General features: G+C 59.8%; 2 protein-coding genes across 3 annotated transcripts; one reads left to right on the top strand and one right to left on the bottom strand.

The window, feature by feature from the left end:
- Window positions 1-30,778: 30,778 nt before the first annotated feature.
- RGS19 (regulator of G protein signaling 19) lies at window positions 30,779-48,098 on the top strand. Of its 2 annotated transcripts, XM_054173539.1 has the most exons (6): window positions 30,779-30,871; window positions 43,073-43,212; window positions 43,373-43,509; window positions 45,614-45,688; window positions 46,201-46,435; window positions 47,899-48,098. In XM_054173539.1, exons 3-6 carry the CDS (start codon window positions 43,409-43,411, stop codon window positions 48,085-48,087), a joined length of 600 nt encoding a protein of 199 aa, XP_054029514.1. In that variant the 5' UTR covers window positions 30,779-30,871; window positions 43,073-43,212; window positions 43,373-43,408; the 3' UTR covers window positions 48,088-48,098. The 2 variants fall into 2 exon arrangements, with proteins under 2 accessions (XP_054029514.1, XP_054029515.1); XM_054173540.1 differs by lacking the exon at window positions 43,073-43,212 and having other exon boundaries at window positions 30,809-30,871.
- Window positions 48,099-52,253: 4,155 nt separating this feature from the next.
- TCEA2 (transcription elongation factor A2) lies at window positions 52,254-61,245 on the bottom strand. Its single transcript, XM_054173674.1, has 10 exons — window positions 61,043-61,245; window positions 58,304-58,366; window positions 57,870-57,975; window positions 56,665-56,755; window positions 55,894-56,027; window positions 55,099-55,155; window positions 54,377-54,531; window positions 53,892-54,038; window positions 53,181-53,252; window positions 52,254-52,529 (listed from the first exon to the last, which is right to left on the bottom strand). The coding sequence occupies exons 1-10, from the start codon at window positions 61,109-61,111 to the stop codon at window positions 52,521-52,523; spliced, it is 903 nt and encodes a 300-aa protein (XP_054029649.1). The 5' UTR covers window positions 61,112-61,245; the 3' UTR covers window positions 52,254-52,520.
- Window positions 61,246-67,740: the final 6,495 nt, after the last annotated feature.

Here is a 67,740-nt window from a genome sequence, read left to right as displayed (position 1 = left end):
GGAGGTAGGGAGTGAAGGCAAACCTCAGCTCCTGGCAGAGGAGCAGCATCCTGGTGCCACTGAGCTGAGGAGAGGTTCAGAGCTCTGTGTCTGCCCTGCTGTGCTGCGCAGGTGGCGAGACAGGGACGAGATGCCAGAGAACTCCTCTGGGATATGAGCTTGGACAGGGAGAGGAGAGCCCAGGCTGGGGATGGATGCCTCTGAGTCATCACCATAGAGATGGTATTTGAGTGAGGCTGCAATGAGATTACCCAGAGCCACAGTGCAGGAGGAGGGACATGGCCCTGTGAACTCCAGCACAACAGAGCCTCTGACAGCAGCCCAGATGTTGGCCACCAAAGGGACAACAGGTGGCCAAAACTGGGATGTGCTCCAGGCAAGGCTCAGAGCCAGACCACAGCCTCCATGATCTGGGTCCTCTCCAGGAGATTTCTGTCTCTCCTCCATCAGCTGCATCTGAAATCCAGGTTCCCAAACACTCAATCACCAAACTGAGGCACTGCAAAGGCGGCTGAGGGAGATGAACATCAGTTCCCCCCTGCAAAAGGAGGGGAGCCCCACGGTCCCACCCTGCAGAGGAGCCACAAAAGACTCCAGGGCAGCGAAGTGACCGCTGGGGTCACCAGGGGCGGGAGGGACGTCCTGGCAGCGTGAAGCAGGTTGTGAAGTGACGCAGCAGCTCCAGCACCACTTGGCCTGGAACAGAAACCCCACACGGAGCAGAGCTGATGGAGAGGCTGAGCCCTCTTGGCCTCCCCCTCCAGCTTGTCCTCCCTGCTCTCCAGGCCCCGGACGAGCCAAGCCCTCCGCCCCTGCGGGCACGGCGCTCGGGCAGCGCAGCCGAGCCGCAGGCTGCGGCGGGCGCTGGGCAGTGTGGCCAGCAGGGGGCAGGCTCCGCCCGGCCGCGGCTGCCGGCTCCCCGGGCCGGGGCTGCCCGCGGCGCAGCGCTCCGGGCAGGCAGCTCCGAGCCATCGCCTCGGGGGGAAGCCGGAGCACCGACGTGCTGGAGCAAGGGGAAACAGAACCCAGGATCTCCTGAGCAGCCACAGCCCGGGGAGAGCCATTCCTGCCCCCGAGCCTGGGGCCTGCTGGCCACACGGCCAGGCTGGGCACCGCGGCTGGCACGGGCAGAACATCCAAGCTGCAGGGCAGGAGAGGGCTTCTCTCTGCTCCCGTTTCGGCCCCCAGAGTGAATCAATGGAGAGCAGGCTCACATCTGCCTCGCCAGCCATCCCTTCCCTCCCCACCCCTGGGCACTCAGGTCCCTGGGAGAGCGTTTGACAAAGGGCCCTGGCTATAATTAGCAGCAACAACTCACTTTCCAAGAGGAAACTGTGCAAAAGGTTGACTTCCTCTCTAATGCCATTTCAACTCCTTAACAGCTTCCATATCTGCAGCCCCAGCAGCCAGGGGATTTGCTGAGCAGCAGTCTGGGTCCCTAATGAGAAAGGAGAGTTTCCTCCCACTTCCATAGGGATTACTCATTCCAGGCACAAGACAGCAGGTACTAAGCTGCAGAGCAGACTGTGACACTCTGTCCTCTCCCTCTGCAAGTCCTCAGTTACTCATTCTCTCATCACAATTATGCATTTGCTCCCCCCACCTCCCAGGGCTAATTAACACTGCTAGGCAGAGCAGTGGCTTGGGAATGCCAAAGGCATGGAGAACTTCACGGCCAGAGCCCCAAGGCCCCAGCAAGCTCCTCGTGATTCCATACAAGGAAATATTCACAACATACAACAAAAATAGCCTCCATCACTCCCCACTGCCCTCACATCAGGGAGCTCCCAGGCTCTGCCCTCCCTGCTCACCACAGCATTCCCCCAGCATCACCAGTTAACTCCCCCCCAGCAACACCCAAGCACAGGCTGTGGTGCCCATGGCACAGGTCACAAAGCACAGCATGCAGCTGGTAGCAAAGCCTGGACAGGAACAACCATTTCCTCTTTGATCATCTCGGTGCCACAAGGCAAGTGTGCAGCGATCCTGCCCCTTCCAACCTTGCTGAGACCTTAAGGCCTCAAAGCAACTGCTGCATTTCCCCCTCTGGAGTTGTTCCTGTGCTGAGCCAGCAACTTGTGGCGAACAAAAGCTCCTCCAGGGCGGTGGTGAGCCTGGACGCTGAGTGATCAAGAGGCAGAGAACCTCTTCACTCCCCGTGGCAGAGTGCTCCAGTGGCTAAGTCACAGAACTGGTTGGCTTGGAAGAGACCTCTAAGACCATGGGGTCCAAACTCCAAGCTGAGACCACCCTGGCCACCGAACCATGTCCCGGAGCGCCGCGTGCCACAGGGTGCCAGGGGTACAGGTTCGGTGCCAGGGGTACAGGTTCTGTACCCCTCCAGGGACAACTCCCTCCCTACTCAACCTTTTCCTTACTGCTCATTGATCTCATCTGCCTTTTGCATCCAGATGCTGGCCCTGGCTGAGCTCTCCCCTCTCATGTTTTACAACTACCAGCACTGGAACCCTGCAGCTCTGTGCCTTCACCTCAGCATCATTCAAGCACTGCCATCAGATCACTTGGATGAGCTGAAGGCAAAGGGCACTTTGATCTCTCCCTGCAGCAGGAGGCAGAGCAGTTACTGAAAATGAGCCTCCAGCTGTGGCAGTTCATGAGCATGGAAAGCCAGCTGAGAAGGGCCCCCAAGGATCCCCTGGTCCAACTGTTCTAGGTCATAGTCCAGCTGAACTGGGCTGGCCCAGCACCCTGCTGAGCTGAGCCTTGAAACTGTCCAGGGTAGGGCTCCACAGCTTCCTTCCCCTGGGAGAGGATTCCAAGGTCTGACTGCTCCCATGGGGACACATTTTCTTCTGCAGTCCCAGCAGAACCTCCCCAGCAGCCACTTGTCCCCAGCAGCCTCCTCCTTTCCATGGACTCCTTGGGAAGAGGGAGTCTCCATCCTCCTGGAGGCCACTCTTTATGTGCTGGTCCATGGCAATAAGGTCTCCCCTGAGCCTTCTCAAGCCTGAACAGACCACACAGCTCTGGGGATTTCTGCCATGAACTTTCTTGCTCAGAGCCTGCAGCCTCCCACTAAACTCACCAAAGAAACTCAGGCTCTCCTGCAAGCCACCACTGACACCAAGGGGCTTTCAGCAGTCAGCCCCAAGGTGCTTTTCTCAGGACAGGAACAGTTCCTCTGTCTCAAAAAAATCCTTTAAAATGACTTTCCCAACCTCTTCCAGAGGAGCTACAGGACCACATTCCTCTCACCCATGTAAAGCCAGCCTCTGGAGGCAGATGTGGCATCCCCATGTCGCTCATTGCCTTTGACCTCCTCTGTGATGCCAAAATTGGCTGTGTGTGTGTCAGCCCAAGCTGCTGATTCCTCCTGCCTCCCCCCAGAACATCTGCCAGGCAGGGAGCTGGTTTCTATGGAAGCTGTGGCTCCCATACAAGGCAACTTCTCCCTGGCCAGCTGGAAAGGCTTGACCAAGTAAGAGATTTACTTGGCTGAGCATCACTTAATTCTCTACAATGCAGAGAGGGAGGCAAAATAGGAAGAAATTCTTCCCCTTGAGGGTGGTGAGGCACTGGAACAGGGTGCCCTGGGAAGCTGTGGAGTTTCCAAGCCTGCAAGTGTTCAAAGCCAGGCTGGATGAGGCCTTGAGCAGTCTGGGCTGGTGGGAGGTGTCCCTGGCCATGGCAGGGGGTTGGAGCTGGGTGATCTGTGAGGTCCCTTCCAACCCAGAGCAGTCTGTGGCTCCATGCAAATCCAGCTGAGCCACTGAACCAAGTGAAATACCATCCTCTGATGGGTGCTTGAGTGTCATGCCATGCTCACACCCCAGGCAAGCAGGGAAGAAGCTGCCTCTGGTGGGATTGCCAGGAAGCCCCTGCAGCCCCAGGTATGGGCAGGGACAGCAGAGCCAGGCTGTGGCTGGCAGCATGCAGGACCCCAAAGTTCAGGCAACTCACAGAACCACAGAACACATCAGGTTGGAAGGGACCCCCCATGGGCATCTAGTCCAAGCCCTGTGCTGCCAGCAGGGACACCTCCAGCCAGAGCAGGCTGCCCAGGGACACGTTCAGTCTCACCTCAAATGTCTCCATGGCCTCAAGCACATCTCTGGACAACCTGCTCCAGTATTTCACCACCCTCATGGTGAAAGAACTCCCTTCTGATGTCTGCCTAACAGACATCTCACCTGCTTAACCTGAGCTCCATCTGTAGGACCTGATTTGTGTCTAACCTCTGCAGACCTGACCTTGTAGTCCGTGAGAAAGGCAACTGCCTGTGTCAGGCAGATTAGAAGGGACAGACAGAGGGACAGGCAGGCTGGCTGCCTTTTAAACAGTCTTCCTGTTTGCCTGGTGACCTCTCTCTGCAAGAGTGCAACCTGGGATTCTTCCTTCCAGCTCTGAAAGGATTTAAAGTGCTTAAATCCCTGTTAAGAACTAAACTGCCACAGGCTTGGCTGATGCTGCATTGTTTAACCCACAATGAAAGCTGTGTGCTGCATTCCATGGAAATCCCCTGGGAGCTCCTCCTAAGGATCAACCTGCTGGAGGGGAGGTTTGGTGCCAGATTCAGGTCCTGCTGCAACACAGTGAGGCCACCAAAGCTCCTCCTTCCTGCTGGGGGAAAGAGCAGAGCCTGGATCTGCAGCTTGTCCTGCTTTGAGGCAGTGATTTTGATGTAGAGGGCAAGGAGCTGGTAGAGGGGTGGGAGAAAGCAGTTTACAGTGAGCCAGCAACATGCCCCAGAAGGCAGAGGGTCCCCTGAGGTGCACTGAGTGTGAGCAGCAGGTCAAGGCAGGCTCTCCTTCTTCTCTCCTTATCCTCATGGGCCACAACTGGAGCTCTGGATGCCAGTTTGGGGCTCCCCAGTTCCAGAGAGACAAGGAGCTACTGGGAGGGTCCAGCAGAGGCTCCAAAGATGCTGAGGGGCTTGGAGCAGCTCTGGGAGGAGGACAGGCTGAGAGCTCTGGGGCTGCTGAGCCCAGGCTGGACAGAGGAGCAGTCCCAGAGGGGCTTGGCCTCCTGCCCCTGCTTGCTCTCGTGCTGCAGCACAGGAGAGGAAGCTCCACGCTGGTTTGTCTTCTCCTGGTGTGCTCTGATGGAGAATTACAGAAGTGCATCTACCAAGAAGGGTGAAAAAGGGGTCAGGGGTCCCTCCCCATGGGGACATCCTCTCCATGGGGACTTCCCCACCAGAGGAACATGACCTGGCCCCCACCCAGCCTGCAGCTGGATCCTCGTGCTGGGGAAAAGCCTCTGGCTGTTGTGTTTCTGCATTCTGCTCACTGCCTGAATGTGGGGGGGAGGTTTTGTCAGCCTCTCCCTGTGCTGCCCTCCCTCTGCTGGCAGGTCCACATGGGATGGAGGAGAGGCTGCTGGGGAAGAGGAAAACCCAATCCCTGTCCCTCTGCCTGCAAGCCTTCCCAAACCTTTCCCAGGTGCTCCAGGTCAGTGTAAGACCTGAGAGTGGTATTCTGCTGCCAGCTTTACTCCTCTCAGCCTGGTCCTGCTGAGCCTTGTGGCTAAGAAGAAATGGGTGGCTTGGTAAAATCCAGGCAATTTATGCTTTAGATGGAGAGACTCTCACAGAAGTCTGTCCACAGCTAGGATGCAGGCTGGGACTGCTGGGGGGGAGGATCAGCTGTGGTGTTTAATGAAAGAGCCTCACCATGAGGGAGAGGAGGCCAACACCAGCCTCACCACAACCTCCTTCCAGGTAGCTGTAGAGGTCTCCTCAGCCTCCTCTGCTTCAGGCTAGACAAAGCCAGCTCCTTCAGCCTCTCCTCATAAGACATGTTCTCCAAACCCCTCACCTGCATCCTGTTTTCCCTTGGGGGTTCTGATTTTCATTGATAGCTTCAGCAAACCCCAGTGCAGCAATCCCAGACTGGGTTGGGTGGGAAGGGACCTCCAAAGGTCACCCAGCCCAACCCCCTGCCCTCAGCAGGGACATCCTGCCCTGCAGCAGCTTGCTCACAGCCTTCTCCAGCCTCACCTTGCACAGCTCCAGCCATGGGGCCTCAGCTCCCTCCCTGGGCAACCTGCTGCAGTGTTCCAGCAGCCTCCTGGGGCACAACTTGCTCCTCACCTCCAATCTAAACCATGGAACCACTACTGAGAGCATCAGAGCCAGCTTCCCTTGCCAGAAGGGCAGTGAGCAGAAAGCAGCCCAGGCTCTTGCAGCATTTACAGAGCTGCTTTCAGCACCAGAGGAGCAGAGAGCTCTTCTGAGGGACCTTAGCATGGGCCAGTGGCCAAGCCATTGAACAGAGAGCAGGGGGAGTTCTTCCTCTTCTTCCTCCCCCTGGTCAGCAGCAAAGCTGGGGAAGGGCATTGGAATCAGCCAGGGCACAGGCAAGCCAGCCCCACACATAGCTGCTTCCTTGCTACAACTGCTAATAAGCCTTGCACATTGTGTCAATCTCTGAAGGTCAAAGCAATCTTTGTGCCTGGGGGAAGCTCGCAGGGAGTGTTTCTGAGCTGCATTTTCATGCCTACACGTGTTCCTTTAATGAGTGCAATCTTACATCTGCTCAGGGGGAAATGCTGTACATTTTGCTTGCCTCCTTGGCTTTTATTGCACCTATTGGGCTGAGGAGGCCCAGCCAAAAGCAGCTGGGAAATGAAAATGGAGTTCCTGGAAGTATTTGTCTTCATAACACAGGGGAAAAAACCCAACACACAGCAGAAAGGCAAGCAAGCAAACCCAGGCAGATGAAGCAGCACAGCTTCAGAACCTGTTTACTGAGATTTCACAGCACAACTTCTCCCAGTAGAACCCAAGCAATTAACACCCCCCCACCTGGATTCTCCTGCTAGACAAGCCATTTGCTCCCAGCTACGGCATGCAAAGGGAAAACAACACTGCCCAAAGAGGTGGAAGATGCCACAGCCCCGGAACAATTCCCTGTCAGGCGGTCTGGGGCTCTGAGCAGCCTGCTCTGGTTGCAGATGCCCCTGCTGAGTGCAGAGGGGATGGACTGGATGACCTTTAGAGGTCCCTTCCAACCCAACCCAGTCTGGGATCGTCTGATTCCGTGGCTGTGAGCTGCCTAAAGGGACACAAAAGCTGCCTGACAGACAGCAGGCTCCACAGCTGGGTCATGGAGCAGGGAGTCAGGGACATGAAACGCAGCCCAGGGCTGCTAACAGGAGTGGCTGGTGGAAACATCTCCAAAAAACTCCAGCACAGAGCAAATTAAATGACACGAAGTGGCTCTTACCTCTGCTGGCAATGAGAGGGCAGTGGAGAATGCAGATGGGCTAGCCCATGAAATGAATGAAATGAAATGAAATATGATGGCTGCTAAGTGACAAAAGAGGCCCAAGAAGAGCTGGGGAAGGGTCTGGAGAAAGAGATCTGGTAAGGAGCAGCTGAGGGAGCTGGGGGTGTTCAGCCTGGAGAAGAGAAGGCTGAGGGGAGACCTTGTGGCTCTCTACAGCTCCCTGAAGGAAGGCTGGAGCCAGGGGGGGGTTGGTCTCACAAGGAACAAGAGACAGGATGAGAGGAAACAGCTTGAAGCTGCCCCAGGGAAGTTGCCCCCAGGGTGGCCATGAGGAACAATTTCTTCCCCTTGGGGGTTGCCAAGACCTGGCCCAGGCTGCCCAGGGCAGTGCTGGAGCCCCCATGCCCGGAGGGGTTCCAAAGCCCTGGAGCCGTGGTGCTGAGGCCATGGGCTGGTGGTGCCCAGGGCAGTGCTGGGTGCAGGGTTGGCCTGGACGATCTCAGAGCTCTTTTGTTACTCAAACGATTCTCCAGGCCACCACTGCGGGCCCTGCCCAGGCACTGAAGGCTCCAGGGGCGCTGGGGGGTCCGGCTCGGCACTACGGAGCAGCAGCCTGGCTGCCAAAGCACCACGGACGGCCGGGCCGGGCGTGGCACGGCAGCGCCACGCCCCCGCCGCTAGCCCCGCCCCCGCCTGCCCATTGGCCCGCCCCTGTCACGTGGCCCCGCCGCCCGGCGGCGCCGTCGCCATGGCCACCGCCGTACACAGGCGGCCGGAGCGCCGCGGCCGGTAAGCGCGGCCGGGGGGGGCGCGGCGGCGACAGCGACACCCCGCGGGGGGACACCGGCACCTCACGGGGGACACCGGCACCTCACGGGGGGACGTCGACACCCCAGATGGCCTCGGGGGACCGGCGGTGGCTCAGAGGGCTCTCACTGTGCTGTGTCCAGCCATGGGTCCCCCAGCGCGGGAGGGACATCGACCTCCCGGAGCGCGTCCGGAGGAGGCCATGAGGCTGATCAAAGCGCTGGAGCACCCCTCCTGCAAAACCAGCTGAAAGAAGCAGGGCTGCATAGCCCGGAGAGGGCTCTGGGGAGACCTTATAGCAGCATCTCAGTACCTGATAAGAGCCTGCAGGAAGGCTGCGGAGAGACTGCTCAGAAGGGCTTGGAGTGATAGCGATCCTCTGCATCGACAGGACTCTCCGTGATGCCAGTGCTGAAACACGAACAGGTTGGCCAGGGGTGTGGTTAAGGCCCCTTCCCTGGAGACATCCAGGATCAGACTTGAAGTGGCCCTGAGCAGCCTGATCTGCCTGGAGATGTCCCTGCTGACTGCGCTGGGGTTGGACAAGATGCCCTTGGAGGGTCCCTTCCAACCCAATGCAATCTGTGAACCTGTGAGGGGGAGCCCTGGCAGACAGTGAGCCCTTTGGGGCTGTGTCAGGCTGGGCAGGAAGGTGCTAATGCTGTTACCATGTCCAGGACTCAAATGAGTCCCCAGAGCTGTGTGTGGGGAGGCATGAGAGGCCCACAGCCAGAGCTGTCACCCTGGACTGGGTGATGAGGAGGGCTTCATGCATGGTGTGTCTGTGTCCCCTGACAGGTCCTTTTCCAAACCAAAGAGTTTCCTTCTTGTGTTTGGCTTTTTTTAACAGCAGTGTATTCAGAATGGTAGGCAGCAGCCCCTGCAGCCACAGGGCAGGCAGCAGGTAGAGATCCCTGCAATGCCTTTTCCCAGAGCTGTAGGATATGAGGCTTCACAAGGGCATTCCCCAGTGGTTGTGGCCCAGGCTGTGTGCCTCCACCTGTGACTTCTCCCTGGGGTGGGGGGGAATAGCTAGAACAATAAATGTTTCATCAGCATCCATGAGGAGGTTGGCTCGTGGTGTTGGCACCCAAACCCTTGCTTGTGGGGTGGTTCTCAGGCAGGCTTAGCACTGTCTGAGCCACCAGACAAACTGTGAGGCTGCCTGTGGTGGGCTGCAGCAGTGTGTTAGTCACTGAGGTTTTCTGGAGAGCTTGGTGGGTGGTTTTGAGTCTTATGATGTTTTATTTAAGAGATGTACTTACTACAAAGGATTCTTGAGCTGGAAAGGGCTTCTGGCTGTCAAGAGCACCTCCACAAAGCTGGGTTCCTGCAGCTCTCATACCCAATTCTCTTTGAATTATTGGTAATTATGTAATCTTAAAAGGACCTGAAGCAGGAGCTGTAGGCAGACACAATCTCTGCTCCCCTAACCTACTGCTCTGAGTTACAGAGACAACAGTGAGTGACAGGTGGCAAGTGACAGGCTGGGGAGAAGGCTAAGAGAGCTCTCTAATTCTATCACTTTAATGAGTTCTTTCTTTATCAGCTCCAGGCCTTGTCCGGATCTGTTAAGTGGCTTTTCTTAGAGCTGGAATGGCTCTGAATCTACGTGTGGCAGCTCCTTTTGTTCCACAGCCGAGCACCTTTTGACAGTTCAGCCTCTGAAGAGCTAAGCTGTCCTCAAAGCCTGGCCACTTAATGCCAGGGTGCAGACAGGAGCTGAGCTCTGCTGAAAATCAAACCTCCTGCGGGGCCAGGCTGCGAGGTCCCACGGCCTCCACCCTCCCCAGGCTAAAGGCAGGGCTTCGAAGGGTGCCTCCAGGAAGTCAGCAGCCTGAGGCTTCTCCGGGGTGGAAAGGCAGCTGTGGGTGCTGGGACAGCCACAATGCTCACACTTGGAGTTTGAGTTCAGCTCAAACGTGTGTGGCTGCAGCACACTGAAGCAGCAGCAATCCAGGCTGTCCTGGGAGGAGTTTTGCACTGTCCTAGGAGCTGTGATGCAGCTATGGGGCAAAGCCATCCTCCCTTCATTTGCAGAAGTATTTGCCACCCGGCAGTGCTGAAACATCCCTCCCTCTGCACTCCTCTGCCCAGGGAGTGGGTCTAGCTCAGTACAAGCATTGGTGGTGATAACCTCAGCCCCAAGCCTTCCTGCTCCAGGGCTCTTTGGTAGCCTTTAGAGTGCCAGAGAATGAGGATCTCTCTTGTCTCGTTTCTAACACCATGAAACCCAAAGTTGTTTTACCTGGGACCACACAAATACCAGGGGCTGACCTCTTCAGAGACTGCAAAAGGGCTAAACCTCGCTGTGCAACCACATCTAGAGCATGAGCCCACACCAAGGCCACTTCCATCAGCTGGAAGAGACCTGCTGAGTGGGGGTTTTCCTCTGACACTCACCCAGCTGTGTAGTAGGAGCAGACAGAATTGATGCCCTGCTCTGTTGGGAGATTCAGGACACAAAACTGGGCAGCTGGAGCTGCCCTGGCTCCGATGCAGCTGAGTGCTGGGGAGTCAGTTGCTGTGTGCACAAGTGCTGTGGGGGCATCCCCGTGCGTGATTTGTGGGCACAGTTAGTTTGAAGGCTATTCAAAACAGTAGTAAATGAGTAAGTAGAACTGAAACTCTCCTTCTGTGCAGTTGGCAGGAGCACACACTCCTGGTGAGCACACCAGGCCCTGCAGGTGGAGCCTGCTTGGAAACCACCACATGCAACCTCTGCTGAGGCACGGAGCTGTTGAGCTGCTGCCTTTGAGCCTCCACACCACATCAAGGTGAAAGGAAAACGACAACAAGGAGCTCAGTAAACATCTTGTCTGGAGCTCCTCAGTGCAAGAGAGACAGGGAACTGCTGGAGAGCATCCAGCAGAGGCTAAAGGTGCTGAGGGGCCTGGAGCAGCTCTGTGAGGAGCAAAGGCTGAGAGCCCTGGGGCTGAGAGCCTGCAGGAGAGCAGCCCCAGAGGGGATCTAAAGGTCCTGTAGGGAGCAAGAGGATGGGGACAGACCCTTGTCAGTGGTGCCCAGGGACAGGACAAGGGGCAGTGGGCACAAACTGGAAGCCAGGAGGTTCCTCCTGAACAGGAGAAAATTCTTTGGCACGAGGAAGCAGAGCCCTGGAGCAGGCTGCCCAGAGAGGCTGCTCTGGAGAGCTTCCAACCCCCCCTGGCCATTGTGCTCCTGGGGAAGCTGCTGGAGCAGGGGCTTGGACTGGGTGAGCTCCAGAGGCCCCTTCCAAGCCCACCCTGCTGGGGCTGTGTTTCCTGTGACCACTTAAAAATGGCAGAGGCAGCCTTGGGCTCTGCAGCAGTTGAGAACTTTGCCCTGTTTCTATAAAAAGCCTTCTCATGCATGGCCTGCTGCCCACATCATGTGTCCTGAGGCCAGCAGGACCCACGGCAGGAGCCTTCACCAGACAGCTCGGGAAGGCTTCAGAAGTTTCAGTTCCTGAACAGGTTTTGTAACAGCACCACCCTGGAGCAGGAGAGCAGGAGGCAGTGTGGCCCCAGCGAGTCATGAGCCACAGGGGCTGCAGGGAGAGCTGCTGCCGGCAGCTGCTGCTCTGGCAGCGGGGGCAGGAGGGCAGCAGCGCTGCCTGCTGCACGGAGCAGCCCCAGGGATGCACTGCCATGAGGGCAGCAGCGCTGCCTGCTGCGTGGAGCAGCCCCAGGGACACACTGCCATGAGGGCAGCAGCACTGCCTGCTGCGTGGAGCAGCCCCAGGGATGCACTGCCATGAGGGCAGCAGCACTGCCTGCTGCATGGAGCAGCCCCAGGGACACACTGCCATGAGGGCAGCAGCACTGCCTGCTGCATGGAGCAGCCCCAGGGATGCACTGCCATGAGGGCAGCAGCGCTGCCTGCTGCATGGAGCAGCCCCAGGGACACACTGCCATGAGGGCAGCAGCACTGCCTGCTGCGTGGAGCAGCCCCAGGGACGCACTGCCATGAGGGCAGCAGCACTGCCTGCTGCACAAAGCAGCCCCAGGGATGCACTGCCATGAGGGCAGCAGCGCTGCCTGCTGCATGGAGCAGCCCCAGGGATGCACTGCCATGAGGGCAGCAGCACTGCCTGCTGCGTGGAGCAGCCCCAGGGACACACTGCCATGAGGGCAGCAGCACTGCCTGCTGCGTGGAGCAGCCCCAGGGACGCACTGCCATGAGGGCAGCAGCACTGCCTGCTGCATGGAGCAGCCCCAGGGACACACTGCCATGAGGGCAGCAGCACTGCCTGCTGCATGGAGCAGCCCCAGGGATGCACTGCCATGAGGGCAGCAGCGCTGCCTGCTGCATGGAGCAGCCCCAGGGACACACTGCCATGAGGGCAGCAGCACTGCCTGCTGCATGGAGCAGCCCCAGGGATGCACTGCCATGAGGGCAGCAGTGCTGCCTGCTGCATGGAGCAGCCCCAGGGATGCACTGCCATGAGGGCAGCAGCACTGCCTGCTGCACGGAGCAGCCCCAGGGATGCACTGCCATGAGGGCAGCAGTGCTGCCTGCTGCACGGAGCAGCCCCAGGGATGCACTGCCATGAGGGCAGCAGCACTGCCTGCTGCATGGAGCAGCCCCAGGGACGCACTGCCATGAGGGCAGCAGCGCTGCCTGCTGCATGGAGCAGCCCCAGGGACGCACTGCCATGAGGGCAGCAGTGCTGCCTGCTGCGTGGAGCAGCCCCAGGGACGCACTGCCATGAGGGCAGCAGCGCTGCCTGCTGCATGGAGCAGCCCCAGGGACGCACTGCCATGAGGGCAGCAGTGCTGCCTGCTGCATGGAGCAGCCCCAGGGACGCACTGCCATGAGGGCAGCAGCGCTGCCTGCTGCATGGAGCAGCCCCAGGGACGCACTGCCATGAGGGCAGCAGTGCTGCCTGCTGCGTGGAGCAGCCCCAGGGACGCACTGCCATGAGGGCAGCAGTGCTGCCTGCTGCACGGAGCAGCCCCAGGGACGCACTGCCATGAGGGCAGCAGCACTGCCTGCTGCATGGAGCAGCCCCAGGGACGCACTGCCATGAGGGCAGCAGCGCTGCCTGCTGCATGGAGCAGCCCCAGGGACGCACTGCCATGAGGGCAGCAGTGCTGCCTGCTGCGTGGAGCAGCCCCAGGGACGCACTGCCATGAGGGCAGCAGTGCTGCCTGCTGCACGGAGCAGCCCCAGGGACACACTGCCATGAGGGCAGCAGCACTGCCTGCTGCACAAAGCAGCCCCAGGGACACACTGCCATGAGGGCAGCAGCGCTGCCTGCTGCACAAAGCAGCCCCAGGGACGCACTGCCATGAGGGCAGCAGTGCTGCCTGCTGCATGGAGCAGCCCCAGGGATGCACTTCGGTGTGGCTGGCACCCCCCTTGCAGGGTGCAGCCCCTGGCACCACTTCCTGCTGCTGGGCAGCAGCCTCCTGCCTGGTTTGCTGCCTGGCTGTGCACGAGCAGCACAGATGAGAGGTTCCTCCCCGAGAGGCATCTGCTGGTGTCCCTGGCAGCTGTGCTCTGGCAGCTGCTCACAAAGCCCTCTGCAGAGCATCCTGCCCTGGCTCTCCCCTTGGCTGCATCTGGGCTCTGCTTTACTTTTGTCTTTGTCTTTTTCCTTCACTTTTTCTTATTTCCATTTTTTTTGCTTTCTATTTTTTCTTTTTTTCCCTTTGGCTTTCTGTTGTTCTTCATTTTTAAAAAGTCTTTCTATTTTTTTTAATTCTTAATATTTTTCTTCAATTTTTAATTCTTTCTATTCTGCTTTTTAAAATTCTTTCTATTTTTCTTTCCACTTTTTCTATTCTTAACCTTCTTTCTTTTTTCCTATTTTTTCTTCCTCTTTTTTTTTTAAATTCTATGTTTTCTTTCCTTTTTCTTTTTTATTCCTATTTTTCCTATTTTTTTAATTTTATTTTTTCCTTTCCTTTTTTCTTTCTGTTTTTTCTTTCATTTCTTCTTCTTTGCTCTTTTTTCTTTCTATTCTTTCTTTCTTTCCCTTTTTATTTCTATTTTTTCTCCTTTTTAACTTTTTTCCCTATTTCCCCCTCTTTTTCTTCTCCTCCTCCCCCTCCTTCATTCTCCTCCAATTCAGACTACTTCTCTCTGCAGTCAAAATCCTCTTCCTGGCTTTTCTGTGCTTGTTTTTGGGTTCAGCTGTAGCTGCTGTTAACATAAAAGCCCCAAATGCACTGCTGCTGTTCCAAGGTCTCTTTGCTGAGGTGCAGCAGAGCAAAGCTCTTCTTGCATGCACCAGGGCTGACTTGCCTCTGAAATCTGCTAACTGATCTTAATGACTACAAACACCTTGGGCTCAGCTTCAGCAGGCAGTGGATCTCCTGTCCATCCTCATCCTCCCCTGCAAGCAGCAGATGCCCTCAGAGTTATTTGCATGCCCCACGTCCTGCTGCTGCTATTTGGGCATCACCTGGAGCTGCTTCCTCAGTGCTTAAGGCCAAGCTCTGCTGCTGCTCTGATGGTTCCTAACTTGAGTTAAGTTGGCATCTTCTGGCAGCTCCTGAGACTGGAGTTTTGGTACAAATGTAACCTCCTTTGCACTCAGGTTCTTTTAGTCTCCCTCAAACTGCCACCCACCTCCCCTTGTGTGTTTTCAACCCTCAAACACCTTCAGCTTTCTCCTTTGCGATGAATATGTAAGTGACACCACTTTACCTTCCTGCTAGTCATGCTCTTTGGGGTACAAATCAATCTAAGCAGAACCCAGCTGAGGCAAAGGCAGGCTGTTTATGCTCCACCATGCCCCTCTGCACATGTTCTTCTCTGTGGCTTGTCTGCTCAAGAGATGTCTTTTGTTATTGAGAACACTGTCAACGAAGTCACCCTGAGGATCTGCGTAGGATAGACCGAGTTGAAGGCTGGTGAAGACCAAAGGCTTTTGTTCCTCCTGACCAACAGCATTTCCTGTGACAAGAATAGGTTCTGGTTACCACAGGCTGTCACATTATTTCTGCACAAATCCCAGCTTCTGAGAACTGGAGAGGATGCCTCAGCCAGCCCCGTGTGAAACTCCACGGCTTTGGTTCACACGGCTCGGCCAAAACCAGTCCCAGCTCCCACAGCTCCTGGCTTGGTGCTCACCCTCCCCAGCTCTTTCAGCTCTGGTAGGCAACTCACCACACTGCAGCCACAACCCCTGTGCTTGATCTGCCTTTAGGAGCAGTTTCACCTGCAGCCATTGCCCACTTTAGTCAGCTTCATGCTGCTGGAGGCGGAGGTGTGCTGGGGCAGCGCTGGGACCCCAAGCGCCCTGCTGCGGTGCTACAGGCTGCAGGCTCCAGTGCTTTCTGTTCTGCACAGCCCTTGCAGGAGCTGTTGAGCCAGCCCTGCCTGCCTGCCTGGGCTTCTCTGTGGTGACAACATCCTCAGCGTGGGCCCGCAGAGTTTGTGGGGCAGCCCTTGATTGGAGAGCTGTGGTTTCTCAATGCTGGGTTTCTGGCCAGTGCTCCCCAGCTGCCCTGTGTGCTGCAGGTACAAGTCAGCAAGTGAGGAGCTAAGAATACTCTCTCCAGTCCCAGTTTTCATGTGGCTGCTGATGTTTGCAGTCTTTAGTCAGCTAATTACCTTTTGTGGCCTCAGTAAAATGAGGACTCTGCTGCTTGGGATCTTCCCAGGCCTCTCAGAAGGAGCAGCTGACTAACATGTGTGGAAGGCTAGAATAGACCTGGTGCTTTCTGACCAGCAGATGTATTGGGACCTCTTGATCACCAAAGTGTTTGATGTCCTGTGGCTTGCACCTCCTCCACCACTTCCAGACAGAAGTCACCATGCACAAGGCAGCAGCTCCCACCCTTGTGCTTTTATTCCTGGTGAGGCTGTGGCAGCCTCTTGTGGCTTTGACCCACACCCTCAGCTGGTGCTGCAGCTGGGATGGCTGCTGGTGACCTTGGTGCATGGACTGAGACTGAAGCACAGTTCCAGGAATGCTGCCTGGTGCAGTTTTCCCACTGATGGGGACCACAGAGTTGCACTAACTTGCTCTGGCCAGTGCCTGGCTGCCTAGTTCCTGCCTTAGACTTCAGTTTTGGTTTAGAATCACAGAAGAGTCTGGGTTGGAAGGAACCTCCCAAGATCATCCAGTCCAAACCCCTCTGCAATCAGCAGGGACATCCCCAACTGGATCAGGTTGCCCAGAGCCCTGTCCAGCCTCACCTTGCACAGCTCCAGCCATGGGGCCTCAGCTCCCTCCCTGGGCAACCTGCTGCAGTGTTCCAGCAGCCTCCTGGGGCACAACTTGTTCCTCACCTCCAATCTCAATCTGCTCTGCTCTCATTTCAAATCCCTGCCCCTGGTGCTGTCCCTGCAGGCCTTTGGGAGCAGTCCCTCTGCAGCCTGCTTGGAGCCCTTTAGCTGCTGCCAGGCTGCTCTGAGGTCTGCCTGGAGCCTTCTCTTCCTTAGGCTGAGCACCCCCAGCTCCCTCAGCCTGTCCTTGTGGCAGAGCTGCTCCAGCCCCCTGAGCATTTTCATAGCTTCCTCTGGACCCTCTCCCTCAGCTCCAGGTCCTTCCTGTGCTGAGGGCTCCAGAGCTGGATGCAGTAGGTCACTGCCTTGGAGCTGAGAAGCCTCATGAATCTCTGAAGATGCTCTTGACCAGTTGACGTGACCTGAGCTACTGAAACAAAGCCCAAGCCCTGGCAGCCTTCTCCCCAAGGTCCCTTGGCAATCTTCCTGTTTAACTGTGCAGGTGGCAGGATTCCATTGTGTTGTGTTCCTGCTGGAGATGTTCTGCTTCCACCCAGGGAGGAACTGGAAAACATCCTCCTTTAATTGCCTGGAGTGGACTTTGGCTCTGATGAAGCAGCAGGGGCTGAGCACAGCACTGTGTTTGTGATGCCCCATCTGGCTTCCCTGGAGCTCTGCAGAGCCTTTGGGCTGATCTCAAAACCCTGCACTTGGATAAAGCCTGAAATAAAAATAGCAGTTACTGGAAAACCAAAGGGATGACCTGAGCCCAGTGCTGGCAGCCTCAGCACACAGCAGCCTCAGCACACAGCAGCTTCAGCACACAGCAGCCTCAGCACTCAGCACAGAGCAGCCTCAGCACACAGCAGCCTCAGCACACAGCAGCCTCAGCACACAGCACACAGCACACAGCACTCAGCACACAGCAGCCTCAGCACACAGCAGCCTCAGCACACAGCAGCCTCAGCACACAGCACTCAGCACACAGCACTCAGCACACAGCAGCCTCAGCACACAGCAGCCTCAGCACTCAGCACACAGCAGCCTCAGCACACAGCAGCCTCAGCACACAGCAGCCTCAGCACTCAGCACACAACAGCCTCAGCACTCAGCACACAGCAGCACTCAGCAGCACACAGCAGCCTCAGCACTCAGCACACAGCAGCCTCAGCACTCAGCACACAGCAGCCTCAGCACACAGCAGCCTCAGCACACAGCACACAGCAGCCTCAGCACACAGCAGCCTCAGCACTCAGCACACAGCAGCACTCAGCACACAGCACTCAGCACACAGCAGCCTCAGCACTCAGCACACAGCAGCCTCAGCACACAGCAGCCTCCGCACTCAGCACACAGCAGCACACAGCAGCACTCAGCACACAGCAGCACACAGCAGCACTCAGCACACAGCAGCACACAGCAGCCTCAGCACTCAGCACTCAGCACACAGCAGCCTCAGCACACAGCAGCACACAGCAGCCTCAGCACTCAGCACTCAGCACACAGCAGCACTCAGCACACAGCACACAGCAGCACACAGCAGCCTCAGCACTCAGCACTCAGCACACAGCACTCAGCACACAGCAGCACACAGCAGCCTCTCCTGCAGTGGCACTGCTCAGATGTTCTCTGCATGAGCAGAACCAGGGAGGGCAGAAATAAAAGGTCTGTTTATTTTTCCCTCTGTGTGCTTAAGTTTCTGCAGTGCTTTGCAGGGCCAGGGCAGGGGGAACCCTCTGGGCTGTGGCAGTAAACTGAGGGGAAACATTGCCAGGATGGTCACAGACCTGGGCAGGTTCTCCTGCCTCACATTAGAGAAGACCTGAAGTCCTTCCTCCTGAGGGTGGTGGGGAGACACTGGCACAGGCTGCACAGGGAGCCTGTGGATGCTCCCTCTCTGGAAGTATTCAGGACCAGGCTGGATGAGGCCTTGAGCAGCCGGGGCTGTGGGTGGTGTTCCTGCCATGGCAGGAGGTTGGTGCTGGATGATCTTTATGGTCCCTTCCAAGCCAAGCCATGCTGACATGCAGTGGAGGTTTGTGCCACAGCTCTGTGGTCCTTTCTACCAGATTTGATCCCTGCAGGACCATTTAGCAGGGCAAATTCAACCCAGGTGATGGCTGGGCACACAACTGGCCAGGGCACACAGGACAGCATTTGTGCTGCCCCTGTGCCAGCAGCAGGAGCAGAGCAGTCTCTAAGCTGGCACCAAGCCTGCCAGTACAGGCTGGAGGGCAGAACTTCTGGAGCAGTTCTGAATGGGATCAGTGCTCTGGGCTGTGTGGTGCAGCAGTCTGCATCCAGAAGCCCTGGAGCCACATTTCCTGGATCACAGGATCACAGAAAGCATCAGGGTGGAAGGGACACTCAAAGGTCATTGTCTCCAACTCCCTTGCAGTCAGCAGGGACACCTCCAACTAGAGCAAGCCTCTCAGGACCCCATCACATTTGAGCTCCAGTGTCTCCAGGGATGGGGCCTCCCCCACTCCCTGTGCCAGTGTCTCACCAGCCTCACTGTGAAGAACTTCCCTGCAGTGTCCATCCTAGATCTGCCCTGCTCCAGGCTCAAACCATTGCCTCTCATCCTGTCACTCCAGGCCCTCCTGAGCAGTCCCTCCCTCACCTTCCTGTAGCTCCCCTTCAGATACTGAAATGCTGCTCTAGGGGCTCCCTGCAGCCTTCTCCAGGCTGAACAGCCCCAGCTCTCTCTGTCTCCACAGGAGAGGTTCTGCAGCCCTCTAATCACCTTGGTGGCCTCTTCTGGACCAACTCCAGCAGCTCCATGTCCTTGGTGCCTTGAGGGCTCCAAAGCTGGCTGCAGCAGGTCATTGCTGGCTGCAGTACTCCAGGTGAGGTCTCACCAGAGAAGAGCAGAGTGGCTGAATCACCTCTCTTGCTCTGCTGCCATCAACCTGTGGCCATTGTTGCAGTGTTTAAGGTGCCTGTTTCTCCATAACTGTTTCTCTTATGCTTCCTCACAGTCCCTCATCCCTTTAAGGCTCCTGCTGTGGTCCATCAGAGTGCTGTACTGCAGGTAACCTGCAAGAGCTGCTCCCAAGGTCCTCCAGAGCTGCCCATGCATGTAGCTGTGTGCAGGCTTTGTAACGCAGTCACAGGCTTGTTTCAGCTGGGAAAACCCTTGAAGATCACCAAGCCCACCCAGCCTGCAACCACACCAGACCTGGTGCTCACCCATGACCCTCAGCACCACGGCTCTGCATCTCTGAAACACCTCCAGGGATGAGGATGCAGCTGCCTCCCTGGGCAGCCTGTGCCAGGGCCTGACAACCCTTTGAGCGAAGAAGTTTCTTCTAATGTCCAACCTAAACCTTCCCTGGGACAACCTGAGCCTCTTCCTCTTGTCCTGTCACTGGATTCTAGGGAGAGGAGTCTGATCTCCAGCTGGGGGCTGTGGATCACGGCTGTTGGGGTGGCTGGGGCAGGGGACCCACGCTGGCTGCCACTCGCTTGCAGTCACTCCAAGGCTGCCTGTGCAGCCACGGGGACTGTCAGCAGCCCTCTCTCAATCCATCCTGCTAAGGAGCTGATCCCTGGGGGGACTGCTGCTTCTGCACGTCCCTGTAACGCAGAGCTGGGCTGCAGGAGCCTCCTGCCTGCTCTCCCTGACAGGAGGAGCTGCTCCCTGAGCCAGCCAACAGCCTGCCAGCCTGGCACTCGCCGAGGCACTTGGGTGAGGCTCCCCTCGGAGCTGTTCTACCTGCTGACACTTCTGATCCCCTCAGCTTTACCACAGTAATCCCTCTGCTTTGCAGCAAACGGGCTGGAGTCCCTCTCTGCAGCCTCTGGGAGAAAACCCAGGCTGGAAAAGTTGCCTCTTTTAGAAGCCCCAGCCCCAGGGAAGGTATTTTTCCCTAATCCTGAACTCAATGATATCATCCTTGGCTGCTGCTGTAACCATGGCACTGGAGTTATTTATGACTCTGAAGCGAATGCTATAGTTAGCAACACTGCAACAGGGTTTCTCCTGTGCTGCTGCCCAAGGGCCTCCCTCCCCAGCCCGAGGCTGCACTGGAGAGCAAGGCAGAGTCTCCAGAGGGTCCTTAATCCCCAGCAAACAATGGCAGCCCTTGCTGGCTGCAGAACTCGGCCAGGCAGGAGTGGTGTGCACAAGGCTGCATCTCCCAAGCAAAACAAAGCACTGTGGCTGTGAGTTCATCGATCTGAGTTGGGCAGGAGATTTATTTGTCTGTGTTGATTTTAGGCCTTCAAGTAACCGTTCATTTCCATGACAAGGAGCTGGGACTGCAGCCCGCAGAGCCAGGGCTGGCAGCGGGAGGGAGAGCTGCTGGGCTCCGGCGGCAGGGAACCACCGCGAGGGCAGGGAGGAGAGGTCAGCTGTAGTGCCTGGGACACTGCGAGAGGGGGCTGGCAGGACCGGAGAGCTTGTGTACACAAGGTGTCAGGGGACCAAACCACCAGCAGCCCTCTGCAAAGATCCCAGAGAAGCCTGGGAGGGATCCAAGAGAAGAAACACAGCAGAGCACACAGTGCTGAATGCCTCCCGGTCAAAGATCAGGCAGCTCCCTGCTTCCACAGCCGAGAGGAAAGCTCAGGGCTGCATTCTGAGGCTCCGACGGCAGCCCAGTGACCCAGCCACCTCCCTGCTCCTCCAGGGGACTGCTGCCAGCAGCAGTAGCTTCTGCATGTCTCACACAGCAGATCACCTCCAAAGGCAGAGCAGAGAGCTGGGAAACAAGGCTGCAAGTGGAATTGAAAGGGGGAAAAGGGGGTGGGGAGGAGAGAATAAAAGAAGAAAACAGAGGAGAAAGGAATGGGCAGAGAGAGGCAGGAAGTGATGGGATGCAAGGTACAAGCACACCCCCTCCCCTGCTCCGGGGCAGTCTGAGGGGGCTCCTGGCACTGCCTCCACACCCCAGGAGCAGCCTGGCAGGTCCAGCCCGGCAGCTCTGCTCACTCAGGCCACTGCCACACTTCCACTTGATGGGACCCTGACCCCACCTCACTTCTGTGCTGCCTTTGGACGCCAAGGTGACGCAGCAGCCAGGTTCTGCTCCCCCCCAGAACGATGAGGAGCCAAGGCAGCTGGTTCAGGGCTTTCCAGAGCCTCTGGCCCCGTGCTCAGCCTGATTTACAGCCCAGGTTGATGGAAGAGGATCTCAGGGCAGACCCTGAGCCAAGGCATTCTGAGAAAGAGCACTGGGGGAGAAGCCAGCATGTCTCTGGGATTTCAGCTTTAGTTTGCTTTACAAACTAAACTTCTAATTCCCAGAGCCACAATTCCCCCCCTGCCTTCCTGGGCTTTCTGCTGGAGCCACTTGGCTGGCTCCTGCTGTCTCTGACAGGATTGCTGCTCTTAGGGTTTGTTGGGGTTGGGTTTTTTGCCTTTCTAAATGTTTTCTCCTTTTTGACCACAGGCTAAGGAAATAAATCCTCTGCTGTCCTGCCAGCAGGCTGCCATGGGCACTCTGAGCCTGGAGGCTTTCTCCTGCCCTGAAAGAAAAGCACAAAGCAAACCTCCCTGGCTGATAACTTGGAGAGGGTTCAGGTATGCTTGTGCACATACCAGCAGTTAAACTGATTTCTTCTACTATCTTATCTGTCCATTTCTGGCTTGCAAGGGGAGGAAGCTTGGCAGGCAAGTGGCTCTTGGAATGCACTCAGTAAACCATGGGTGAGAGAAGTGGAGAGCAGAAACAGAACTAATCATAGGTACAGCAGCTGGGAGCCTGCCTGCTGCCTGCTATTCCTGGACTTACCCATGACTCACTTGCTGACCTCAGAAAGCCACTTCACCTCCCCTTGCTCCAGGGTTCTCACAGGCAGCCATCACCCAGCCCACAGGTTGCCCCTGGCAGAGGGACCCCATGGCTCCCAGCTGGGTGCCTCGGGAGGAAAAGCCTCATCCCACTCCCTGTGCCAGCCTGGGCTGTGCCAGCCTGGGCTGTGCCAGCCTGCAGGGTCAGACACAGCAACCCTCACCTTGAGAAGAAGCTCTGAGTGCATTTTGTGAATCTCTCTGGGGTGCTGCAAGGAAAGGAAAAGCACAACAACAGCATGCAGCCCAGTGTGAGAGCACACCACCCAGCCCTGCCCTGGCTCTGGACAGAGCTCTGCTATCAGCCAGCTTAATTACACCTCCCCTTTGCCCAGGTCCCTCCTGTGGCCAAAGCCAATTTGCTGCTTGCTTTCCACCTCTCCTCAGCCAAGATCAATTCCTTGGCAGGGACAGCCAGACCGTGAGGCTGCCCCACTGGGCTGTGTCTGCTCCCCTGCCTGTGCTCCCCACCTGCCTCCCTCAGCAGCTGGAAGTGCCTCTACACCCTGCCTGCCTGCAGCAGATTCCTGCCACGTTAAGGCCAGATGCAGGCCTTGGAAGGGCAGCCCCATAGCTGGAGCAGGATGGAGCTGTGCTGCTGCACCAGCAGCCTGCAAGCACCCTGGAAGGGGCCACAGGAATCACCAACCCACAGCCCCTCCAGGGATGGGGACTGCACCACTGCCCTGGGCAGCGTGGGCCAGGCCTTGACAGCCTCAAGGGGAAGAAATTGTTCCTCATGGCCAACCTGAACCTCCCCTGGGGCACCTTGAGGCCATTTCCTCTTGTCCTGTCTCTTGTGACTAGGGAGAAGAGCCCAAGCCCCACCTGGCTCCAGCCTCCTGTCAGGGAGCTGCAGAGAGCCAGAAGCTCTCCCCTCAGCCTCCTCCAGGCTGAACCCCAGCTCCCTCAGCTGCTGCTCACAGGACTTCTGCTCCAGACCCTTCCCCAGTGTCATTGTCCTTCTCTTGACACCCAGCCCCTCAGTGTCGGTGCTGGAGTGAGAGGTGAGAGGGGTGGCCCCGGTGTACCTCCCAGCCCCAGGCTGCAGCCCTGCTGCGGTGCAGGGAGGAGCAGAAGCTGAGTGCCTGCAGCCAGCACAAAGCTGCAGCAGAAGCCACCAAGCCCAGGCAGGCTGCGAGTGCCTCTGCACGCAGCAGGAGCAGCAGCAGCAGCACAAAGGCAGCCTGGATCCATCTCTTGTTGTGCAACAACAGGAAACTGCCCCTCCCTGTGCCAGAGCAGGGCAAGAGCTGCATGGCCTCTCTGTGTCACCAAGAGCAGGGGCAGGGGAGGGAGCAAACAGCTGCCTTCACCTTAGCCAGGAGCCTGTCACAGGTCACCTCAGCCACTTCATTCTAGGGATACTTTAAAGTCCATCTGCAGTACAGGTCTTGGAGAAGAGCTCACTGCAGGCTCAGAGCTCACTGCAGGCTCAGAGCTCTCCTAACACTCACTTCCAGCAGGAGAAGCAGTTGGGAGGTTGCAGCTAGCAGCAGGACAGAGGTGCTGCAGGCATTTCACATGGGACCTCCAGGTCAGATGCCATTTGGGCTCATGGCAGCTGAACCTTGGTGCTGCCTGATGGCTGTCTGGGGACCTGGAGGAAGAGTCCTCAGCCACCAGCCCTCCCCTCCTCCTCCAGCAGGCACAGCAGGGGAAGCCAAGACTGATCCAAGACTGGGGGAAAATGAAGCCTTTCCCTTCAGAAATGAGGCCTCCCACTGGAGCAAGCATTTCAAGGCAGGGGCAGGCTCTTAGTTTGGACATTTTTACTTCTCTAGTGAAAAAAACCATCTCAAGAGTCCAGGGATGTCAAAAGATCCTTCCCTCTGTCCCACATCCATTGCAGAAGGAAGAAGGGAAAGTGAGCAAGCATCAATATTCCTCCTTCTCTATTGCCCTGGCCTGAAGTGAATCTACCACCACCAGAACTTGGGACCTAGCACATGAGCATCACCTCACACCGCTCTGGCTGTACAGGGGGCACTCAGAGGCAACAACAGCAGAGGAAGGAGATGGAATATTTATTAGAAGACCTTGAAACTTCAAGGAACCCTTTAGAAATGAAGACAGCAGAAGGGTTGGGATGAAGGGCCAGGAACAGCCAACAGTTCAGCTGCTGGGTTAAATCCATTGCTAAATAAATGGTTTCCCAGCCCCTGCAACAGCTTCAGCTACAGGAGATGAGCCTCCAGTGCTTGCAGCGTGGCAGAGCTGGAGGAGCAGGGAGGCTGGCCAGGGGAGTGAGCCCCAGGTCTTACTCATGTCAGATGGAAATGGAGAAAGGAAAGCAAATGGATATGGAAACATGAATGGAGATGGAAATGGAAATGGAAATGGAAATGGAAATGGAAATGGAAATGGAAATGGAAATGGAAATGGAAATGCTTTGACTTGATTGTGTTTGCTCTGGAGCTGCACACACACCTGGGCTGGTGGGAGGTGTCCCTGCCCATGGCAGGGGAGATGGAACTAGGTGATCTTCAAGGTCCCTCCCAACCCAAAGCATTCTATGAGTCTATGAATAAACCAGGCTGGCACAAAGCTTTATCCATTTCAGGGTCACCTGATCAATTAGGAACAGAGATTTTTATGGCTCAAACCCCCAAACCAGCTAAAAACTTGTTCTGAGCCTAAGTGAGAAACCCCCCAAAGGTCTGAGCAGTTCTTCCCAAGGAGCCCTGGCCCTGGCTGTGTTCAGCCAGGAGTATCTGGGTACCTCTCAAGGCACCACTCTGGCAGCCTGCTGCCGTGTGGGTGGCAGCCCTGCACACTCCTGTCCACAGAGGAGACCAACCTGCCAACCCAGAGCTGCAGCAGACAGTTGTGGTTTTGTTGTTGCTGCTCAAGGCTGAGATTGTGTGAGAAAAACACTTTCCAGCTCAGATGGAGGAAATGGAGAGCACAAAGCTTCATCACTCTGCTATTCAGCAGAGCAGATTTCTAATGAACTGTGTCTCCCAAACAATGCAGAGCTGAGGGAGGGATGGGGAGATGCTTTCCATGCAAGTGGAGTCAAAAGCAGAGTATCTGGGTCTCAGGCTACATTATACAACAAAGGACATCTTCACCTTCCCCTCTTTGCAGTCTTTTCCTCAGAGGTAGCTGACCTTGACTTCTCAGACCTTCCCCTCAGATACACTCTTCCCGTCTCTGATCATCCACATCACCTTTCTCCTGCAGCCAAAGACTTCCCACTGCTTCTTCAGCATCCCTGCAGGAGCTCTTCCACCTCCCTGTGGGCTTTTGTGCAGAGACCAGATCAAACCCTGCTGACCTGGACAGCTGCAAGGTCTCCCAAGTGTCCTTCACCTCCTACGTTTGAAGAAGCCAGAGATGCTTTACCGAGCGAGGTTTGAGCAGGGTGGATTTGGTCTCTACTGTTCCAGTGCCCATCTTGTGGCTGGGGAAAGGGCACAGCTCCAGGCCTCTGCCTGCCTTGATTTCAGCCATCAGTAACCAGGAGACTCCATCCACCCCAGCTTTGTCCTTTTTGTCCCTGCTCTCAGCCCCATCCCCAAACCCCAGCAGCAGCCCTTCTGGCTAAGCCTTCTGCTGTGCTCCTTCTCCCTGCCCACCCCCTCCCAGCTTGGCACTAGAAAGCCAGGAAGCAGCTTGGGGAGCTGCAGGATTTACTGAGTCTGGCTTTCACCAGGCTGGCATCTCAGGGGCCTGACCTGGGTGCTGGAGAGGGCACAAGCCCTGACTGGAGCTTTTCCCACGCCTTGGGCATCAATCAGCGTCAGCTCCCTGTGGCTTCTCCAGCGTCTGATGCAGCCTGACAGCATCGTGGTGTTTCTCACAGCTCCAGCCCCAGCAAGGTCATTCTCTTACCCAAGAGTTTGAGTGCAGGAGCTGAGCCCTCGAGCTCTGTCAGTTTGGATAAAAGTGGCCAAAGGGGTTTAAAGCTCTGGAGGAGCTCCCAGCTCCCTGGGCAGCCTGGGCCAGGCTCTCCCCACCCTCAGTGTCAAACATTTCTCTCTTCTCTCCACTCTGAATCTCGCTCTTCAGGTTCAGACCCTCACCCCTTGGCCTGGCAGAGCAGCTCCTGGTGAAGTCTGTGTTCACCTTTCCCACAGACCCACTGAGAGGCCACCAGAAGGTCTCCTTGGATCCTTCTTTTCTGCAGGCTGAACAAGCCCAGCTCTCTCAGCCTGGCCTTACAGAAGTGCTGCAGATCAGTCTGGGAGCTGTGTTTCTGACATCCCTGCTTCTGAGGCCTTAAAGGAGCAAAAAGCCTCTAAAGGGTGCCCAAGTATCTCTCAAAAGGGCATGAATGTGCTGTGCTGGGAATGCACAGCCCACACCAGCCAGCTCTGTGACCAGGGCATGTGGGGTAGGTTTGCACCCTGGAGCAGGGCTGCTCTCCAGGGCAGCTCTGCCTCCTGCACCCCAGCACGTGCCAGCTCTTTGCACACACAGCAACGTGAGGTGAGCATCTCCCATGTCCTCAGGCTGCCCCTGGATGTCCCCATTCAGGGGCAGAACAAACACAGCTCGGCTCTGACAAGTGCTTCCTGCAGGGTAGCAGCTGAGTCGCTTCTCCTGTAACTGCCACTCGGGCTGCAGAGGCTCAAGTGCCGCTGCTTCCTCTGAGCCCCAGGCCCAGCTGTGCCTTTTCTGTTCTCTCCAGTCTGTGCTCAGCCCCAGACTATGCTCTGCTGCTGGCAAAGCTTTAAAAGGTCCAGAGAGATGTTGGGTCAAAGAGGGTTTTCTAAAGGAAGGCACCTCAGCAGCCTCCACACATCCCATGTCTCTACCTGCCAGCCTCTCCAGGAGCACATGAGCTGGAACCACGCTGGGAAGGCTCAGGCCAGGCTGCTGCAGAGTGGTTTGGAGGTGAGTATCGAATAAGCATTGACAGGACAGCTCCATCACATGGTGCACTGCACACCCTTGGGAGCCTTCCTCTCTCAGTCCTGACACAAGCTGACTCCTCTCAGGTATTTAACAGGCACAACTGGAGCCCAGGAGGTTCCACCTAAGCATGAGGAGAAACTTCTTTGGTGTGAAGGAGCAGAGCCCTGGAGCAGGCTGCCCAGAGAGGTTGTGGAGTCTCCTTCTGTGGAGAGCTTCCAACCCCCCCTGGACACTGTGCTCCTGTGCTGTGGGTGCCCTGCTGGAGTAGGGGCTTGGCCTGGGTGGGCTCCAGAGGTCCCTTCCAACCCCACCACGCTGGCATTCATCAAAAGAGGCTTCCTGCTCCATAGCATCCTGCCTGCAGTTGCTGGAGTGAGGAGGAAAACAAATCTGCAGGCGCTTGCTTTGTGCTGTGCTCACAGCCCTGCTGCCCATGCTCCCCTGGCAGAGGTCATCTCCACTCGCCCAGCACGGGGATGGCATCGCCAGAGCACTCAGTGCCCATCCAGCCCCGCTGTGTGCTCTCCCTTCGGAAATGCCAGCCGGGTACCGAGCAGAGGCAGCACCGGCACCTCACAGGATGCTGCCCGGCTCCGGCACCGCGGGAAGGTCTCCTCCGCCCCTGCCCAGCCTCCCGCAGCCCACCGGCGCCGCTCCCGGCGGAGTCGGGCGCCACCTGCGGGCGGATCTCGCAACTGCAGCGGACTGGAGCCCGGCCGGAGATGGAAAAGGTGAGGGTGGGTTTGGGATGTGTTCACTGCTGGGGAGCAGGCGGAGAGGCTGCCCTGGGATGTCCCCAGGCAGCACCTGTGACACCGACTGTCACCGTTTAGCACAGACACGGCTCGGGCCAGGCTGTCCTGTCCTTCCTTGGCGCTTCTGAACCTGGGCACGATGCTGCCAGCCCTCCCCTGCAGCTCCTGCTTCACAGCCCAGGCTGAAACTCGGCACTGGTGAGGTCATAGCTCGAGTCCTAGGATCGGTTTGGGCTTCTCACTCCAAGAATGGCATTGAGGGCCTGAGGAGAGAGACTGTCTAGAGACAGGCAAAGAAGCTGGGGAAGGGTCTGGAGAAAGAGGTCTGGTGAGGAGCAGCTGAGGGAGCTGGGGGTGTTCAGCCTGGAGAAAAGGAGGCTGAGGGGAGAGCTTCTGGCTCTCTACAGCTCCCTGAGAGGAGGCTGGAGCCAGGTGGGGGTCTTGCAAGGAACAAGCATCAGGACAAGAGGAACCAGCCTCAAGTTGTGCCATGGGAGTTTGGCCATGAGGAACAATTTCTTCCCCTTGAGGCTGTCAAGGCCTGGCCCAGGCTGCCCAGGGCAGTGGTGGAGCCCTCGTTCCTGGAGGGGTTTCAGAGCTGTGTAGCTGTGGTGCTGAGGGCCACGGCTCGGTGGTGCCCTGGCAGTGCTGGGGTAAGAGCTGGACTTGACGAGCTCCTCCAACTATTCTGTGACTCTGTGTGAGCAGCTTCCCAAACCCAAGGAGCAGTGTGCCTGGCTGGTTACCAGAGCATCTCCCTCCCTGCCCTGTGTGTATTGGGAGAGGAGGTGTCTGGGCCAGGCTGCAGTGCCAGGGGCTGTGAGTTTGGCTGCTCATTCACACTGCTGCTTTGTAGGTGATGGGGAAGCTCCAAATATTTTACCCCAATCCACAAAGGTGACTTAAACCAAACACTCCTGGTGCTTTCACCACCTGAAGAGACAGGCTGGCTCCAAGCTCAGCAGGAGCCACACACCCAGGCGTCCCTGGGGATTTCCAGAGATCCCAGAGACACCACAAGCACCTCCTGAAGATGTGGGAGCTGCAGGAGCACTGCTGAGCTCCCAGTGCAGGGGAGAACCAAAGCAAACCAGGGGCTGGTGGCCATGTCCGTGGTGGGAGGGAGAAGCCTGGCAGCCACCACTCCACACTGGAGCTGCTCTGAAGACCTGGAGAAGCTGCAACGGGAGGAAGGATCCTGCCTCATCCTCAGAGGTGCTTGGGAAGATCCTTCCTCTGTATGGAGTGAGCTGGGGGGATAAAAGGAGGACCATCAGGAGTGGGCTGGAGTGGGCTGCAGCAGCAGGAGGTGCTGTGGGATGAGGGGTGGGGGGCTCAGCTCCGCGCTGGCGTGGGAGGGGGTCAGGGGAGGTGGTTTGGGCTGAGCAGGCACACGGAGAGCACGTCCCGAGGGCTGGGCCAGACGCTGGCTTGGTCGTTTGTCTCTCCCAAGGAAATGGCTTTTCATGAGGGTTTAAATAATGAAGTGGACTCATTTCCCCAGCTGGCAGCACCACCAGGGCTTCATGCCTCTTTGCTCCCCCAAAAGTTTATCACCATTTATTTTTAGCCAAGGATGATCCCCCTCCCCCCCCCGACACACCTCGACAAGCAGAGCCACGTCCGAGTCAGGCAGAGCTGCTCCCTGGGGCGGCTCCGGGGACACCCCAGCCCCAGCCCCCGGCGTGGGCAGGACACCACACGGGCAGACTGACCTCCACTGCTGGAGCAGGGTGCCAGCTGGGCGCTGATGGGGGTGCCAGTAGTGGGTGCAGGTACAATGTGCCATGTGCTGATGCATGGTGCCAGCGGTGGGTGCATGGCAGTGGTGCTGAGTGCAAGTAATAGCTGCTGCTGCAGGTGGCTGGATGCCCAGACTGGGTGCTGCTGCAGGATGCCAGTATTGGGTGCACAGTACTGGTGCTGGTTCAGCATGCCAGTACTGCATGCATGGTGTTGCTGCTGGGTGCCCAGACTCAGCGCCAGCAGGATGGTGCTGGCGCAGGGTGCCAGTATTGGATGCACGGTGCCGGTGCAGAGTGCCAATGCTGGGCACATGCTGCTGTGCTAGGTGCACACAGCAGCTGCCAGTGCTGCATGCCCATACTGGGCACTACTGCAGTTCCAGTCAGGGGTGCACAGTGCTGGTGCTGGCAGCATGTAGTAGGTGCCAGTGCTGGGTGCCCATACCAGGACCAGGGTTCCCATACCAGGTGCTGTTGCTGGGTGTTCATGCTGAGTGCTGCTGTACAGTGCCAGTGCTGGGTGCCCACACTGGGTGCTGTTGTATGGTGCCAGTGCTGGGTGCCCACACTGGGTGCTGTTGTACGGTGCCAGTGCTGGGTGCCCACACTGGGTGCTGTTGTATGGTGCCAGTGCTGGGTGCCCACACTGGGTGCTGCTGTACAGTGCCAGTGCTGGGTGCCCACACTGGGTGCTGTTGTACAGTGCCAGTGCTGGGTGCCTACACTGGGTGCTGTTGTACGGTGCCAGTGCTGGGTGCCTACACTGGGTGCTGTTGTACGGTGCCAGTGCTGGGTCCAACACTGGGTGCTGTTGTACAGTGCCAGTGCTGGGTGCCCACACTGGGTGCTGTTGTACAGTGCCAGTGCTGGGTGCCCACACTGGGTGCTGTTGTACAGTGCCAGTGCTGGGTGCCTACACTGGGTGCTGTTGTACGGTGCCAGTGCTGGGTGCCTACACTGGGTGCTGTTGTACGGTGCCAGTGCTGGGTCCAACACTGGGTGCTGTTGTACAGTGCCAGTGCTGGGTGCCCACACTGGGTGCTGCTGTACGGTGCCAGTGCTGGGTCCAACACTGGGTGCTGCTGTACAGTGCCAGTGCTGGAGCCCACAGTGGGTGCTGTTGTACAGTGCCAGTGCTGGGTGCCCACACTGGGTGCTGTTGTACGGTGCCAGTGCTGGGAGCCCACACTGGGTGCTGCTGTACAGTGCCAGTGCTGGGTCCAACACTGGGTGCTGTTGTACGGTGCCAGTGCTGGGTGCCCACACCAGGAGCAGGGTTCCCACGGCGGGTGCGGGTGCCGGGTGCCCAGCCCGGTGCCCAGCCCGGCGCTGGGTGTGTGTTTTGCCGTGAGGAAGTGCCAAAGCTGCAATAGCTTTAGGAAGTCAATCGCAGGGGCCGGGGGACGCCTGCGCAGTGCAGCCGCTCGGCTCCGCTCCTCTCCCGCTGCCTCTCCCTCCTCTCCCTCCGGTGCCGAGCCCGGAGGCAGCGCAGAGGCGGCGGCCGGGGGGCGGCGGGGCGGTGGCGGAGGCAGCAGCGCGGATGCCCGGCCCGTGAGTACCCCGGGATGCGGCGGGAGAGGACACACAGACACCCCACACCCCCCAGAGACTCGCCCATCGCCCCCTCCCTCTTTTCCCTTCCTCCCCACGGGCGGACCCCGTTTTCCCCACCCCTGGCATCCTCCTTTTTGCACGGTGTCCCTCTTGTCCCCGTCCGTGTGCCCCGTGCCCGTCGTCCCCCCCCGCCCCGAGCGCTGGGGTTGATGGAGAGATCGGGCTGTGTCTGTCTGTGCGTGCGTCCGTGTGTCCGGCCGCTGCCTGTCACCGGCCCCATGTGCGAGGCTGGGGGGTGGGAGGCAGTGGGATGCGCCTTGGGGACCCCGAGCAAGCGAGCAGGGAGGGTCCCCCCCCTCTCCCCGCCGCATCACCCCGGGGGAGGGCAGGGCTCCTGCGAGGAGGAGGAGGATGGAGGAGGAAGGAGGGGGGCAGCACCCTCCAGCCGCAGAGCTGGTTGCACTGGGGCTTGCCCAGCCAGGGGGGTGGGGAGCTGCAGGGAGGATTCCCCCACCTCAGAGGCCTCCCCGGCGCTCCCAGCACCCACAGGTGGGAGCCAGGGCGGTGCTGGAGCATCCGAGCAGCAGCTCAGCTGGGCAGGCTCCCTGCCAGGTGGCTCCCAGTGCAGAGGGGTGCCAGGGCTCCTCATGGAGAGCCACAGCAGTGGGCAGCCCTGGCCTGGCTGGCGGGGGCTCGGGGAGGTTGGGTGAGGTGAGGCTGATGGTGGGGCTCTGGTCCTCACCGCGTCCTCCATCGGCAGCATGGCCAAGGAGTTGGATGGCGACACCTGGCTCGGTGGTGCCCAGGACTCAGGTGTCCCCCCGTGGGGCTGTGACATCCAGGTGCCACCCAGCGCCAGGCCCCCACCGGGCAGCAGGGTGGGAGGTGGCCGCGCGGTGCCCGTGGAGCTGCTCCACGTGCGGATCGCGTCGCGGCTCTGGGCACAGAGAGGTTCCTGCGGGGAGCTCCCTCTCTCCCCACCACTTCCAGGAGGCTGCTCTGGCAGGGCTCCATGGCCCTATTTAAGAAACTAAACAAAAAGTGTTAAGTGAGTGGGAGGGATTCCCCTGCTGCCAGGGGAGCTGGCTCCCCTCTGGATGCGTCTCCAGCACCGCCGCGGACGGAGAGGCTGCTGGCGGCGCTGCCGGGCGCGCAGAGCCCGTGGGGCTGGCTGGGCTGCTGGAGACCATTTCCTCTGGGAAAACAGGTCACCCCCGTGGGCACATATTTCGGAGCATCTCCCAGGGGAAAGCTCCACATCAGATTTCCCTACAAGGATTTTCGCTCCTCCGCATCGGCCCTTCCCCACCAGTGACTCAAGCGGCTGATCAAAACAGTCGTGTTCCCCAGCGCTGCAACAGCCCCACCTCCAGCGGCGCCAGGGGGCAAGCGGGCAGCTGGTGCCACCAACCCCTCCCAGCCCGGGTGCTGGTGCCCCTTTGCAGATGGCTGCTAAGAAAAGCAAAAGAAGAAAGAAGGAGCTGGAGGCAGAGCATCAGATAAAGCAACTCCAGGCCTGAGAGGGCAAGGGAGACAAATACCTCAGCAGAGTAATTAGTGCTGAGGCTGCCCAAGGTGTGGGAGCGCAGCTCTGCCCCCTCCCAAAGTGGATCCTCTCCCATCTTGGCTTCTCTTTGGTTGTAGTCTCAGTTTTAGGCTGGACTTGGGCAGCAGCATCTTGAGTTTCCCCCCGGCTCATGCGAGGGGCAGGGAGAGCTCCAGGCTCAGCAACAGGTCCAGGGTGGCAAGGCAGTGCCAGTGCCGCTCCTCAGCGCGAGCTCAGGCTGCTGGGGGCTCCCTCTTGGCTTCCACATTTTCATCCCTGGGGTAAAATCGTTTTGCAAAGTCAGCCCAGGAGGGGTGAGAGTCACCCTCAGCACCAGCACCGCTCCCAAGTCATCCCGCAGGATGGCTTAAAGCCTTCCCTTGCAGCTCCCCTTGCCCCTCAGGCTGGTTTCTGGGGTGCCTGAGCACCTCAAAAGCAGCACAGCCACGGTGGGCATCGTCACCTCCGTGCCACACACTCGCGGGGTTGGGTGCTTCGGGCTCTTGCCTGGGACAAGGGCGGCTGCCAGGGGAGCCCTGGTGCCCGTGGCCTTCACCCAGGCTCGCTGCTGCTCAGTTCCTTCGTTGTCCCTGCACATCTCTGGGTGAATTTCACTGCAGAGGCTCTTCAGAGGAGGCTGGAGCTAAAGCCAGTGGCGAGAAACATCATCCAGAGCTGCCTCTTAGTCTGAGGGGAAGAAAAGATCCTGAGCCCCAGCACTGCTTGTTTCTGCCCCCCAGCTTGTCACAGGTGGGGTCTGCCTGGGAGCAGCACAGGATGGGGGACAAGTGTCAGACATCTTCAGTGGTGTGAGAGGGGAAGAAACCAAACTCACCAGCTCACAGGGGCTTCACCAGCCCTGCTGCAGACCGGGAAGCTCTGTGGTGGCCATCCCCACCTCTGCTCTGTCCAGCACCACAAGCACCTCCCTTTCCGTACCACCCTGCACCCACACAGCCTCCTCCCGCTCCTGTCCCCCACTCCTGGGCTCAGCCAGCCCATTTCTTTCCCCAGCTGCTTCTCCATGAGCAGCACTGGGACTGTGAGCTGCAGGAGGTCCCCAGTCCTTGCTGTGACCAGCACTGAGCCAGTGTTGTTTGCAGCAGCCAGCTCCAGCAGCAGCCTCCCCTCGCTGTCCCCAGGAGTTTCAGCACACCCAGAAGGTGCAGGGACCAGATGCTTTAAATGCAGCTGTGAAGGTGCTGCAGGAGCCACCAGCTTCTGGGGTGATCTGGAGCTGTGCTGGTCCAGGAGCCGTGGGTCGAGTCCCCTTCACAGCACCCTGGTCAGCTCAGGTGCTGCGTGGGACCTGGGACGCAGGACGTGGTTGGCTTTGGGGTAAAACTGCAGCCAAGGCAAGGTCCTGGCTCCTGCTGGGTCCAGAGCACATGGAGAGCACAGCAGCAGCTCCTGGGTTTCCACTGACCCTTGGCCCCTCTGCCAAAGCTCTCTCTGGGACCACAAAGAATAATTTCTATTTCTGTTATTTCTGGCTGGAAATCCACAGGGACCTCCCCAGCCCCTGGGGTGGAGGCAGAGGGTGATGGCTCCCCTGGGTCTGTGGGACCTCAGCCGTCTGGGATGGGGTTCCTGGGAGAGGCAGGGAGCACTCTGCTGCTGCCCTGTCCTGCAGCACCTCCTGCCTTTGGCCCTGTCCTGGAAGCAGAGATTAAGCAGGGGAGGGTGGAGCAGCACCAAGCCCAACAACAAAGTCCTTCGGGGCTCAGCTTTGACATTCATCTCAGACATGGAAAAAAGGGGGTTTCCTGACAGCAGGGCACGGCCTGGCTGGGGGGCAGAGCAAGCTGCCCTGCCAGTTCTCTAACCACTTGGAAACAGCCTCAGTTGACCTGCTGAGGGCTCTCTGCTCAGCTGGAGAGATCCACTGGGTTTGGGGGCCCAGCTTTGCCACACCACACTTGCTTGTCAGCACTTGCCTGCTCCGGAGGCAGAGATACCCTGGAGGCTCCAGAGCAGCAATGGGATGGGCGTGGGAGGAGCAGAGTCCTCGATGTCCCCATGCCTGGCTGTGGCTCTGGGTGCAGGGGACGGGCTGTGGGTGCGCTGGCAGCCCCCTTCCAGAGCTGGATTTGCTGCTGGGTTGGTCTGGGGGAGATCAGGGAGCGAAGGGGGCTGGGATTAAGGGCTTGAGTTTGCCCATCCTGCAGGCATGAGCCCAGCCGTTCGTCTGACAGAAGGCGAATGCCCGAGCAGCGCCGCAGTGCAAAGGGCAGGAGAAGAGCAAACAGCTACAGATTGGCATTAGCAGGCAGGAACCACTGAAAGGGAAGGGAAGGCTTGGAGCCAGCCCTGGAAAACAAGAGAGAAAAAAACAAGGAAGGATGCTGCCTGTGAGTCCGGGGTGGGCTTCACCCCGGGGAGGGATCTCACCAAGGGCATTTGGAGCTGGGCAGATGTGCTGCTGTGGCAGTGCTGCCAGACAAGCTTCTGTGTGCTCCAGGGGTTCAGTCGAGCCCTGCAGCACCCCAGGGGCTTGGTGAAGGGCATCACCATGAGCTGTCCCAACAGGGAGCTCACCAAGATCCCCAGCAAGGGCCACTGCAGCCATCTGAGCCCAGAGTTACTGCCATGGGCATCCAGCCACAGCCAGGCTGCTGCTGTCCCATCCATCTCCAGCTGGAGCTGGGGCTGCCTGGCACTGCTCAGGGCCAGGGGCCACCTCTGTGGCACAGGGCCCACGCAGGGTGACGATGCTTCCTTCCTCCCTGTGCTGCCAGCTCCTCCCCAGGGATGGCCAAGCTGAACCCTGCTGCCTTTCTTCCCCTTTGGTTGGGTTTTACATAACTGCTGTGGCTGGTCTTGGAGGACAGGAGTTGCTCACAGGGCTTCCCATTGCTTGGCACAGCTGGGGCAGGGCATTGCTGCTGCCCTGATGCTGGTGAGGCTGCTGTGACCACAGCACCAGGGCCACCTATGTCCCTTGGGATGCTCTGGGGCTGGGGCAGGGCATCAGGTCACCTCATCAGCCTTTCCCTGGGTCTGGCCTGCAGGACAGACTCCTGCAGGGCTCTTTCCTCAGTTCCTCACTGTTTTAACACAGGCCCAAGGTCTGATGTGGGAGGAAGTGTAAGCAAAAGCTTGGCTCTGCAGGCTGTGGTCCCAGGCCCTGTGGTGGCACTGGGTCTGGGGGACATCCCAGCTTGGGGTGCTCACAGTGATGCATTCTGCCTGGATTCAGACCCCAGAAGGCATTCATCAGGACTGGCAGCATGCAGGCAGCAGGACCTGGTGCTGCCCAAGCCAATAAACTGGTGGGCAAACACCTCCAGGGTGCAGCATTTGGGGGCTGGCCCCAGCCCTCATGCTGGTGTGGCCCCAGCCTGGCCAGTCCCACTGCTGGTTGAGCTGGCTGCCAGGCTCAGCCCTACCCTGCCCACATCAATGCCACTCAGGGCCATGCTCTGGGCAGGGAGTGTGGCTGGAGAGCAGGGCCAGACCTGTCCCTGGCACAGCCAGAGCCAGCTCCCAGCCAGGCAGGCTCCCAAAGCTCCTCCCTGTGGCCAGGCAGCTGCAGGGGTTGGGGCTGGGCAGCTGCCAGGCACATCGGGGAGCAGCCAGAGCTGCAGGAAGGGAGCCCCCTGAGACTGATTCCCAGGGTCCCTCCTCTTCTTCCTCACTCCAGGCTGATTCTCTGTCTGGTTTCTTGTTTCCTTGGGAGGGGAATTCCTCATCTTCTCCTCAGTGCTGCCAGCATCCCCACTCTCCACAGTCACCGATTCCTAGAGCCAGATTGGGTTGGGTTGGGTTGGGTTGGAAGGGACCTTAGAGCTCAGCCATGTGCAGGAGACACCTCCCACCAGCCCAGGTTGCTCAAGGCCTCATCCAGCCTCCTTGAACACCTCCACAACCCATTCCTGTGCCTCACCACCCTGACTGTGGTGATTAAAAACGACCACTGCTTAATTGACCTCCTCTGTGATGTGATATCCACGGTGTGCAGCAGGATGGGGATGAGCAGGTCAGGACCACTGGGATGAGGAGCACCCCCCCCAGCTCAGCTCTCACCCCCGTGCCCTATCCCTCCCTTTCCTCTTCCCTCCCATCAGCTGCTGGGCTCCTTCCATGTGGCTCAGCCCCTGCTGGGTATTGATTTCTGTGATCTCTCTTCTCCCTTCACATGGATCATTAGCAGATGCTTCACAGGAGTCTGCCTTAACGATGCTGTGATACCTCCACTAATAGAAACCTAATTGTCAGGGCTTGCCTTATTAAATCCCCCAGCTGATTGTGGGGTGCTATTTCTGTGCTGTCAAATAATTAACTCCCAGCTCAGTGCAAAAGGCAGGGCTGGAGGGGCAGGTGCTGGCAGTGCTGTGCCCATGGTGCCAGCCAGCAGCTCATGGTGACCACCATTTGAACCAGGACAGAGCTGTGGGTCTGCTTCTCCTCTTCCTTGCAGGCTCTGGAGAGGTTCATGTGGTCCTTCCTGGAGGGTTGGTGGTGGGAGCTGGCTGGGAGGAGGCTTGGTGTGAAATGCACCGAGGAGAGGGACAGGGAGTGCAGATGGATGATCCAGAGAACAATCATAGGATGGTAGAGGTGGGAGGGGACCTCCGGTGACCATTGAGGCCAAGCCCCCTGCCAGAGCAGGGTCACCTGGAGGGGGTCACACAGGAATGCATCCAGATGGAGACTCCACAGCCTCTCTGGGCAGCCTGCTCAGGGCTCTGGCAGCTTCACAGGCAGAACTTCCTCCTCATGTCGAGGTGGATCTCCCTGGGTTCCAGTTTGTGCCCATGGCCTTGTGTCCTATCCCAGGGCACCGCTGAACAGAGCCTGGCCCCTTCTTCCCCCCCCCCATGTTTAGAGACAGTCAAGAGAGCCTCTCTCAGGCTGCTCTCATCCTCCTCAGCATCTTCCTCATCCCAGCAGGAGAGCTGGAGGGCCTGAGGAGGTATTGGGACACACTGCAGCATCTCCCAGTTCCCTGGACCAGGACCAGGCTTCCCAGGTGACAGGAAAATCACTGCTGGGCAGAGAGTCTCCCCCAGAGGCATCTGCTTGGCACCGCCACGTGCAGGGGCACAGCTGTGCCATTATCAGCTCCCTTCCCTTGGCCTGGTGGCAAGGACACGGCTGGGTACAGCCACGTGGGCATCACCACCCCCTCGTCCTGGTGGGACCCTTGGAACCTGCCCGGTGCCCAGGACCGCTGGCACCTCCGTGCTGGGCGCGCCGGGCCGAGCCCAGCCCCTTCCCCGCAGCGTCGCGGGGGGCCGGGGGGGTCAGCGCTCACCTCTTTGGTCTTTTTCTAGCAGATTGCTGAAAGGAGGTGGAAAAGCCAGGGCTAAAAATAGCTCCTAAAACTTCCTGCGCAGCGGCAGGTGGCTGGGGCAGGCTGCGGGGGCGGCCGGCAGCTGCGGGGCTCGGCGGCGCTGCCTGCCCGCGGGGTAACCCCAGCAGCCGGGGTGCCAGGGGGGTGCCAGCCCCCCAGCACCCCCACCCGCCCCGGCTGCCTGCGGGGCCGGCCCGTGGCTGCTGGCGCCCAGGGGCTGGTTTCAGCCGAATTTGGCAGAGGTCGGAGGTGCTGGCCGCTGCCGGGAGAAGGGCAGGGAGGAGGCTGGGAGCTGGAGGCTGGGCGCTGGAGGCTGGGCTGAGCCCGTGCGAGGCGCTGGAGCGTCCGGCAGCGAGGAGCAGGGTGCCCAGCGCTGCCCGGGCCGGCCCAGCGGGGCTGGGCTCGCAGCTGCTGGGCTTTGGCGCTCCTCTGAGGCATGGAGAGAGGCCAAATCCTGTGCAGCTCCCCAAGGGGCTCAGCTGTGCTGGGGAGGGTCCCTCCAGGGGTGCCCGTGGGGGGTCTGTGGGGAGCAGCAAAGCTGCCCTCCCCGTCCTGAGCCATAAACCACGGGGGGAAGGTCCTTCCTGGAGTGCAGAGCTTGCCCCATGGCTGGGCAGTGAAAACATCCTCCGTGCTGGGGTTGCCCCGAGGCTGGCAAGCTGGGGGTGCTGGGTGCTGCCCATGGGAGCCAGGAAAAGCAGCTAAGTGGAGGAGGTTCAGGTGAGTGGAAGCAGGGTGGTGCGGGGAGCCTGCGAGGAGAGCGCAGCTGGAGGGCCGGGTGCCAGCGGGAGGGAGGTGCCAGAGCAGAGGGTGACTTTGGGGTACCCTGGGGGGAGGGTGCCATCCAGATGGAGTGGAGTTGGGGACAGCAGCAGCTTGGCCGTAGAGGGGGGTTGGGTGTTGGGAAGGGAGGAGATAAGAGCTCAGTGTCCCCCGGGAAGGAGAGGGAAGCAGCGGTGCCAAGCGGGGTGCTGGGCCAGGCTGATAAGGGCCACGTGCCATGACCGGGCACCAGCCCAGCCTGGCAGCCCCAGGGGAGCATGCAGGGGGTGCTGCCATCCCCTCCCCCCCGCCTCCTCCTTCTCCCCTTTTCTACCTGCCCAAGCCAGGGGGCAGCTGCCGGCAAAGACCACAAAGCAGTTAGGGTCTCTGGTGCGCTGCCAGGGCTGGGTAGCCCCTGCCCAGCACAGTGCCAGGGGGAATGGAGGTGCCAGGGGCTGGGGCTGCTCCTGCTCCTCTCTGCTGCTTTGTTTGGGTTTTTTTTTACTTTTCCTGAAGAGAAAAAAACAAAACCAAACCACTTTGTTGGTGACTCAGCCCCGGCCGGGGGAGCCAGGCCTGGCACATCACAGCCACCCTGCTGCCGGCAGGCTCTGACTCAGCCCACCCCCGGGCACCGGGCACCGGCCCCTGCCCTCGCCGCTCACCTCGCTGCCGCCGTCCTCACCGCCAGCAGCGCTGGAGCCCCGGGCACGCCTGGGCACAGTCAGAGCGGCCTCAGCCGGCTGCCAGGGACCGCCCTGGGCACCGATCCCGCCTGCCATCCCTCAGGGTTCCTTGGCCGCGGGAGGGGTCTGCTGCTGGTGTGCCCAGGTTACCTCCGAGGTGCCTGGCACCCAGCTGGTGCCCGCCCTTGCCAGGAAGCTCTGCTGGGCTGCTCCCGCGGCGCCGGGAGCCAGCAGAGCCGAGCAGGGGGGGAAGCAGGAGGGTGCCGGGGCTTGGCTGCCCGCGGGGCTGGCTGTGCCCCACTGCATGCCCATGGGGGTGCCAGCCCCGGGCAGAGTGGCGAGGACACAGCTGGGGCTTTCCCAAAAAAGGTCTGAACTCTGGGGGTGAGTTTGCCACTTCCCTCGCCACTCCCTTTCCTGTCAGAGGATGTGCAGCCACTTTGCTTTCCTCTCTCTGCTCTTCTCTCCCTCTCCCTGCCCTCAGAGCCGGCAGCCCTGGCGATGCCAAGCACCCCCTGAGCCGGCCGGGGTCACCCTGGCTGGCACCTGGCGCCGCTGCCACACCATGGCCTGGCCGCAGGTAGGGACACGCCACCGGCTCCCCTCCCCCCCCCCGGGCCTCCCCCCAGGCAGGAGGGGACGCTGGAGGCTGTGCCAGGGATGCTCCCACGCGGGGGCTGTGCCCTGCTCTGCAGAGGCGGCTGGAGAGGGATGCCAGGCTGCTGGGGGCATCGTGCCCAGCCCAGGGCGATGGGGGGCAGGGAGGGGTGTCAGACCTGTGCCCAGTGTTTGCCATCGCCTTGGCTGTTGCTGTGTGGGCACCCCGATGCCGCAGCTCCCACTGCAGCTGGCACAGGGAGATTTTGATGACTGCTTTGCCTGGGGTGAGCTGGGCACAGGGTGGTACACGTGAGGCAGCTGGGCCCCAGTGCCCCAGCAAGGAGCAGCCCGGTGGGAGGGGAAGAGTTCCCTTCAAAAGCCATTTTGGGGAGTCCCCATCTGGTCCAGTTGTGGGGTGAGGGAGTCCCCCTCCATCCAGGGAGAGGACAGGGCAGTGCCAGGCTCAGTGGGGCTGTCATGGGCACGTGAGCTGGCATGGCCTGGGGACACCCAGCGCACAGGCTGGGCTGGGGAGCTGGTGGGGTTTGGGTGATGGCAGCTTTGGGGCTGTCTCTGCTCTCTGCTGGGCAAATGTCTCCTTTCTGTCATCCTTCCTCTTTTCACAGCCTCACACGTGTGCCCTCTTCCCTCCACTGCTCACAGCCTCTGCTGCCCCTGGGCACTTCCTCATCCACTGGCACCAGTGCCCGGCTGGAAAGAGCCCCATGGCACATGGCCCCACTGGTGTGGTGGTCTGGGGGGGGGGGCTCTGTGGGCATTAAGGGATGCAGAGGGGTGGAATGGGCCCTGCAAATCCAGAGCCTGCTGGCAGTGCCCTTAAGTGCCAGTCTGGACTGGGCTGGCATGGCCTCTCAGTGTCAGTCTGGAGCCTGCTGGGCTTTGCTCTCTGCTGCCAGTCTGGGTCGTGCTGGCACTGTCTGTGGTGGCAATCTGGAGCACAGCAGCGTTGCCCCTGAGTGCCATGGTGCCCTCTGCAGCCCCACATCTCCCCCTGTGCTCTTGGTGCCACTGAGGTGAGCCTGGGGTGGCTTCCAGAGGGAGCTGATCCTGGTTGGTGCTGAGTGCATCCCTTGGGGATGGGATGCCCCTTGCTGGGTGCCACTCCTTCCCCAGCCTCTCCAGGGAGCTTGGGCTCAGCCCCTTTGGGATCTGCTCTGGCCAAGCTCAAGCACCAGCAGCAGCAGTGATGCCGCCCCAGGCTGTCCCCACATCCCCTCCCCTGGCCACCCCACACCCTCCTGCCCACACCCCACAGGCTGCTTTGCTTTGGGGTGGGCTGGGAGGGAGCAGGGTGTTCCCAAGCTGCACCTTCTCCTCCTGCTCATCCCATTCCCAAAGCCTCAGCACTGCCTGCTGCCACTGGTGCCAGGAGCCAGGCCCTGGGCACGGGGGGCGTGGGTGTGGCACCGTGGGACAGGCTGCCTTGGCAGCAGGATGCCACCAGGGGTGGGCAGGGGGAAGCGTGGACACGGGGAGCAGGAGATGCTTGGACCCAGGGAAGGAGGGGAAAGGGGGGAAAGTGGGGGGTTAGGTGGACCTGAGGGCAGCGAGGCGCAGGAGGGGGCAGAGCCTGCTGCCCAGCTGGGTGACAAGGTCACAGCCACCCTGCCAGGGCTATAAATAGGAACAACTGGGAGCCAGAGGCAGACTCTCTCCTTTTTCGTTGCTGCAGGAGCGATGGCAGCCAGCAGGAGGGTTTGCCAGGGCCTGGGCAAGCAGCTCCTGGGAGGTGCTGCCAGGCTATGGCAGTGCTGGGGATGGGGGCACTTCACCCGGGGGGACAGCCCAGTGCCCAGCTGGGACTGGCACCCCAGCCCCATCCTGCTTGCTGAGTCTGTGTGGGGACTCAGGCCTGAGGTGAGGAGAGCTGGAGCAGCTCCAGACCTCGAGCTGTGCCAGGGGAGGGTCAGGTTGGGTACTAGGAAGAATTTCTTCTCAGAAGGGGCTCTCAAGGCCTGGCACAGGCTGCCCAGGGAGTAGCCATCTCTGGAAGTGGCTGTGGGGCTGAGGGCCGTGGGTGAGTGGCAGTGGCTTAGCAGTGGTGGGGGGTGAGCTCCAGGGGAGCAGTTGGGCTTGGTGATCTCAAAGGTCTCTCCCAACCTCACCAGTTCTATGGCTCTGTGATTCTAAGGCAGGGATGCTGGGGCTGAGGGGGGTGGGGGGCTGGGGGCTGTTCCTGCCTGTTGTCCCCACTCCTATCCCTCCCTTCTGGCAGAGGAAGGGTCATGATTGCTGCCACCCACCCTCAGCAGGGCACAGGGAGACAGAGCTGGCTGTGACCACATCCTGGGCACCATCCTGGCACCACTCCTGCCCAGGAGCATCCCAGCTCGAGGCTGGGGCAGGCAGGCAGCAGGGACAGGACTGGGCCTGGGGGAAGCTCTGGTTCAGTGCTGGGAGCTGTGACAGCTTCCCCCTCCTGCCCTGTTCCCTTCCACTCACATGATGGTGTGAGCAGCTCTGACTTCCCCATCCTGGCCCAAAGCCACCACTGGGGTCTGGCTGAGCTTCCTCATGGCTCAGGGTGCACAGGGCTGGTGCTGGCACCCCCACCCTGCCTGGTCCCACTGCTGCCAAGGTGTGGGAGGGGGTCCTGGGGCCCTTCTGAGGAGCTGCTGAAGGACCTGGGGTTGTTCACGCTGGAGCAAAGGAGGCTGAGGGGAGAGCTTCTGGCTCTCTACAGCTCCCTGAGAGGAGGCTGGAGCCAGGTGGGGTTGGGCTCTTCTCCCATAGCACAAGAGGAAATGGCCTCAAGGTTGGACATGAGGAACAATTTCTTCCCCTTGAGGGCTGTCAAAGCCTGGCCCAGGCTGCCCAGGGCAGTGGTGGGGTCCCCATCCCTGGAGGGGTTTCAGAGCTGTGGAGCTGTGGTGCTGCTGCCTGGGCAGGTGGTGGAGTCAGTGTCCCTGGAGGTGTTTAAGAGGAGCCTGGGTGAGGCACTCAGTGCCATGGTCTGGTTGGTTAGGGCTGGGTGATCAGCTGGATTTGATGGTCTTGGAGGTCTCTTCCAAGCTGGTCGATTCTGTGAGGGCCTTGGGTTGGTGGTGCCCTGGCAGTGCTGGATTTGATGATCTCAAGGTCTCTCCCACCTCAAACCATTCTGTGATGCTAAGCTTGGGGCTGGCAGTGTCCACCACCCCGGTTCCCCTTTGCTTCTCACCCCCTCTTCTCTCACCTCCTGTCCCCCTGCCCTGCCCCTTGCAGGAGGCTCTCCCAGGCATGGAGCCTCTCAGAGCTGGGCTCTGGCTGTGGGGCTGACAGGGCTCTGCTGCTCTCCCTCCCCACAGGCTCCATCCAGGAGGTGGCAGGGACCTTAGCCGGGGGGTCTGGGCACGGCTCACCCGCGGGCTGGCAGCAGTGGAGAGCAGCAGAGGAACCCCCAGGGCACCTCCCACCCCCTCCCACCGTGTATGAGGCTGGGACGCAGGTGAGCTGGGCACCACCTGGGGCTGGCTGGGGCCAGGCTGGCGAAGGGGAGCCGAGAGCGAGCCACAGAAGTCTCTGCCCAAGGGGTCCCTGGTTGAGCCGCGGGTGGGGGCTGCTCCGCAGCGTCCTGCTCACCCGCTCCCTGCTCCTCCTGCCCTCAGCACGCAGGACCCGCGGCCGCAGAGACCTCCCTTCCGATGTCCCGGCATGAGACTTCTCCGACCACAGTGCCACCTGCCAGCAACCAGCGCCCCAACGCCTGCTGCTTCTGCTGGTGCTGCTGCTGCAGCTGCTCCTGGTACGTCCCAGCCCCCCAGCCCCCAGCCCAGGGCTCCCCCGCGGCTGCTGAGCGCCCCCCACCTACCCCCGCTCCCATCTGCCCAGGAGGCAAAGGTCCCAGGAGCAAGGGAGGTGCCCACCTTTGTCCTTGCCTTGTGCAGCACCAAGTCGCTCGTGGTGCACCCCACCACCTCCCCAGCCGACCTGAGCCCCCCCGGGGCTGCTGAGCAGCACACCCCCCCGGCTGCCCTGGAGTCAGGGCTCCCATGAGCAAGAGAGATGCCCACATGCTGCTGCTCCCCCCGCTGCATGCAGCACCTGCATCTTGGACAGGGCTGCTGCTGGTTTAAGGGAGCTGGGGTCCCGCAGCAGCCCCCATCCCCGGGTGCTCCCCAGCTCCCCCAGCTCGTGATGCCCAAGGGCAGTGGGTGGGTGCTGGAGGGTGGCTGGGATGGAGCTGGCCCTGAGCCAAGCCTCTGGGCCACCTGTGTGCTTGTGTTGGGTGGGAGCTGAGAGCAGGAGAGGAAGGGGCAGGATGGAGCAGAGGGACACCTGCAGTGCCAGGATGTGATCTCCCTGCTGGGGAGCCCAAGCTGGGCCCTGGTGCACCATAGCCAAACCTGAAATACACAGAGCAGAAAGTGGGAGGTGGTTGGGAGCCCATGGGAGTCCTCCTGGGCAGCCCTGCCCTGGAGCACTGGCTGCAGAGTCCAGCCCTGGCCTCCCAGTGCTGCCCAAAGCCAAGGATGGGAGCAGCTGCTTGCCTGGGGCTGTCTCCCATCCTCCCTGGGGATCCCCAGCTCCTTACCCTCTGGACAGCCCAGGGCCTGCCTGCTCTCCTCCATCCTCACCCTTGGCCCACTCTGAGACTGCTGATGGCTTCAGGCTCTGCAGCAGCTTTGGGCTTCGCAGCCACTGAGTGCTGAGCTTGAGGCGCAGCAGAAGATGGAGCAGACCCTCAGCACATCCTCAGCCCTGTGCAAGCCCCCACTGAGTCCCTGGGCCCCCATTCTGCCTGTTCCCATCTCATCTCCTCACATCTGCAGGGCACTGAGGGTGGCATTTCGCAGCCTGCCTCAAACATCTTCCTCCTGGATGCTGCCCAGGGCTTGGTGGCGTTTGGCCACGGCCAGGGTCACCCTTCCCTGTGTCCCTCCTCCATCTCTGCAGGAGCCAGGAGGGAAGTGCCTCCTGCAGCCCACTGCTGGAGCAAGCAGTGCCCAGTGCCAGCCACCCTGGGGCTGGCAGGCAGCGAGCCCTGGGGCTGGTGTGGGCAGGGAGGTGCCCACAGGCTCGCCCACGCTGCCAGGGGGCAGAAGTTGGCACCGTTGGCCGGGGTGGTGTCGCAAGCAGGAAGCTGCGGTCGCGGCCGGGCACCGAACTTCTAGGGCCTGAGGGAAGTTGGCTGGAGGCTGCTCTGCCCTTGCACTGCCAGCACCCCTGGGCATGGGGGGACAAGGGACACTGGCACCCCTCAGCCCTGGCATTGCCACCCTGGGCTTGGCCTCCAGGCTGCACCAGTGCTGGCTGCAGGGTCCAGCCCTTCCCACTTCCCCATCTGCCCTGGCCGGCAGCTGCCTGGGGCTGCCCCCAGCTGCAGATGGTGACCTCTCTGGAGGTGTTCCTGTGGGGGCTCTACTTTGGCAGGGGGGTTGGGCCCCCCAACCTCCAGAGGTCCCTTCCAGCCCCCCCCCCATCCTATGATTCTGTGGCACAGGGGCCAAGTCCTCCATGGTGCTGAGCTCCAATGGTTGCAGCCCTGGGCCTGCATCCTCCCCTGTTTGTTTGTTTACTTGTTGGTGTTGGTTTGTGGTGGTTCACTGTGGGTTTGCCAGCATGGGTCACACCAGCACTGACCTCTGCCAGCTGTGGCCACGCTGGCTTAGGCCTGGCACACATCCTGGGTGGTGGAGCAGGGCCACAGCAGTGCCCAAGGGCAGGAAACCCTTGCATGGTGACAGCAAAGTTGCACAAGGAGCCAGGGTGCTGCTGGGGAGGATCTGGGTGTGGGGGGGTACTGGTACCCACTGAGGAGATTCAGTAGCCAGGGCTGGTCAGGGGGTCAAGGTGGGGGTCTGGGTGCACCCCCAACGCCCCTGACTACCTTTCTGTGTCCCTGTCAGGAACGAGGACCGGGAGCGAGCGTGGAGGGCGTCCCGGGAGACCAAACTGGAGACCATCCCAAACTGTGAAGCGTGGTGAGTGCCAGAGCAGCACCTCAGGGGGGGCACAGCATGGCATGGCACCCACTGCCACCTCCCATGGCACTCAGCCCCGCAGCCTGCCTGCTGCTGCACGCACACTGAGGAGGATTGGGGTGCCAGGACTCGGGGAGGGTGGTCCTGGAGCTGCTTCCAGCGGTTTCTGCTCCGTTCCCAGCAAGAAATGGGAAGCCTGGAGCCATGGGCTGCAGCCCCCTGTGCCCCCCTGGGCTCCCTGCCAAGGGAAACCGAGGCACACAGGGACCTCAGCAGCTTTCAGGCCACGTCCCAGGGGCAGAGCCTCATCCTGCAGGCACCCAGCACCCACTCCCGGGGGGACAGGCGTGACCCAGCCGCGGGTGCCCTGTGCGGTGCCTGGCACAGCAGGGCCAGGGGGCAGAGGTGGCGCCCCCCCCGGGCCACCTGCTGCCGTGTCGCAGCGGCCTCCTGGCGCAGCGCTCGGTGCCGACAGGCAGCCTAACCCCTGCTCTCCCTGCCGGGCCGGGCAGCAGCAAGCCCACGCCGGAGGAGGCGCGCGGCTGGGCGCAGTCCTTCGAGAAGCTGATGAAGAGCCCGGCCGGGCGCAACGTCTTCCGGGAGTTCTTGAGGACTGAGTACAGCGAGGAGAACATGCTCTTCTGGCTGGCCTGTGAGGAGCTGAAGGCAGAGTGCAACAAGCACACCATTGATGAGAAGGCCAGGGTCATCTACGAGGACTACATCTCCATCCTCTCGCCCAAGGAGGTAGGCGGCACAGCCCCCGGGGCCACCGACCTAACAGCAGCACCCTGCCCGCGGGGGCCGGCTCCTGGGGCTCTCAGCAGGGGTTTGGGCTAAAAATGGGGCTGGGGGGATGTGTTTTTAGAGAGAGAGATGCAGTGGCTTGTCAGAGGTTGGGTGGGTGAGGAGCAGTTTGGCAGGGCAACGGCTGTGCCTCGGGGGAGAAGTGCTGGGGAGGGCATCGCGGAGGCCCTGGGATGCAGCAGGGCTCTGGCTGGTGCTGGAGGGCCATGGGTTGTACTGCAGGGCCACAGGTTGTGCTGGAGGGCCATGGGTTGTGCTGCAGGGCCATGGGTTTGTGCATGGATCATGCAGCAGGGCCATGGGTCATGCAGCAGGGCCGTGGGTCATGCAGCAGGGCCGTGGGTCATGCAGCAGGGCTGTGGATCATGCAGCAGGGCCGTGGGTCATGCAGCAGGGCCATGGGTCATGCAGCAGGGCTGTGGGTCATGCAGCAGGGCTGTGGGTCATGCAGCAGGGCTGTGGGTCATGCAGCAGGGCCGTGGGTCATGCAGCAGGGCTGTGGATCATGCAGCAGGGCCGTGGGTCATGCAGCAGGGCCATGGGTCATGCAGCAGGGCTGTGGATCATGCAGCAGGGCTGTGGGTCATGCAGCAGGGCCGTGGGTCATGCAGCAGGGCCGTGGGTCATGCAGCAGGGCCGTGGGTTGTGCTGCAGGACCAAAGCCTCAGGAGGGCACCAGTGGGCTGGAGATGCTGCATCTCAGCTTGCATGCTGGAAGTGCCCAAAGCTATCACTGTGTGCCCAGCAAAGGGGCACAGGGAGGCCTCGTGGGGCAGCCAGTCACGAGTGGTGCTCCCCAGGGCTCAGCACCGGGGCCAGTTCTGTTCACTGCCTTTATCAATGGTCTGCATTGATTCAGGCTGGATACATGCAGTGAGTTTGCAGGAACACCGAGTTGGGTGGAAGTGATCTGCTGGAGGGTAGGAAAGCTCTGGAGAGGGAGCTGACCAGGCTGGGTCCATGGGCTGAGGGCAATGTGGGGAAGTTCCACTAGGCTAAGGGAGCTCTCTACAGCTCCCTGAAAGGAGGCTGGAGCCAGTTGGGGGTTGGGATCTCCTAAGGAACAAGAGACAGGACAAGAGGGAATGCCATCAAGTTGCCCCAGGGGAAGTTTAGGTTGGCCAGGAGGAACAATTTGTTCCCCTTGAGGGCTGTCCAGGCCTGGCCCAGGCTGCCCAGGGCAGTGGTGCAGTCCCCACCCCTGGAGGGGTCTCAAAGCTGTGGAGCTGTGGTGCTGAGGGCCATGGGCTGGTGGTGCCCTGGCAGCGCTGGGGTAAGGGTTGGACTCCATGACCTTGAAGGTCGCTGCCAACCTCAACGGAGGGGCTGGCAGCGGGTGCTGGGCTGGGGCGCGGCGGGAGGTGCGGAGCCGCGGCCAGCACCGAGCCTGTCCGTGCCCGCAGGTGAGCCTGGACTCGCGGGTGCGGGAGGTGATCAACCGCCGGATGCAGGAGCCCTCCTCGCACACCTTCGACGACGCGCAGCTGCAGATCTACACGCTGATGCACAGAGACTCCTACCCCCGCTTCCTGAACTCTGCCATCTACAAGTCCCTGCTCCACAGCCTCTCCCGCTCCTCCTCCGAGTCCTAAGGGCGGCGGGCGGCGGGCGGCGGGCGGCGGGCGGCGGGCGGCGGGCGGCGGGCGGGGGCTGGGCGCGGGGCGGCGCCGGGAGCCTGCTGCCCTCCCCGCCGGCCCCGCTCGGCTTTTTAGCTTTTTACCTAGGGGCAGCAGGGCAGCGGCTGGGCCACCCCCCAGGACTGTCCCCGGGGCTGGTGCCGCCCAGGGCAGCGCTCCAGGCCGGCTCTTAACTACTGAACCCCTGCCCCGTGCGGGGGAGCGCCCGGAGCCCGGCTCCCCCCGCACCCCCTTCTTGAAGAGGTCACTTTAGCCCTTCTCCACCACACCTGGGGACGTGGCATCGTCCCCATGTCCCCCCTCAGCCCCGGCTGCTGGGGGCTGGGCGGGTGGGGGGAGGTCGATTGTCGTTGGGTTTTTTAACGTTTTGTTTTAAATGCCCCTTTTTTGTTGTTGTTGGTTTGGGTTGGCTTTGATGGGGGTGGGGGCGGGGGGGCGAGGAGCGTCTCTGTACATAAAGAACTGGTCAGGTTTACACTGCTCTGTCTGCTTGAGGCAGCCCCGGGGCAGGGAGCAGCGCTGCAGCCCTCATTGCACTTCCTGCTGGCTCCAGGGCTCAGCCTGCATGGAGCACAGGGGCCTCAGCTTCCTCAGAAGGGGAGACCTTAGAGCAGCCTTCCAGTACCTGAAGGGGCTACAGGAAGGCTGGGGAGGGGCTTTTGACAAGGGCTGGGAGTGACAGGACAAGGGACAATGGCTTCAAGTCTCCCCTCTTCCAGCTCAGACTTGAGAGCAGGAGGAAACTCTTTCCAGTGAGGCTGGGGAGACTCTGGCACAGGTTGCCCAGGGAGGCTGTGGCTGCTCCCTCCCTGGAGGTGTTCAGGGCCAGGCTGGATGAGGCCTTGAGCAGCCTGGGCTGGTGGGAAGTGTCCCTGCCCATGGCAGGGGGTTAGAGCTGGATGAACTTTAAGGTCCTCTCTGTAATCCTATCTCCAAAACTGCCCTAGAGGCTCCAAAGGGGCTAGAAGGGACTGTGGGGCTGTGCTCAGAGGGTGGCCAAGGGGGAGCCTATGGCCTCCACCAGTGCCCATTGTACACATCTGCACTGGTGCAGTTTTGGGACACCACATGCTTGTCACCCTAAGCCCAGAGCATCCTCAGCTCATGGAGCTCAGGGAAGCCTCTGTGCAGGAATGATTCCTCTCCTGCAGAAACCCACAGGCAGCAGGACAGCAGGAGGTGGAGGCTCCCAGCTGGATGCTGAAGCCCAAGGCTCTGCCCTCATCCCCTGGGATCAGCCTGGCACAAAGCAGCAGGCTGGTGTGGGAGGGGAAATGTCACAGGGAAGACACAGAACACCTGTGGGGTGTCTGTGGCACAAGGAATGGTTTAAGGAGCCCTGGTGCCCAGAAGGAAAAGGTTTCTGCCCTCCACGGCAGCCAAGGTCCAAAGGAAGCCAACACCAAGGTCCTGCCACCCAGCTCAGCCCTGCTGCTGCAGCCCAAGGCTAATCCTTGCCTCTCCTGACCCCAAACTGCCTGTGGTTTCCTATTTATCTACCCCCTCCCCTCTCTCCCTCTCCAAGGCAAAAGAAGGAGCCTGAACTCTTTTTACTGAAGATTTGCTAACCAAACAAAATCTCTCTCAGCTTTTTCTTGTTTCCTTCCTTCCCACTGGAAACTCCTGTCAGCAGCTGCCCTGGCCTGTGCCAAGCTGAGCTACAAGTCAGGGAGATGGATTTTTGAGGGAGAGCAGAGGAGTTTGGCTGCTCAGGAATGTTGGTATTGTTGGTAGCTGGTTGTTGTTGGCAGGTTTTGCCCCCGTGAGTGCCAAGCCCACATGGCTGCAGCCCTGCAGCACCCCCAGCCTGTGCCAGGGAGGCTTTGCTTGGATTGCTCTGGGAGGGAAGGAAATTCCTCACGTGGCTCTAGCTTGAGCAGCCCTGAAGCTGTTCAAGAGCAGGGCCTGCTGTGCCAGGACAAGGGGTGATGGTTTAAACTGAAAGAGGGAGATTGAGACTAGAGAGAAGGAAGAGATTTTTATGAGGGTGGGGAGAGCCTGGCGCAGGCTGCCCAGAGAGCTGAGAGCTGCCCCATGCCTGGCACCACTGCAGCTCAGGTTGGTTGGGGCTCTAAGCAACCTCCTCTAGCTGCAGCTGTCCCTGCTGACTGCAGGGGCTTGGACTGGATGACCTTGAAAGGTCCCTTCCAGCCCATACCCTTCTGCGAGTCTCTGCTAGTGGCACAGCAGAGGAGTCAGAACCTCTCCCTGCACCACAGAGCTCCCGGCCCAGGGAAGTCCCCAGTGCTACCAGTAACCTCATTTGCCTCCCCCTCCCAGCACTTTCTAAGCACATCCTTACCTTTGAGACACCTCTTTAGCCAGTGGCCTTCCTGTCAAGTGTCCTCAGACACAGGACTTGTGCTCAGGCCCCTCCACAGCCGGCTCAGGATGGGCAGCAAGCTGCCCCCACTGCAGCAGTACAAGAAGAAAAGCAACAGCAAGTGGTGGCTGCCTGGCTCCCAGTCACAGCTCACAAGCCAGGGGGCCTGGGCCAGCTCTGGTTTCAGATCCTGAAGCTCTTTCTGAAGCCTCAGTGAGGACACTGCTCCCTCCCCAGCCTGGCCTGAATAACCTCATTTGCCTCCAGACTCAGGAGGCTTAAAGGAGTTGTCAGCATCTCTGAATCTGCTCCTCCCTGGGAGACTTAGCTGCACCCTGCCAAGTGAAGCCCTGAGAGAAGGATGCTGTTGGGATCCCTGCCTGGGGAGGAGCAGAGCCCTCCAAGGGGCTGCAAGCACGTTTCCAGCTGCTTTCATGTGGCTGTTTGCTCCTCTCTGAACATCTCTGAGGTCTCTGGTGAATGTCTGCTGCCTGGGGTGCTGAAAAGCCAGTGGAAATACTTGAGTTTCACTCTGGAATGGTGAGGCTGTAGGAGATGTGGCTGCAAATGCTCCTGCTCTGCTTGTCAGCACAAGGGCTGCAGCACACAGACTGCTTCAGGGCAGCATCCAACTCAGAGGACCCCCAAATGCTGCATGGCTCCAGGTAAAGGCTAGGAAAAGGAAGAAGGATTCTAAGTCTCAAAAGGCCAAAAGCTGCCATGGGGATGGACAATTCCCCCAGCAGGTTGTTCCTCCCAGAAAGAGCCTGATCCTCCAGGCCTCCCTCCCAGGGGCATGTCTGAGGCTTGGGTTGCTGCCAGCCCCTTCCATCTCACCTCTTCCAAGCACCAGCTCCACGCTCGCTCCAGACCTCATCCCTGCCAAGTCCATACCTGCAATGCCATCTCCTCCAGCTCCATGCCTCTGGAAGGTTCCATGGATGTGCAGCCTTTCCCATCCTCCTGAGCCTCTCCAATCCTCTGAAAATCCAGGCTGCCTTTCAGCTAAGGGCAGAGGACACAAGCAGCAAAGTGCCTGGGACTCCACTGGTGGGACTCCACTGGAACACTCCCACCGACCAGTGGGTTCCCTCCACCTTCACTGAAGGCTTCTCCCTGGATTAGCTGTTCCCAGTTCCCTGTGTGCTGGACATGGGGAACAGGAGGCCTCGAGGAGCAGCCATGGGAATAGCAGCAAACTTGCAGATCCTCCCTGTGACTGAGCTGAGCCTCCCTGATCCCAGCTCAGAGCAAGAAACGAGCAGCAGGACAAGAGGAAGCAGCCTCGAGCTGCCCCGGGGGAGGTTTAGGTTGGCCATGAGGAATAATTTCTGCCCCTTGAAGGTTGTCCAGGCCTGGCCCAGGGCAGTGGTGCAGTCCCCATGCCTGGAAGGGTTTCAAAGCCCTGGAGATGTGGTGCTGAGGGCCATGGTTTGGTGGTGCCCTGGCAGTGCTGGGGTAAGGCTTGGACTCCCTGACCTTTAAAAGCCCAGAAGGATTCTGTGATTCCAAGATGGAAAGCAGCATTTGACCTGTGCCCAAAAGCTGTGTGCCACCTCTGGATCTCCTCAGCCAGGTGAGGACCACCAGGCCAGCCCACCCAGCCACTGCAGGATGTGGCCAAAGCATTGTACAAGCCCTGAGCTGGAAAAGGAGCAAGCACCTTCCTGCAGCACCAGTGGCTTCTCACTGCCTGCCAGTCCCAGCACCGCTCGGTCCTCACCCAGCTGCCACTGACCACCTGCCAGGCTCCCCAACCCCAAAATGCTGCACACAGAGAGGTCAATAAAAGTCAGAAACTGAGAAAAATGTTTAATATTAGTCTGGAAGAAAAGAAGTGACCATAGTGGTGTGGATGAGAAGAGGACTGTGCTCCGTGAGCTCTCCTGCCAACTGCCCTCAGCTGGGGCTTCTCCCCTCGAGGCCTCCCCACAGCCCCTCGGCTCAGCACGTGTGACAATGGCAAAACTCACTTGGGACACAAAAGACAACTGCAGTAGGAGCTGGCAGCTGGAGGTGATGTTCTGCTCTGCCCTTGGTGGCTGCTCTCAGGCCATGGCACACATCAGCAGAACTGCAAGAGAAGGGAGTTCAGACCCTGTTAGAGAAGCCTCAGTGCCAAGGGGAGCGGTGGGCAGGCACCTGCTGCCTACAGGGAGTCAGGATCCAAGTGGTGCTTTGCATTCTGAAGCTGGCAAGGGCTTGGAGTCAGCCACCTGGGCACACACTTGCCAAGAGGGCCACCAGCATCCTGCCCTGGATCGGCAATGCTGTGGCCAGCAGGAGCAGGGCAGGGATTGTCAACCCTGTGCTGGGCACTGGGGAGGTCACACCTTGAATCCCAAGTTCAGTTTTGGGCTCCTCACTCCAGGAAGGACACTGAGGGGCTGCAGCAGGTCCAGAGAAGGACAACAAAGCTGGGGAAGGGTCTGGAGAACAGGGCTGGGAGAAGCAGCTGAGGGAGCTGTGGGTGCTCAGCCTGGAGTAAAGGAGGCTGAGAAGTGACCTTCTGGCTCTCTACAGCTCCCTTCATGGAGGCTGGAGCCAGGTGGGGCTTGGGCTCTTCTGCCAAGGAACAAGGGACAGGACAAGAGGAAATGGTCTGGAGTTGCATCAAGGGAGGTTTAGGCTGGACAGGAGCACCAATGTCTTGGGCTGCAGCAGGGGTGGGGCAGCTCCCAGGGAGAGCCCCCAGTGGCAGTGAGACAGGGCCCTGGGCAGCTACCTTCCAGCGGTTGCCACACTCGTTGCACACGACGAAGGTGGTCATGGGCTCGTCCGAGCTGCGGGTCTGCACCTGGGGAGCACAGGGGAGTGAGCACAGCCTGGCACACAGAGGCACAGCAGCTCCCTCTGCCTGGGGTCACACTGCCAGGAAAGAGAACTCTAACTGCAGGGTGCTGGAGCACTGGAGCAGGCTGCCCACAGCGGTGGTGGAGCCTCCTTCGCCTGGCTGCGTTCCTGTGCGACCCTGCCTTGGCAGGGGGGGTTGGGCTCTGCCTCCAGAGCTCCTTTCCAACCCCTTAACCATTCTGTGATACTGTGAGAGACTGAGGCTAGAGAGGGCCAAAGGAGCTTCCCTGCAAAACGAGTCCCTGTCCTCAACACTGCCCACTCCTTTGCCTGAATTCCCAGCACCCTCCTTCATTCAACATGCAGCATTCCCCAGCCACGCAGCAAGCAGCACTGCTGGGATCTGAGCCCTTCCCTGGCGCTGCACAACCCCTGCCCCTGAACCAAAGAGCCAAGGAAAGGTCTGGAAAATCCTGGTGGCAAAGCAGCACCTTCTAGAAAGCCTCAAGTGTACAGCAAAGGTTCCCTCCAGCAATGGCCAAACCTGTGCTGTGCTGCAGGGGCTGCCAGAGCAGCAGGAGGTTGTGGCCATGGCAGACCCTGTCCTTGCAGGTGGCAGCAGTGCAGGAGCAGCAGGACTAACCTGAGTGTAGGTGCAGTTCTTCTTCTTGCATTTCCCACAAGTGAAGAGGTCAGTCTGAGTCCCTCCTGTCTTGGCCATCTGATGCTCTCTGATGGCTTCCTTGGTCATGGCTTTCCTGATCTCTTTCAGCTCATTGCTGGCCATTTCCTTGCAAAGAGGCAGAGCAGTAAGATGCCATCTGCCTGCCCAGCACCACCACACCCGCTGCAGGGAGCCAGCAGGACAGGGTGGTCTGACAGATGGGTATGAAGACAGAAAACCTTCCATGGATGGTTGTCTGGCTTCAGCTGAGGCCACCACGATGACCTAACAGCCCAGAGCCCACTCTCCACATTGCAAACCCCACTGCTAGCTCACTCCCCACGCAGCTCTGGCAGCAGCTGCTGAGCAGTCCACACGCCCAGCAGCAGAGCAGCTCCCTGCTCCGAGCAGAGCCCCCAGAGGTGCTCTGCAAGAGGCAAAGCCAGCTCCTCAGGCTTGCTCACCTCTGAGGTCATCACTGCAATCTGCTCAGGGGTGATGGCCCCACACAGGACATTCTTCTTCAGCTCAGGGTTCTTGGAGTCCTTCAGGTTGGAGATGCGACTCCTCACGCGGTTCTTGTACTTCATGTCGGTGTTCTTCACGTCCTGGTAGATGCGTTCAGGGCAGTCAAGGAGCCTGCAGCCACTGCTGGGCCCTGCAACAGCCTTCTACACCCCTCACAGAATTGTTTGGGTTGGAAAAGGCCTCCAAGACCATCAATAGCAACCTTCAACTCAACACCACCGTGGCCATTAAACCACATCCCCAAGTGCCACGGCCACAGGTTGCTTGGACACCTCCAGGGTGCAGCTCTCAGCATTTCATCTGAGATGAAACCTCAGGGCAGCCCAGGGAGGTCATGGATGCCCCCTGCCTGCAGGTGTTCAAGGCCAGCTTGGATGAGGCCTTGAGCAACCTGGGCTGGTGGGAGGTATACCTTGGCAGGGGGTTGGAACTGGATGATCTTCCAGGTCCCTTCCAACCCAAACCATTCTGAGTCTATGCCCTGAGCTCCCCCCGTGGTGGTGCCTTAGTGAGCCACAGCTCAGCCAAGCAGAGCTAGAGCTGGACCCAAGAGCCCTGACAAGCAGAGCTGCAGCAGAACATTCATGCAGAAAGAGACTGTCCTGTGTCCCAAGCACAGGACCCCCCTGGCCCTGGAGGAAGGCCACAGCAAGGATATATTCCTCAATCTGGGCTGCTATGTGCTCACAGTCGGCACCGATGGCCACGTAGTCATCTGCAAGAGAAAGAGAGGCCATGGCTGAGGGAATGCCCCACCACAGCTGTGCCCTCAGGCCTCCTCCAGGCTCAGCAGCCTTCCCTCCTCACAGAGCTGCTCCAGGCTCCTCAGCACCCAGAAGTGGGCACAGTGCTCCAGATGTGACCTCAGCAGGGCAGAGCAGAGGTGGAAGAGAACCTCCCTTACCCTGCTGGCCACACTCCTCTTCATGCAGCCCAGGGAACCATTGGTCCTCTTGGCCATGAGGGCACATCGCTGGCTCATGGGCAAGTTGTTCCCCAGCACTTCCAGCTCCTTCTCCACAGAGCTGCCTCCCAGCAGGCCCCCCCTCACCTGTACAGGTACAGCACCCTACACTTGCCCTTCTAGAACTTCATGAGGCTCCTTAGGTCCCTTAGTGCCCTCCATGAGGCTCCTTAAGGTCCACTAATGCCTTCCATGAGGCTCCTTAGGTCCCTTAGTGCCCTCCATGAGGCTCCTTAAGGTCCACTAATGCCTTCCATGAGGCTCCTTAGGTCCCCTAGTGCCCTCCATGAGGCTCCTTAGGCCCACATGCAAGTGCCTGCAACTCCAGCCAGCTTGTCAGAGGGGTGAACAGTAGTGGGACTGAGCTGATGGCAATAATGCTTTGACAAAGCTGCTCAGGAGGAGCATCTCTGAGGAGCTGGTGCTGACCCACATGCAGAGGTCCATCAGAAGGCTGTGAAGCACCTCAAGGCTTCCCCCAGCACTCACCATCAGCCTGCAGAGCTGCTGTCAGCATCTCTCTGCATTTGTTGCGCACAGCATCGCAGGTGACAGGGGCAGGAGGGAAGGTGGTGATCTTGGGGGTGGTTGGAGTCTTTGGGGGCTCCTGCCTCTTGTTGGAGCTAAAAGAGAAACTTCACCTGTCAGAATGTGCCAGTTCAGGTCGGGGAGAGCAGAGAAGGGATCAGCAGGTATGGGGCCAAGCATCCTGCTCAGCATAACACAAAGCCAAAGAGATGAAAACAGCACTGAACCGCAGCAGGGTGGGGGTTGGAAGGGACCTCTGCAGACTGAGTCCAGCTCCCTGCCAGAGCAGGATCACCTAGGGCAGGGCACACAGGAACACATCCAGATGGGTCTTGAAAGTCTCCAGAAAAGGAGACTCCACCACTTCTCTGTGCAGCCTGCTCCAGGGCTCCTCACCTCCACAGGGGCGAGTTGGAGCCTCCTGGGCTCCGGTTTGTGTCCCTTGCCCCTGCCCCATCACAGGACAGGATGCCAAGAGCCTGGCCCCTGCCTGCCTTCCACTCTTCAGGTATGTACAGACATGAAGGAGGTCTCCAGGCTGCTCTTTCTCCAGGCTAAACAGCCCCAAGTCTCTTAGCCTTTTCTCCTCAGAGATGTTCCAATCCCCTCATCATCCTCACAGCCTCTGCTGGACACTCTCCAGCACATCCCTGCTCCTCTTGACCTGGGGAGCCCAGAACTGGACACAATGCTTCTGTCCCAGCATCACCTTGGATGAAAGGGAAGCATTACCTTTGGTCTCTGGAGTTACTGGTCTCCTTTGAGGAAGATGTTGGCAAGGACAGGCTTCTCTTTCTCTCCTCACTCTTTTCCTCAGAAGCATCTATATTTAAAAGGAGAAAAATAGACACTGAAAGGTTCAGAGGTGGTCTTTAAGCTACAGCCCTGCACACACTAAGCAGCAGCCTTTTGCTTGCCTCCAGGCAGAAACTGAGTGAAACAAAAGCTTTCCTCACCAAACCAGAGCAGCCACCTGCCCTGCCTAGGAGATAAGCTTCCTCACAAGACATGCTCCACCACAACAGCTCCTTTTAGAGACACCCTGACTGCTGAGGACAGATTAGATCAAGTTCTCTAAAGCACCACTAAAACCAGCATTCAGCACCACCAGTCCAGGCCAGCCCTTCTGGGAGACACTAGAAGTTGTACTCCCAAGTGCTGCTGAGAACACAGCCCTGGAAAGGACTTTCAGGGCACTCCAGGAGAAGTCTGACCCAACTGTCTCAGCCTAGCCAAGACACTGCAAGCCTGACATGGCAATGCCAGCCCCAGTCAGGGCTTCTAACACTGATCTGGGGAGCCCTGGCCTGCAGACCTGTACAGAATCCCAGAATGGGTTGGGTTGGAAGGGAGCTCCAAAGGTCACCCAGCCCAACCCCCTGCCCTCAGCAGGGACATCCTCCCCTGCAGCAGCTTGCTCACAGCCTTCTCCAGCCTCACCTTGCACAGCTCCAGCCATGGGGCCTCAGCTCCCTCCCTGGGCAACCTGCTGCAGTGTTCCAGCAGTCTCCCTGGAAAGAATTTCTTCCTCATCTCCAGTCTCAATCTGTCCTCCCCAAGCTTCAGTCCATCCCCTCTCAACCTATCACTCCTTATCACTCCTTATCCTTATCAAAGGTCTCTCCCCAGCTCCCTTGCAGCCCCTGCAGGCACTGGAAGACTGCTCTAAGGTCTTCCTGGAGCCTTCTCTTCTCCAGGCTGAACAGCCTCTCTCAGCCTGTCTCCCCAGCCCTCTGATTATCTTTGTGGCCTCCTCTGGACCTGCTGCACTCTTTCAAGGGTGACCTAACTAAAGAGCCAGAGCTGGAGGAGGGCATGGGAGGAGACTAAGTGTGACAGACCCAGGGCGATTGTGAGTGCTGACTGGCTAGACCATCCCATGAGATCAGAACCAGCTCTCCTGAGGAAGGAGACAGGAACATCTTGGGCTTTCTTACCTAGAAGCTTCTTCCAAGATTTGATGAGGGATTTGGCCAGAGCTATCACCTCTTCATCTGTGCTCTGCTTCCTCAGGGCGTTCACAGACATCCCGATGCGGGTGGACTGCAAGGGAAGAGGCACAGGAGCCCTCTCAGGACAGACCCAGCCTCTCTTCCTCACTGACACCAGAAAGAAGCAATGACCAAGAGGTGAAGGAGCCATGGTCCTGCTGGACTCAAATCAATGACCAAGAGGTGAAGGAGCCATGGTCCTGCTGGACTCAAATCAATGACCAAGAGGTGAAGCAGCCACGGCCCTGCAGGCTGTTTGTTTCCTTCTAACTTCAGTGGAATGAGATGCTGCTTCCACCCTGGAATTGTTCTGCTTGGAAAAGACCTTTAAGATCAAGCCCAACCACTCCCTAACTTTGCACCCAATCTTTGCAACTCACCTGCAGCAAGTCCAGAGTCATAGGCATACTTTTCAGCTCTTTCAGTAAATCCATTGCACCTTCCTGCAGAGGGAAGAGAAACAGAGGCAGAGTCTCAGCTTTCAGTCAAGAAATGCAGCAGCTTGGGAATAAACTCAGAAAGCTGAATTCAAGAGGAAAAACACCAACAAGGCTCTCCTTAAATCCAGCAGGATTGCTGCTGGGACTGCTGCTCTGCACAGTCTGGAAGCACCTGAGGTACTGGAAGAGGCAAACCAGAAGAGCATTGGAGCACTACAGATCCTTGCTGGTGGATGGTACAGCTGCAGCATTGCCTTATCCTCCTTTCCTGGCACTTTCAACACCTGAAAACCACACTTGGAATCACTACTGGCCCCTCAGCACAGCACTTGGCTTCCAGGAGTGCTCCTACTTTCCAAGTCACTGTTTTGAGGGCTCCCAGCTCACAAAAACAGTTTAGTTGAGTTGCAAGAGTTTCAGTCCTCCACCTAGAGCTCAGCAGCACTGTCCACAGTTTCCTTTTTCCACAGCTTGAAACTTAATGTAGCTGTTCCTCAGTTTTCCTATTAACAGCCAGCTCTGCTCAGGACAAGAGCTGGCAGCAGGAGCAAAGCCATCAAGCAGTGATGCTGAAGAGCTGGCCACGAGCTGAAGGTCATGAGGTGAAGTCTCCATGCCTCAGTTCTGCATCCCAGAACCCAGAAGAAAGGACATTAAATCTGACTGGGCAATCTGTAGGCACCTGAAATTAGCAATCACCCAGAGCAATGGCAGGGACAGAGGCACCAGCCAAGCCTCCCCTCAGAAGCACTCAGCAGATGACAGCCTGGAGTGCCTCTTCCATTCAGCTGACTCCCTGCTCCCATCCCCCTCGGACCGAACAAGGCCTTCCAGTGTTCACATTTAACAGCTCATTCAGAACACCAACCACTCCACAGCCTGTTTGCAGCACTAAACCTACAAAGCCTAAGGCTGTAGGGAAGCAAAGCAGTCTGCTCTGACCTGTCCTCCTCCTCCTCTTCCCTACACAGAAGGGCCACTTCCGACTCAGGGCAGGAAGCCATCCAGCTGCCCCCCTACAGAACAGATGCTGCGAAAGCCAAACCAAAGCAGAGTCAAAGCTTCCAGCGTGCACAGGAGCAACTCACACCAGTTCAAACCACACATGACTGTACCCAGAACCAGCAGCTTCCCACTCAGGCAGTTTCACACCTTTCTGGTCCTCCAACAGCCAAATGGACTCCATCGAGTCCAGCCCTTAACACACAGCCAGCCAGGCGGATCCTGTCCCTGCTGTCAGACAGGGAGCCACTTGGCCTAGTGGCAGCAACCAGGGGGGAGAGATCCAGGTTAAAAATAAAAGGGAGCTAGAAAACAGGTACTCCAGGCAACCATCCTGCAGGAAGAGTTTGCAGATTAGCCAGCACACAGCACACTCGATGGTGCAGCCCCAGGTGAAATGCCAACCGAGAGGGAAGGTTCCATACCGCTCGTGTAAGAGGCTGCCTCTTTCCCAGGGAAGCTTGGAAGCAAATCCTGCAAAGTTGCTCCTTTCCTATTTTCAACAGTGGTGTTGAAAACCTGCCATCAACGGGAACAGACATCACAGGCTGTGGTTTAGCCCCCCTCCACCACCACGTCCCTGGCTTGTCAGGACAGCTACGCCAGCGCCGGCGCTCGCCCCTGTCTGCGGCTGGCAGAGCCAGCCCCGCATCCAAACCTTCAGCACCCGGAGCCCACACTCCCCTGGCCCCTTCCCCTCTTCACCCCTCACCTCCCACTCCCCACAGCCTTCCCCGGCCCCAAAGCCCCTCCCCTCACCCCAAGCACTGGTGCACAGCCTACGTCCCTCACACACCCCTGCCACCCGGTCTGCCGTGCGAGGATGTTTGGATTTGCACCGGCACCAAGGGCCATGGAAGTGCAGCCAGCACCTGCTCCCGGCCCCCAGTCACACCAGTTACACCCTGCACGACCTCCAGGCTGCGGGGAGCAGCGAGCCCAGCCCCCCACGCTCCAAAGGCCACACGAGAACGAGCAAGAGTGGTGTTTGCATGGGACGGGGGATGTAGGAAACTGATAATGAAGCGCTGGGAGGGTACCTGAGGGCACAACAGAGCCACAGGCTAGGGGGTGCTTGAGGATCTCCCTTCCCAAGGGGACTGGGAAGAAGGGCTGAACATGCTCCCTGGGAGGGGGACAATGCAGCAGGGGACACCCCAACGGGGAGCACTGAGTGAGCCCCAGGGTGCTGAGGATGCTCTCTGGGAGGGGGACATCCTAGCAGGGAGCACAAGGGTGCCCCAGGGTGCTGAGCTGTGGGTCCATGAGGTCTGGGGTGGGAGGCACAGTCTGGGTTGGAGGGGTGCCCCCAGCATCGTACGTGGGAAATATGGAGCCGCCCCCCCCAGTAACGGCCAGTGGGATGGAACGGGATGGACCCCTCAATCGATAGGGAACGGAGAGGAAGATCACCCCGGTGCAAGCAGGTCAGGGGGTGGGAAGCCCACCGCGATGTGGGAGAGGCTTCTGCTCCACCATGATAAGGGCTGCAGAGGAGAACCCCAAAATGGGGGCTGGGGAGGGGGGAGGGCCTCTCACAACCGGCACTGGGCGAGAAGCGGAGGGCTCAACAGCAAGGCAGCGAGGACGGGGGAGCCGCCGGGCCAGCGATGGGAGAAGGGGGAGTCCCCTGCTGACCCCAAAGCGGGGCGCGGGGGGCCGGCTGCCCGCACTCACCGCGCTCTTCTTGGCCACCATCTTGTCCAGGCGCCGGGCGATACGCACGATCTCCTCCTCGCTGCCCATCGCGACGTCCCCCGCGGCAGCCGGTGCCGGGAGGCCGGACGGAGCCGGGGGAGCTGGCGGCGGTTAAGCGGCGCCCACCGCAGCCCCGGTGCCGCAGTCCGGGCGGGCGGCGCGCAGGGCACGACGGGATTTGCAGTCCTCGCGGCGCCCGCCCTGCCCTGCCCGCCGCGGCGTGCGGCGGGGGGACTGCAGCTCCCGGCGTGCCCCGCGCCGCCCGCCCCGCCCCGCGCCGCCCGCCCCGCCCCGCGCCGCCCCGCCCCGCGCCGCCCGCCCCGCCCCGCGCCGCCCGCCCCGCCCCGCGCCGTGCAGCCCGCCCCGCCCCGCCCCGCGCCGCCCGCCCCGCCCCGCGCCGCCCGCCCCGCCCCGTGCCGCCCGCCCCGCCCCGCGCCGCCCCGCCCCGCGCCGCCCGCACCGCCCCGCGCCGCCCGCACCGCCCCGCGCCGCACCGCCCCGTGCCGCCCGCACCGCCCCGCGCCGCCCGCCCCGCGACACTGTGGGGGCTGTAGGCACCGGCACGGCGGCGGCCCTGCCCCGCCCCTGCCCCGCCCCTGCCCCGCCCCTGCCCCGCCCCTGCTCCTGCTCCGCAGCCCCACGGCTGGGAAACCGCTCCAGGGATGCGCACTGCCCCGAGCAGCCTGGGCCAGGCCTTGGCAATCCCCAAGGCAAAGAAATTGTTCCTCATGGCCAACCTCAACCTCCCCTGGGGCATCCTGAGGCCATTTCCTCTTGTCCAGTCATTTGCTCCTTGGGAGAAGATCCCAACCTCCACCTGGCTCCAGCCTCCTTGCAGGGAGCTGTAGAGAGCGGAGATCTCCCCTCAGCCTCCCCCAGGCTGCACACCCCCAGCTCCTTCAGCTGCTCCTCCCCAGCCCTGTTCTCCAGACCCTTCCCCAGCTTCCCTGCCCTTCCCTGGGCCAGCTCCATGTCCTGCTCCATGGCCTCTCAATGTCCTTCTTGGAGTCAGGGGCCCAGAACTGAAGCAAAGATCTGAGCTGTGGCCTCTGTGGAGCCTTCCTGCCCTCCATCCGCTCAGCTCTCCCTCCCAGCGTGGTGTTACCTGCAGCAGTTACCTGCAGGCAGCTTACCGGCCACCCAGGCGTGCCTCAGTCACCTTATCCTGATCACTGATAAGGACACCAAAGGAAGCTCCAGATTGTCAATGAAGGTATTAAAGATAGAATGATAGTTTTAAAAGCCTCACCATGACAGCCCAGCTCCAGAGCACAGAGGAATCCTCCTCCCACTGCTCCCATGGTCTCCCACCATCAGTGCTGCCTCAAAGCAGGGACACTCGTGTCCCAAAGTGATGTCCCAAGGCACCAGTAGCTGAGCCTCCTCCTCAGCCTGCTGAAGGCTTGCCCATTCCTCAGGGAACCCTCTGCAGGAGCTCACCAAGCTGCATTTTGGGGGCTCTCCATCACACAAACTCGAGTGCTGCTGCCCCCAGACACTGAGAGCAGGGAAGAAGGAGCTCTGCCCCTATAACCTATCCCATAATGCAGGTGGGTCCCACTTCACCCCTTCGACCAGCCACAGGTGAGCTGGTCCCCACTGCAATCATCAACTCTGCGGTGCTTGGGAAGAGGCTCAGCAACCATCAAAGACCACAGGGTCACAGGATGTCAGGGGTTGGAAGGGACCCAGAGAGTTCATCGAGTCCAACCCCCCTGCCAGAGCAGACCCATACAAGCTAGCTCACAGAGGAACACATCCAGACAGGGCTGGAAAGGCTCAGAGAAGGAGACTCCACAACCTCTCTGGGCAGCCTGCTCCAGTGCTGGGACCCTTACAGTAAAGAAGTTCCTCCTTGTGTTGAGGTGGAACCCGCTGCGCTGCAGCTTACATCCTTGCTCCTTGTGCTATCCCAGGGGGCAAGTGAGCAGAGCCTGTCCCCTCCCTCCTGGCCCCCAGCCCTCAGATATTGAGAAACATTTATGAAATCCCCTCTAAGTCTTCTCTTCTCCCAGCCCCAGGTCCCTCAGCCTCTCCTCACCAGGCAGTGCTCCGGTCCCCTGATCATCCATGGCTGCAACCCTGTGGCTCGGCCTCAGTTCCGCACTTAGCTGTGTCTCAGCCGAGACCTGGGGCTGTGCAGCACAGCCTCCGGGACCTGAGACCATTAAGAGCAGGATGGGGAGCGGATGGATGATTTGGGGGCGGCCAGGCCAGCACAGAGCCCCCCTGTAGATGGCACTAGCAGACTGCATGAGGGCTGCGCACCCCCTGGGACTGGATGCTGACTGCGGTTGCTCTCGCCAGCTGGTTCCTGTCAGGGAGAGAGCTTCCACGGCTCCTCCTGCGCAGCACTTGCCAAGCGCGGATGTCTGGGCGAGGGCCCTGCCTGCGCTGGTAGAGAGCGGCCGTGTCCTGCCCCGGCGGGGCCGGGAGCCAGCGGAAGCAGGGAGGGTGAGCGGCATGTGGCCGCAGGCTGCACGGTTAGGTGCTGGGAAGCAGGGCTGCAAGAGTCAGCTCCAGCCCTGCGCGGTCCTCCGGCGGCTGAGTCACCGAAGGCAGCGTTTAGCTTTAGACTGGGTATTAGTTAGGTATTCGTTAGACGTCAGGCTGGGTATCAGGCAGAAAATCTCTACAGGGAGGGTGGGGAGACACTGGCACAGGTTGCCCAGGGAGGTTGTGGATGCCTCTTCCCTGGAGGTGTTCCAGGCCAGGCTGGATGAGGTTGAGCAGCCTGGGCTGGTGGGAGGTGTCCCTGCCCATGGCAGGGGGTTGGGACTGCATGAGCTTCGAGATCCCTTCCAACCCAACCCGTTCTGTGATTCACCATCACACAACGTTGGGGAGTGCTGAACCCCTCCTGTGTGGTTGTCCCCCAGATTGCCTGTTAGGTACCTAAGGCTGCCAGCCTGCAGCTCTCACGTGGCTGGACATGAGGGATCCCCTCAAGCTAAAGCTGCTCCCCCAGACACATCTCCATTCATGCCCAAAGCAGCGGAGGCAGCCCCAGAGCAAACCTGAGCTCAGAGCTCTCTGGCATGGCAGTTGGAGCTACCTAGAAACGTTTTGGCTTGGCCCCGTGTGTGTGGCTCCAGCCCGACGTCTGGAGCCTCTGCAGCATCTGGAAAGCCTCCATCCCTTGGCAGGCTCTGGCTGTGAAGCGAGGGGATGCCATTTTGGAGAGGCCAACCTCCGCCAGGGAGGAGGAAACAAGTCCCAACAAGGGGAGCTTCTGGAGGCCCTTGGAGGCGGGCAGCTGCCTGCCCCGTGTGTGGGGTCTGGGTCATGCTGCTCCTTGGCGTCAGCGCCACGCTCGAGCGACACTGCTGCCACTGGCACTGTGGTTTGTGTCACTGCAAGGAGGAGATGGCTCCCGACCACAAGTATGGCCAGGGACGTGTCTCAGATTCCAGAGCTCGCAGTCACCCCTGCCGAGCGCCATCGCCCCCCTCGCTCCCTGCCTCGGGGCGAGAAACCATCGCCCCCCAGCCCACCCCCCTCCTCACCCAGCCCCACCACTGCCTGCCTGGCAAGGGGCTCCCTGCCACCACCCCCTCCTCACCCAGCCCCACCACTGCCTGCCTGGCAAGGGGCTCCCTGCCACCAGCACCCTCCTCACCCAGCCCCACCACTGCCTGCCTGGCAAGGGGCTCCCTGCCACCACCCCCCTCCTCACCCAGCCCCACCACTGCCTGCCTGGCAATAAGTTCCCCAAGGAACCATTACCACCATCAGCTGCCTGCTGGGCAGAAGAAAATGCCCGCCAGCCCTGCATGCCCACGGGCACAGACCACCTCTGCAGCCCAGCCCTGGCAGGGCTGCCGCTGTTCCCCAGGGCTGGCAGGACAGAAGGGTGTTTGTGGGGCAGGGAGGGCTTCTGGCTGACCTTGGCTGGGAAGCAGCGGCGGCGGCGCTCAGCCCAGCCCCCAAAGCCCCCGTGGAGCCGGTGGCCAGAGCGCTCCCCGAGCTTGGGTGGAGGTAGATCCAGAGGAAACTCCACCTCCTCGGGAGCCAACCTGCTATTGCAGGAATTCCCAGAGAAATTCCCGCTTGGGCTGATCTGTCAGCGGAGCCGTGACCTTTCCTTTACCTCTTGTGAAAGCAGCTACTTGAATGTGCTAAAAACAGAGCAGGGACGAGGCTGTGGCTGGAGCTGGGCTCAGGAGGGGGCTTTGGCTGACCCCCGAACCCCCAGAGAGTCTCTGTGTGGGGTGTCTTGCTGGTGAGGCCAGCAGAGGGTCTGCAGCAACACAAAACCCCCCAAACCCTCCCCTGGGCTGCCCCTTTTCCCACGTGGCTCTCAGCTGGTTTGGACCAAGCCAGATGAGCTTTCCTTGCTCACCCTGTCCCCAGCAGGCTCAGGTCACCTTTGGAGATCAGCCACCAAAGCTCTCTTCTGCTTCCAGCCACCAGGAGCTCAGTCTTGTCTCCTTTTGGAGAAGGCAGAGACAAGCAGCCCTCCTGGGCCCAGCCCTGACCACCTGCACACCATGAGCCCTCCAAGGAAGCTCTCTCCTGAGACAAGCCCAGACTTCAGGTGTGCCAATGACTCTGGGGTCTGGAGGTCCTGGGTCCTGGGAACCCTGGGGACACAGCTTGTAGGGACAGGAAGGTTGGCTGTCCCTGGGTGACACACTGGACTCCAAGCTGGTGGCAAGAGACATCACACAGGGAGCAATGGACAGCAAGTAGCTGGTAGACCCCAAGCCCTCAGCCGGCACCATGAACCCCAGCCAGGAGGTGAGCAGCTGCCACAGGCTTTGCCAGAGCAGCAGTGATCTGGGGGAGGAGTTTTGATGCATCTCCCTTGTTTTCACCCTCCTGAACCTGTCTTGGCAGCAGTGGAGGGCTCCTGGCTCTGCTGAGTGCTCCACTTTTGGCTCTTGGCCATCTCCACCTGGCACAGCATCTGCTGCAGTAGGGCTTCTGCTGCCCACACACATTGCTGGTGAGGATGCCCACAGCCAGCCACCCTCCTGCACCCATGATCAGCCCATTCCTGGCCATGACCACCCTGGGGACAGTTGTTCTGCTGTTCCTCCCAGAGCCCAGGCCAGCCCAGGAAGGAGACAGGGGAACTGATCCCCTAGAAATGAGCTTGTGCCAGCCCCAGGACAGAGGCAGGGACAGAGGCTGTCCCATGTCCTTGGGCTTCTCGCCCTGGCACCAGGGACCTTTGACCCTGGAGGCCCAAAATCCTCCATCCAAATGCTGAAGAAACCTGGAGAGTTGGTCCAAATGGTGACTTGCATTCCTGTCTTGCAGACTATCCTATTTTCTCCTCTGAGCAGCCAAAGGACCTCTCCACAGCTCCTGTGCCACAGGTCCTCCTAAACCAGCAGAAACCAGCATGGCTCCTGAAGGTTTCATAGGCTCCATCCATGCTGCTGCTGCAGCACAGCCCATGGAGCCCCCACGTCCTCTGCTCACCATCCCCTCCCACTGCCTCTGTCCTGGAGCTGCTGGTCAGCAGCCCATGCCTGGGGACTGCCATCTGCAGCCTGCTGCACCAGGAGAGGCTGCAGGGTTTGGCTGCAGCAGGCAGCAGCCGTTGAGGGGAAGGTGGCCAGGACCACCGTGTGTGGTAGCCCAGCCTCTGCCACCCTGGGAAACAGGGAGCTTGGAAGGGAGGACGTGGAGGAGGTGATGGTTCCCCTGGGCCTTGATCATTGTGAGTGCCAGCATGGGGTTGGAGCTCCAGCTCGGCAGATGCCCTTCTGGGACACTTTGGATGTTCCTCAGCCCTCCTCCTAACGCTGCTCATCCTCCTGCCTGCTGGTCAAAGCACTACTGGCAGGGGAGGAATAAGTGCTAAGCAGCAGCCTGTCACAGCTCCTGGGGTGATCTCAGGGGACACCAAGCCAGACAAGCAGCTGGCCCAGAGCCATGCCAGCCAAGGTGGGTGCAGGCTGCCGTGCCCCGTGGTGCCCACCAAGGGGCTCGGGGCCAGCTGGTGCGTGAGAGCCTGTGTGAGCCCTCAGGTCTCCTTTCTCTCCCCCTCTCTGTCTCCTTTTATTCACCTCCATAAAACATAGGAAGTTCAAGCCATTCATTTTGCTATTTGTGTCTCCCTCCCCACGCCCCGGTCCCTCCCTTGCCCCCTGCAGCCGCTCGGCTCACTGCTTGCCCAGCATCCTTGACCCCGAGGAGTCTGGTGTGTGTGCACTTCCCTTTTGGCCCACTCTGAACTGGTGCCTTGATAAGTGTGCTGTGGGAAGGCAGGGGCTCCTGGGCTCTCACACCAGGCTTTCCCATCCAGCATTTCCTATGCTCCCCCTGCTCCCTGCTTGCCAGCACAATCGCCCGGAGCAGGGCACTGCAGAAGCTCTCCGGATGGTGGTGGCCCTCCATGGCGGCAGCTCTGCCCTCCTCAGGCACTCCTGGCTTGCTTAGTGGCAAAAGCCACAGAGTGTGCAGGCAGACATTGTCCCAAGGAGGAGGATGAGGAGGATGGTTACCTTCTCATGGGCTAGCAGGGCACCTCTCAGCTCACCCACAGCAAAGGATTGCAAAGGGCTTTGACCCCCAGCCCCTTCCTCTCGGCAGCTTTGCAGAGAGAGCTCTGATATTGTCCCTCCACAGAGTTTGGGATCCACAAGACCTGTGTCCTGCCTGCAAAGGAGCAAGAAGGGCTGGGATACAGAGCTCAGAGAGGTTGGAGACAGGGATCAGCTGGC

This window comes from Dryobates pubescens, chromosome 26, assembly GCF_014839835.1.
Source record: "Dryobates pubescens isolate bDryPub1 chromosome 26, bDryPub1.pri, whole genome shotgun sequence".
Lineage (NCBI taxonomy): Eukaryota > Metazoa > Chordata > Aves > Piciformes > Picidae > Dryobates > Dryobates pubescens.
This window is presented reverse-complemented; position numbering and strand designations above follow the sequence as displayed.

Coding starts and splice junctions, on each gene's coding strand:
- RGS19 (XM_054173539.1), top strand. CDS start 43,409: ATGTCCCGGCATGAGACTTCTCCGACCACAGTGCCACCTGCCAGCAAC. Junction 45,689..46,200: donor ATCCCAAACTGTGAAGCGTG/GTGAGTGCCAGA, acceptor CGGGCCGGGCAG/CAGCAAGCCCACGCCGGAGG. Junction 46,436..47,898: donor CCATCCTCTCGCCCAAGGAG/GTAGGCGGCACA, acceptor CCGTGCCCGCAG/GTGAGCCTGGACTCGCGGGT.
- TCEA2 (XM_054173674.1), bottom strand. CDS start 61,111: ATGGGCAGCGAGGAGGAGATCGTGCGTATCGCCCGGCGCCTGGACAAG. Junction 54,039..54,376: donor TTGCAGTGATGACCTCAGAG/GTGAGCAAGCCT, acceptor CCTCTTTGCAAG/GAAATGGCCAGCAATGAGCT. Junction 53,253..53,891: donor AGAACTGCACCTACACTCAG/GTTAGTCCTGCT, acceptor TGTGCTCCCCAG/GTGCAGACCCGCAGCTCGGA.